At 45.3% G+C, this 72,089-nt stretch overlaps 1 protein-coding gene and 1 long non-coding RNA gene across 2 annotated transcripts; both read right to left on the bottom strand.

The window, feature by feature from the left end:
* Positions 1 to 2,470: 2,470 nt before the first annotated feature.
* Otulinl (OTU deubiquitinase with linear linkage specificity like) lies at positions 2,471 to 25,508 on the bottom strand. Its single transcript, XM_040757678.1, has 8 exons — positions 25,317 to 25,508; positions 10,551 to 10,710; positions 10,433 to 10,464; positions 10,237 to 10,328; positions 8,420 to 8,569; positions 6,153 to 6,281; positions 4,611 to 4,880; positions 2,471 to 3,724 (listed from the first exon to the last, which is right to left on the bottom strand). The coding sequence occupies exons 1-8, from the start codon at positions 25,369 to 25,371 to the stop codon at positions 3,551 to 3,553; spliced, it is 1,062 nt and encodes a 353-aa protein (XP_040613612.1). The 5' UTR covers positions 25,372 to 25,508; the 3' UTR covers positions 2,471 to 3,550.
* Positions 25,509 to 38,182: 12,674 nt separating this feature from the next.
* LOC110342960 lies at positions 38,183 to 44,608 on the bottom strand. The gene is made up of 3 exons (XR_002385150.2): positions 44,421 to 44,608; positions 39,957 to 40,019; positions 38,183 to 39,415 (listed from the first exon to the last, which is right to left on the bottom strand). It is a non-coding gene; the product is annotated as an uncharacterized LOC110342960 (long non-coding RNA).
* Positions 44,609 to 72,089: the final 27,481 nt, after the last annotated feature.

The raw sequence follows: 72,089 nt of genomic DNA on the forward strand, positions 1-72,089 counted from the left end.
ATTATGATTACAAACCTATGGCTGCCTATAGTTGTTTTTTACTCTTTTGACTCTTTGGCTCTTTGGGGTGTGGTCTTTCCACCCATGTCTCAAATAATTCACATGAAGGCCAGGCGATAGTGGTACATGCCTTTAATCTCAGCACTCAGGAGGCAGAGGCAGGCAGATCTCTGTGAGTTTGATGATAACCTGGTCTAAAAAGTTAGTTCCATGACAGATAGGGCTATTACACAGAGAAACACTGTCTTGCAAACAAAACAAACAGGCAAAAAGATAATTCATACAGAGGTGGCCTTAGCTTGGCTTGTTGCTAGCCAGCTTTTCTTAATTTAGTCATCTCATCTACCTTTTGCCTCTGGGTTTTTTTCCTTTTCTTACTTTTGTATATCTTACTTTCACTCTTACTCTGTGGCTGGCAGTGTAGCTAGGTGGCTGGCCCCTAGAGTCCTTCTCTCCCTTTCTTGCTCCTTCTGTTTATTCTCTCTGCAGCCAGCCCCACCTATCCTTGCTCCTGCCTTGCTGTTGGCCATTCAGCTCTTTATTAGGCTATCAGGTGTTTTAGACAGGCAAAGTAACACAGTTTCACAGAGTTAAACAAATGCGACATAAAAGGTCAAGTGGAGGGTAGGATAGGGGGAAGAGGGAATCATAGGTTAGAAGACAGATCTGGCACCAGTGAGACCTCTGGTGATCTAAAGGGATGACACCAACCGGCAAGCTAAGCAATAGTGGAGAGACCACCTCGAATGCCCATTCCTGATAATGAACTTGATTTCTATAACCATCCTGGAGTCTTCATCCAGTGACTGATGGAAGCAGAGGCAAACACCCACAGTTAAACACTGAACTGAACCCATGGAACCCAGTGACAGAGAGGAGCGATGAGCAAATTGGCAAAGAATGGGCTGGCAAAACCAGCAGAGACAGCTGATCTGAACAGGGGAGAGCTCTTGGACCCCAGACCGACAGCTGGGAGGCCAGCATGGGACTGATCCAGACCCCCTGAGTGTGAGAGTCAGTGAGGAGGCCTGGGCAACCTATGGGGCCCTGGGAAGTAGATCAGTGTTTATCTCTGGCATACAAATGGACTTCGTGAGTCCATAACACAAAGAGGGATGCTCTCTCAGCCTGGACTCTTAGGGGAGTGCCTGGATCCTGCGCTGAGTGAAATGACAGACTCTAGATATCCTCTATGTGTAAGGAAGTGGGGATAGGGTGGGAGGCTGGAGGGGATGGTGGGGGGTGCTGGAGGAGGGGAGGGAGAGGGAACTGGGATTGACATGTGAATCAAGCTATTTAAAATTAAAATAATAAAATAAAAAAGAATGCAACACATCTTTGCATCATTAAACAAATGTTCCACAGCACAAACAAATGTAATACATTCTAATATTCCACAACAGTGGCCAGAATGTGAAATGTGGTGGTTTGACTAGGTATGGGCCTCATAGACTCATGCATTTGAATGCTTGGCCCACAGGGAGTTGCACTATTAGGAGATGCGGCCTTGTTGGAATCAGTGTTTCACTGTGGGGAGAAGCTTTGAGGTCTCAAATGTTCAAGCTACACCTCAATGTGGCACACAGTCAGTCTCCTGCTGATGCCTATACATCAAGATGAAGAACTCTTAGCTCCAGCACCATGTCTACCCACACGGGACCATGTCTCACCATGATAACGGACTAAACCTCTGAACTGTAAGCCACCCCAATTAAATGTTTTCCTTTATAAGAGGTGCTGTGGTCATGGTGTCTCTTCACAGCAGTAGAAACCTTAACTAAGACAGGTGTGGTGTGGTGGCACCCGAGTTTAATCCCAGCACTGAGGAGGCAGGAGCAGGCAGACCTCTACGAATTTGAGGCTAACTTGGTCTACATAGTGAGTTCCAAGGCAACTGGAGATACATTAAGAGACCCTGTCTCACTCCCCAGCCCCACACTAAACAAAACAGAAGCAGGCTTACATTCAAACCCATTATTCTACCGGGTTAGAGGTGCGACTGAGACATCAGCAAGCCAAAAGCAACATGTTGGCACAGTCATGTTCCTTCTGCGGCTCAGAGGAAGGTCTGTTTTTGCTTTTCTCTCATTTGTAGAGTTCCCAGCATTCGTTACTTGTGGCCTCTTTCTCTGGCTTCAAAGCTAGTGTCCTCTGATGCAGGAACTCATTTCCTCTTCCACCTTTATGGGCCTTTGTGCCACACCAGGGCCACCTGGAGAGTAGATGCATGGACCTCTTCAAGGTCAGAGTGCTGGTGCATTAGTCCCACCTGCACTTGAAGTCTCCTTTGCTGTTTAACCAAAGTCTTCAGGGGTTCTGGGATGACACAGACCGCTCTGTACCTGGAATATTACTTAACTAATCACAAAAGTCTACTCATTAAATGGCATTGTAAATAAAGATCAAATAAAGCATAGCTTAATGTTTTTATGACAGTTCAAAAAAATTACCACACAGTTGTCCAAATCCATAGGATTTATCTTCTTTTATTTAAATAAACTGATATAAACTGACCAGACTCAACAGTTGCCCCCTAAAATGTAGAGATCTAAAGAAACTGTACAATATTACAAACCAGTGGTTGTGTTTGTGTATATGTGAATACATTTATTTATATGTACATATAAACACATATGTACATACACACTCGATATTTACTTTAGTTTTGTTTTTTTGTTTTTATATCCCAACCAAAGCTTCCCCTCCATCCTCTTCTCTTAGCTCCCCCCACACTTCCTTCTCCTCTTCTCTTCCATGCACTCCTCCTCTGTTCCTCTTCAGAAAAGGGCAGGCCTCCCATGGATATCAACGGTCATGGGATATCAAGTTACAGTGAGACTAGGCATCTCCTCTTCTGGTAAGACTGGATGAGGCAACCCCATAGGAGGAAAGGGTCCCAAAAGCAGGCAACAGAGTCAGAGACATCCCCTGCTCCCACAAGAGGACCAAGCTACACAACTGTAACACATATGCAGAGAGCCTTGGTCAGCTCCATGTAGGCTCCCTGGTTGTTGGTTCAGTCTCTGTGAGCCCGTGAGCCCAGGTTAGCTTGTTCTGTGGGTTTTCTTGCACACACAGTATTTTAACATTAGTCAGGTGGTTCTAGAAAATTAGTAAACAACAAAGAATCCCAGGAAGGTAATGCTTATAAAATGTCGCCCTGTTTATTTATGATCATCCCAAGTCCCCAGAGAGATTCTTACCAAAGAACACAAAGGTCAGAGATTAAAAAAAAAAAAAGTCCCTGCTGCTGAGTCAGCCATTTCCCTCCCCATTTGTGTCCACACTAAGTTTCTCCGTATTAAGGCACATCATGCTGCAACTCCAATGCGTCTCACAGGACAAAACCGACCAACCAAACCCCAAAAGTGTGCCGCTGTGGAGGGGTCACCGAAGGAGGAAGGCGAAGCACCTGGCTCTCTCCACCCAGGGTTCCCGTAGTCTTGGTGCTGTCCTTGGCTGAAATGCTCCCGTGAGTTTTTCAGAAACACTCTTCTTGCAAGTATGACCACTGTCACTGAGAAAAGCTGACGTTCAGTCCACCGCAGACTTAAAAGACAGGAATGTGGTACTGGCGGTCATTCTCGGTCAGCAGCGAGATCTCTGGCCACTCCCTGAGAGGCTCCTCGGGATAGCAGACTGTAAAGTCTCTGGAGTTAAACTTGAACAGTCGGAACACTTTTATCTTTACTTGAAGGGAATACCCGAGTATAAACATGTCAATCTGGGGATAAGATGAAAGTGAGGTCACAGATTGTCTTTATACACTCCCACCACGATGAGGCCTGTTATGGTTTATGAGATGACCCACATTTTAATGGAGTAACCCAGAAAGCAAGTGGGCATGACTTAGGGACAAATTTCCACGGTGCGGAAGGAGGGTAGGGCCATGTCTAGTGACATAAAATCAGGAGAAACTGTTCAGAACAGAAAGGAATGCTCAAGCCAGGGCAGCGGCTCACAGCCTCAATCATAGCTTTCTGGGAGCTGAGGCAGGAGGATTGCTGTGAGCTGGAGGCCAGTCTGGGCTACAGAGTGAGTTCCAGACCAGCCTGGGCTACAGAGTGGGACCTTACCTCCAAGGCGAAAAGAAAAGGAGAGGGGAAGGGAGGGAGAGAAGGAGAAGAGGGGATGGGGAGGAAATGGGAGGGTGCTTGCTATTAAGAACTGCATTGCTTTCCAATGAATTTGATATCTTAGTAAAGATGTCATCTGACTTAGCACCTCTTTTGGATGGAAAACAAGTAACAGAAGACCTTTGTCATGGGGAGGGGCTCTCTGACCTTATAGTTGTTGCTAACCTTTATCCATGACCAGTAACCGAATGCTTCCCCACAACTATCTGGCTTTCTGAGTGGCCTTTCCCCAGTTCATATCTGTGTGGTCACAAGGCTCTACAAACCAGCCCTCTCTGGTCCAAGGGTCCTCAGCCTCACAGGATGTAGCAGCCAGCAACGAGGCCTGCTATTCCTCTTTCACACATGTGGGGCCAGCAATCCCAGCCACCCCTCTGTGCAGCTGGTCTCCTCACTGCTACACATGATCCTAAAGGCCCTTGGGCACAAGCATTACTGAGCCATCCGGGATCACAGGCTGTGAGTCCCACTCACCTGCTCCAATCCACACGTGTCCCCTATGGAGTTCAGGTGATTCATCATGAAGCTCAGAGGATCTGATGACGACTCCCTTGAAAAAAGGATTCGGAAGAGGCTGGGGATGACCTTGTTCGTCTTCATCTGCTCGTACATTTCCGTGACCTGGTAGAGCATGATGAACTTCAAAGCTTCGTACAGCTTATACTCCAGGATGGCGTCACAGAAGAGTGTGTTGCACATGCTTCCTCTCTTGTGATAATCTCTCATCCCACTAAACTCAGTCCACTGCAAACACACGGGTAAGTGTGAGCTCAGAAGGGCAAACGTGAACACACAAACCACTGTACAAATTGTAAAGTACTAATAAAATCAGCTTAAGGGGAGGCCAGCAGGGCAGCAGACGAGGGCAGCATTTTGTATTTTCATGTCTGTCCTTCGGGACTGTTTGATTCCTTTTAACTGTAAGTTTATTGCAATGGGGCTGAATGTTCACCTGCCTCCCAAACTCAAGTGCTGAATGTCTTTGTCCAGGGAGACAGCCTTAGCAGGTGGGACCTTTACATGGTGACTGGCCTTTTCGGGTTAGGGCCCTCGTGAATAGGATAGGTGTGCCTCTAAGAGGAAGCCAAACAATTTCTGGTTCTCCTTCTGCCATGTGATGGCAGAACAAAACAAACAAAAAGTAAACTAGAAAGAGGGCTGTCACCAAATGTCACTTCCCGCTAACCTCCTGATCTCAGACTTCCAACCTTCATAACTGCCAAGAGATAATCAGTGGTTAGTTAAGCCCTCAGTGGCGTAAGAGAGGCCTGAGCTACCAGACCAACACACAAACACCTTACTTTTACAATAGAAACAAAATCAGGTTTCTCAAAACACACCACTACTAGGTAAACTGTCAAACGTGTCAGGTTTCTAAAAGCCCTTGGGGCCATGGGGTTGTCCAGAGGCTACACCAGTGAAGAATGCTACAAGAGCACTGCCTGAGCTCACTCTGCACAGCACCTGTGCGGATTAACTCACACCCTCACCATAGCCGAGCAGGGTATATGCTATTCACAGTTCTTCAGAGAGAAGACAGCTATGACTCAGAGCCATTTCCCCCAGATAAGCCAGCCGGTAAGAGATAAGCTCCACACACTTTCCATGGCCCCAAGTCTGTTGTTATTGAGTTAGGCGGAGCTTTCCGTCTACTTACTGCACCTGTGCCATCGCTGTGTGGGCAGGGCGCTTGCAGAAGGGCATTTCTGAGGTCTGGACTTTGTACCATATTGGAAACAAAGTCCCTTCGCCTGTCCAGTCTCTGATGCAGCCCCTGAAGCTTCCACCCCACAACAGGCCAAGCCAGAACAGTAATTCTGGCTTACTACTTGGTAAGAGGAAGCTAGAGACCACCACCAGCAGGAGGCCTACCATGCTCATTTTCGTTTCCCTACAACTACAACGACTACGACTACTACACAGGAACTGCCCCCACATTACAGGCTGCGGTTGAGATGCTTTTATCCCTGGTCGTTTTCTTTTCTTTTTTTTTTTTTTTTTGCCCTCAACACTCACCCGTATCTTCAATAATTCCACACATTTCCGTAACTTTCCGAACACATTGGAACCTGTATATTTCTCAGGTCCGAAACTGTACTGCTGGATCCAGTTACAGCCTTGAGAAAAGAGTAGTTTTTCAGGAAGCTTGAAAAGGAAGTAGATGCCAACAACGATTAGTGTCTCAGCGCTTAGCACGCACCATCTGGAACGCAGCAAGCACACAGTCTTATCTCATGCAGCAATCCTCGGAAAGACCACCAGATCAGTTAAGAGAAAAACAACAGTCATCTTCGCTTTAGATTTGTGGGCTAAGTGAGTTTTAGATTCTATTCTAAACAAAAATCTAAAGCCAGGGTTATGTCCACAGAAACTCTGTTTGGGATAAAATGCCATTTGCCCTTAATGTAACCCTTTAGGAACTGTCCATCATTAAATGGCGTTAGATAGCGGGTGGGTTACACAATGGTGCAACACGCTTCCCAACCTGGCTGTCCTTCATCAGCTGGGGACTGGCTTTGCCTCACCATCCACTATAAATGAACAACAATGTCATTAATTCCACAGAGCTCTGGATTAAATTCTGGGACATGCAAAGATTGGACTATGGTGTCTATAAGAACCTATTCCACTGTGGGCAATGAATACCATGTCCCACAAACTTGGGAGTTGAACACAGGATTTCTGTCACGTACTTTATTCTAGTTAACTAGAAGCAGGGTTAGGATACAACATTTATTTGACAAGTATTTGCTATGAAACAGAACTACTGAAAACCAATTTCAATAAAAGACATCAAGGAGATAGAACACATGGGACCATATATTTGTATACTTTATATTTCTTATTTCTTGCTCACAACTGTCTGTAACTCTAGTTCCATGGGACCCTTGCCTTTTTCTGTCTTCTACCAGCACTGCACACACATGGTACCTCAACATGCATGCAGGCAAAACGCCCATATACACAAGATAAACAAGAAGGAATATATTGCCATCAACTATGAAGAAAATGGTATCATAAACACAAATTGGAAGAAATAATCTACAAATCACATATTCAATAAAGCATTTATATTCAAAATATGTAAAGGATTTTGAAAACAATAAGAAGACAACAATCCAATAAAAACAGACAAAAGATTTAAGTACATAATTTTCCAAGAAGATGATATGGATTGCAAATAGGTACATGAAAAGACACAACATCTGCTCATTAAAAGCAAATGAAGGCTGGCGAGATGGCTCAGTGGGGAATGGAGCTTGTTGTGCAAGTCTGATGACCTGAGTTCAATCTCTGGAGCCCACGTAGAGGTGGAAGGTGAGAACCAGCTCCACAGGATTGTCCTCTGACTTCCACATGTACTATGGCATGTCCCCTTCCCCCACATAACACACACACACACACACACACACACACACACACACACACACACACACAAATAAATGAGTAAGAAGAAACAAAACATACATAGTATAATGGCCAAAAACTATGTGGGGTGACTATAACTCTTGCACTATCCTGGTGGGAATGCAAAGAGCCCAGCAGGTTTGGAGAGCAATGTGAGAGTTCCTCTGAAAGTTAAGCACATACCTCCCATACCACCAGGAATCTAACTCCTGGGCATTGCCTAAAATAAACAGATGCTATACCTGTGAAACCCCATATAAGACAACTCCTAACAGCCAAATTCACTGTTGCTAAGCACAGTGAAACAAGCCAGATGCCCTTGAACTGTGAGTAAAGTTTGTTCTATAGGGCTGCCATAGAGGAGCAAAAAGATGACTTCTACATTCGTGGAACAGCAGGGAGGAAACGCAGATGCTCGCTGCTATGGGAAGGCAGTCAGATTTGAAAGGCTGAATAGATGATTCTGTTCTTATGATACTGGAAGCAGCAAACCGTAGGGACAGAAAACAGATTAGGAATTGTGTGGACCAGAGAGATCTGGGGACAACTGACTACAGAGGTATATAAGAGAACCTTCAGGTGGTGACTACATCCATATACATCTGTTAATAAACATTTATGTTATAGTGAAAAGGCTCATGTTACTAGACCTCCTCTAATTACGAAGGACAGATGCCTCAGAAATGCTGAGAGCATTAAAAAAATGAACAAAATTGGGAATGTCAGCAGGTGGGGATGTCTTATCTGCAAAACAATGTAGGGAACCAGCTAATCCACCTATCAAGACTCCTTCAGCATGAGAATCCTGATCACAAAGCTACCCAGCCAGGACTGGTAGCCCCCACATGGACCATGTCCCCATTGGGGAATCATACCTTCACGATGTCCTTTTCTTTCATCCATGATGGAAAAGACAGACCTTGACTGAAGATCTGAAACAACACGGACCTGAGAGCATCGTAGTTATCTCTCTTCACTGGCCGAACACATTTAATATGGTGCCTCCAGAATAGTTCCTCATAAGCCTGTCAGTACGCAAGGATGGTCTGATGAACCCCACTGCATCAGACGCTGGTGAGAGTGAGCTCAGTGAACAGAGCTGCAGAGTTCACACTGGGAGTGAAGTTTCAGTGGAAACACTGAGTGAGCATGTTTCCAGAGGGATATGGTTCCCAAGTACCTCGAGTAAGCCGAGTAGTGATAAAGGTGGCTATACATGTAATTAAAAAGATTTGCGTTTAAAATTTTTTGAAGACATATTTTTAAATGATGTGTATTTGTGTGTATGTGTGTGTGTAGAGGGAGGGTTTTCAAATGAGTACAGGTCCCCATGGAAGCCCAAAGAAGGTGTTGGATTCCCTGGAGCTGGTGTTAGAGGTAGGTAGTTATAAACCTCTTGACACAGGTGCTGGGAACTGAACTCAGGCCCTATGTATGAATTGCAAGTACTCTTAAGAGGTAAGACATATTTCTAGCTTCTTATTTAATTTTCAATTTTATTTCTATAATCATTATCATCACTAAAGTATCATAATTACTATTGTATGTGTGTGATGTATGTATGAATATGTGTATATGTGATATGTGGTGTGTGTGTGTGTGTGTGTGTGTGTGTGTGTGTGTGTGTGTGTGTGTGTGTGTGTGTGTGTACAGGTCGCACAAACCAGTGCCTATCTGGAAGCAGAGAATAGTCCTCCTGCACCCAGGTCAGCAGACTGACAGCAAGTGCTTTCTCTCTGAGCTACTTCAGTGACCCTGTGCATGGGGTTTTAAAGTGACTCTCATGTGTATGGAGTCTGCCTTGTGCTGTTTAGATGACTGATCTCAGAAGACCAGGACAGGTTATTTGCAGCTGATAATGAGCACAACTTAACCACAGCGAAAAACTGCATAGTTTTAAGATTGCAGGAAAGCGTATACTGGACCTCTCCCTCCCCTTTTTTGCCCAAGACAGGAGTGGGCAGAGCTGTTGGGAATATTTACCAAGATCAGCCCAACGGGACATTCTAAAACTCCTCAAAGTACTTACGCCAGGGTATCTGCACGGTACGTGCAGAAGTTAACAGGTCAGAGAGGAAGACATTGCAGTTCTCATGTTTCCTCCAGTTAAAGACCTAACTGATGTCTATCCTTCTGCATGACAAACTCTCAGTCCTTGTTAGCTCACCACTCAGCTTGACTGAACAGTCTAGAGCCGTCTGGGGAGGGGGAACCTCACTTGAGGGGACTGACTGTATTAGACTGGCTTACGGCCATGCCTGTGAGACAGTCTTGATTGACAACTGATAAGGAAGGGCCTAGCCCACTGTGGGCAGCCCCATCCCTAAGCAGGTAGGCTTGGGCCAGATGCTGAAAGCAAGCCAGTTAAGTAGTATTCTTCCATGGTTTCTGCTTCAGGTCCTGCCCCGATTCCCCTCAATGATGGACTGTGACCTGGAACTGTAAGCCAAATAAATCCTTTCCTCCCCAAGTTGCTTTTGGTCAGAATGTTCTATCGCAGCAACAGAAGAGCAAAGCAGGCAAGCCTATAGCCAACATCTAGCTGCTCCTTAGCTCCTGACTTGGGCTGCAACTTTTACCTTACATCCCATTTGGTGCTGGCTAACCTTTGGGTTCAGCATAGCAGAACAGAACGCACCCTGATTCTCACAGACCCCGCCAGCCTGCCTTAACCCCCCACAAGCAGACATACCCTCCGCATCAGTTTGGCACGTGGTGTTTCTCCTTTCCACTCTCTTGCACAATAACCGAGTAAATCTACTTCTGCCTCCACACTGAGGTTTCCTGGGCAAAACAGAAATACAAGGCAGCTGAATGTCCTATTCTTCTCCTTTCTTTAGCCCTCTCTACCCTTCAAAATGAGGAAACACATGCACTCCAGTACTTACTTTTGAATTTTCTCTGCAGATATCCAATCCACCTGAAATATAAAGGAAACAATTATATATAGAAATTTTTTGTGGGGCAATGGTGTTTTTGAAAAGGAAAGATGACAGGATGACCTACCATTTCAGCCGATGCCCTAAATACAGATGCAGCCTTCTGAAGTAGCAGAGGGAGGCTGACAGAAGCGACACAGCCATCACCACAAAGGCCCTTGCTATTCTCCAGGCAGTGTTAACCACTTGGCTCGTAACTAGTATCCAGGAGTGAACTTGGTCACTTCCTACAAAACAAGGAGACATGCATATCGTAGTTATAAATCTGCTTTAAGGGATATTGGATAGTTTTGCTCCCAAGGGTCTATCATCAATTTATACACATTTTTGTGTATGTACATATATGTTTGTGTATGCACAGATGCACTGTATATAAGGTACAAAGTTATATGTGTGTGTGTGTGTGTGTGTGTGAGAGAGAGAGAGAGAGAGAGAGAGAGAGAGAGAGAGAGAGAGAGAGAGAGAGAGAGAGAGAGATGGGGAGGGCAGGGGGGACAACTGCCAGCACCATTCCTCAGGTACCACAAACCTTCTTTGAGATGCAGTCTCTAACTGGCCTTAGATTCACCTACAAAGCTAGACTAGACTGGCCGACCGGCAAGGCCTAGGGATCCACTGGTGTCTGCCTCTTCAGTGCTGGGATTACAAGCACACACCGTCACACCCACGCTTAGAAGATATCCACCCCCAGGCCTACATACATGTTTTTAGAGCATTCAAACACTAAATCCAAAATTAAAGAATCATGTCATTACTCCCATGATCATTTCTGCAAAATTAATAGTCTGCAATGTACATAGGAAGCATGGGCTTCAGAACCCTGAGTTCAAATCCTGTTTCCATGATGGAGCCCATGTGACTATGACACCAGACTACCTCGATCTGAGTTTCCCTGTAGGGTGGGGGCGACATGAAGTTCAGAAGCACCAGCACAGTGCAGCCCATACTCATTTCTAGCTGAGTACCTCTTGGTACTTGTTACTTGCCAGGTAGGCTCTGGAGACCCATTACCCATTGCTGTTTTGAGGAATTCTAGGTCACAGCATCACTTGAGTCACACGGGAGTGAGCCAATCACAGAAGCATGGGTACCACTTTCCACATAGACTGCTTTGGATGCCCACTGTGATTCCTGGTCCAACAAAGCAAAAAACTAGGGGGTGAGGGACCAGAGGATGGAATACTGTATTTTGCCGTGTCCAGGAGATTCCCCAGCATGCTCTGCTTGGGCATGTGACAAGCTGAAGTACAAATGAGGAAGAGGACTTCTGAACGGTGGCCAAACCTCCTGGGGTTTGTTTTGAAATAATTTCCTCCACAGAAGATCACTGAGTAAAATTCCAGTGACCAACTGCAACCCTCATCAGCATGGAATCTATGATTTCATCATTTTTGATCATCTGGATATTTCATGTGTATTTATATTCCTAATAATGATAGAATTTACCAGAAAATCAGGAAAAAATAGATACCAGCAAATTTTAAAATATATTTCCCTTTACTTAAAAGACCATTTTAAAAATGGTTACCTATCTAGAGAAGTTATTTGGCAGCTCAAATAATTATATTAACTATTTCTCAGAAATTCAGCAAACTATTTGTTTAAAAACACAGAGTTGGGGCTAGGGAGATGGATGGCTCAGTGGTTAGGAGTGCATAGGACCCTAGTTCTGAGCATCCCTGAAACTCTAGGTCCAGGGGAGCCAACAGTCTCTTCTGGCCTCTACTGACACATGGCACACACTCACACATACACACAGGATATGATTATCTATGAATATGTAACTTGTGGAAGCTGTAAAAATATTTTTAGAAAAATGGTACACTACACACAGTTTGTATGTACAGCCTGACTCCTTCCTTCCCGTCAGGGGTTGAAGCTAGCTTCCTAGCCTTGAGGGCACTCTTTGTAGGGAATGCCCAGTCTGTCAGCATGGCTGGTCCTGTGTGTACTGCCTCCTGATGAACATCTGGACAGTTTTGCACTCTTTACAAACAATGCATGGGCAAGCATTGAGCATCCATTGCCAACATCCCCTAAGGAGTCCTGGCAGCTTGTCTATACAGATAACTTGAAGATGAGGAATACTGCATCAGGATTTGCACACTGTCAGTTCTGACGGTTGCTGGCTTCCAAAACGGGTCAGGGAGCACCCCTCCGGCCACTCTGAGAGGACTCAACGCTGGGAGGACTGCTCGATGTAGAGTGTGTTTCTGAACTAATCAAAGAACGAATGTCTTTCAGATCTTTTTTTTTTTTTAACTTTTTACATAAGAGAGAAAACACACAATACTTTTTTTGCTTCTGGCTAATTTCATTTAGCACGATGATCTTGTGTTTCATCTATTTCCCTGAAAATAATATGGATCCATTTTTAATATCCATATATATACATATATGTTATTCATATATATTATATATTTATTTATAGTCTGAGCGACAATTAGCTAACCCCATATCTTATGTGTTCACATTTTTTGGTTAAGTAACCCAGGTCAAGAAGGGTGAAGAGGCATGGTCTTGGGGTTCTGGTGTGGGTACAAGGGAGTCATCCAGAGGCAGGCTGGATTGAACTCTGCAGGATGCCATGTATGAGGCAGACATGGCTGCACAGCCACGTAAGGATCCGTACAAGCTGTTCTCTGGCAATGCTACTAGGAGCATGTCTTCTAAGTCAGAAGAGTGGGAAGAACTCTGTCTCATCACAATGAAGTAGCTGTGAGTGCTTCACAGATCACCTCCTTCTTACCGGTGCCACAGAGGAGCACCAAGTCCTCATGGGAACCTCCCTCTACCTCCATCTCCCAATCTAGAACCTCCCCCTACCTCCATCTCCCAGTCTAGGAAAGAAGGCAGTACAGAATGGTTCCCTGTGCACAGCAAGTGCTTCGTACGTGCCTGTGCATTTTACCGTCACAAGGCCGAAGGCACAGAACTGCTGTGGAGCTTTAAGGAAATGTCAGGGAAGGCCTGGCCACAGTATCTTTCTCACTAAGCACACAACAAATACTAGGTGCTATTTTCATTGTGGTTACTATAATCACCTTTGCTTTGTAGATTAGAGGACTGTTAGGGACAAGAAGATTAAGCAGCCACCTAATGGGAGTTGCCCAATAAATGTCAGAGCCAGTATTCAAAGGCCATGTAGTTCTGGAAGCTGCCTGCCTGAGCACTTGGCTGTCTTCTTATCTGAGATTATGAAGCTGAACATATTTTCAAATCAGCACTGGTAGTGAGTAGAATGACAAGTAAAAGGAATAAATTTAAAGCTGGAAAGAAGGCTCAGTGGGTAAGAGCATTTGCTGTGCAGACATGAGTTTGATTCCTGAAACCCACATAAAAGCCGGGCACCGACTGTCACGTGTGCCTGTGACCACAGCATTGGCAAAGCCAGGCAGATACTAATAGGTAGCTTACTTGCTAGCCAGTCTAGCCCAAACAGTGAGCTTCAGATTCAGTGAGAGACCTTATCTCAAGAGAAAAAGATCAACAGAAGACGTCTGACATCCTGCTTTGACTTCACCCTCTCTCTCTCTCTCTCTCTCTCTCTCTCTCTCTCTCTCTCTCTCTCTCTCTCACACACACACCTTTTCCTCCTTCTAGGGGCAATAAAAAGAAGAATAAAATACCCCCAACAAGACTGCAAATCAGTGTGAGGACAGGTTTGATGCACTATTACCAGGCAAAGTGTCATTTCTCCAAACACAGCTGAGAAATGCTAACATTTTAGACAAAAGAAGCTTCAGAGGGTCCCCCACCTCACCAAAAATAATTCTACAATCACCACCAACTTCCATTCCCTGCCCCAGAAAGGGGTCCTGCCGGGTCATGTGTGGGACTCAGGAAAGCAAAGGAGGGAGAGAATTCTCTACCTCCACAGACACAGTCATCCCACGTACTGAGAACAAAGGAAGGGTAGGCAGGTCAAGTTCAGCAAAGGCAGCTCTGGGAAGAGTGGGATGTGAGAGGGGGCTGGGGAGACAGACGGTGCAGGAACCAGGGATCCGAGTTCCTTTCAAGCCTGTCAAGAGACACAGGAAGCAAAGTTCCCTTTTCATACTTTTGTGCTGAACCACTGGGCTACACAGTGAATTTCTTCTTTCTTTCTTTCTTTCTTTCTTTCTTTCTTTCTTTCTTTCTTTCTTTCTTTCTTTCTTTTTTTTAAATGAATGTCTCATGTATTCTCCAACCACCAGGATCAAAGTGTGTCCCCAGCAATGAGGAAAAACAGGCATTAGGGGACAAACCTCTAACCCTACATCCTGATTGTGATCACGTTCCACGACAAGTGAAGCAACTGGCGGCAACTACAAGAAGGCACTGGGTTTGGGGGTTTTCTTTCTCTCTCTCTTTTTCCGTGTGTGTGTGTGTGTGTGTGTGTGTGTGTGTGTGTGTGTGTGTGTGTGTGTGTGTGTGTATGTGTGTGTGTGGTAAAATTCTTAGATTTTTTTCCCATTCTCTACGACATATCAAAGCTGAAGCAACTCAAACATTAAAACAGGAAACCCCAAACGGGGCGGAAAACACCACGTCCTGAAAACAAAAGTAAAAGACACTAAAAAGTCAGAAACTAAGTGAAGATTCAGCCAGCAGCCTTGGGCAGGTCTCCTGGGCAAGTTCAGCTGCAACACTGGCATATCTCGAGACTTCCAGAGCTGCTCTAGACAATTCTTTCCATCCACCTCCCCATAGGCTACCACAGTCTTCAGTGTCAACTACTTTCCAGTATTAGGGATTGAAGCAGGCTAACTACTGAACTATGCATACTAACCAAACATACTCTACCAATGAGCTACACCTTCAGCCCTCTTCCAGTCTTACACAGGACAGTATCAGAGCCATGGCTCTGTCTCTCTGCACATCTGCATCCAGCCCCATGGTCTCCCCAGCAGCGATGATGTATCGATGGCTACTGTCTAGGCCAGGAAGAAGTTAGACTACTGGAGTTAGAAGGATGGAAAAGGCAATAGTATTTTAATGTTTGAGGTAGCAGAGGGCGAACTGCAATAGATGAGGGTAGAATCTTCCTGTTAGAAAACTGCAGCATGTTATAACACTACACTTACACTCACAAACAACGGATAGTCTCAGCGGTGCTGTGGTGTTACGGCTGGGAGAAAGCTGTCTTAGTCACTCACTGGACATGGCGGGGTTGAGAGGCTTTCTGCTTTGTATTGCAGGTGTTAGTTCTGCTCAATTGAGAAAGGCCAGCCCTTCCCCTTAGAGAAGCAGTAAAGCTAAAAACTACAGGACCATGTCATATCTCCAAGGAAGAGAACCACTAAGCGGAAGGTTTTTATCTGGAAAGTCGTGAGCAGTGAAACATACAACCTACTCAAGCTGGCAGCACAGTCTCCTCAGATGCAGCCTTCTTTACCCTAGATTCCTGGTAAACCGAAAGTACCCATAATACCCCTAGAAGTCACTTCCTGCCTGACACAGGGAGGACTGTGTGTGTGCTTAAGAACACTGTAAGTTGCAGAGGTCTCGTTTTACCTGCGTATCTTACAGGACTGTCAAAAGTGACCTGTCATCTTAAAGTTAAGTTTAATTTCCTCACTGTGGTAGGGTTTTGACAGGCCACCAGCAATGAAAACACAGAATCTGTAGGTACGGGCAGGCTAACATAAAAAAGCAAAGCAATCGTTCATTTCCTGTGGGATTGTGGAAGTGTAGCACAGCCTGGGAGACACAACTAACTGGGAAATGAGATGTGTGTGGTGGTAGGAACCTTGTCTTCACTCTGCCATTTCTTAGATTCAAGACTTTGAACAAATCACATAGCTGAGCTGGCTCTAAACCATGACCCAACGGTTAATACACGGTGATGAATCAAGGCTGGATCAAAACAAAATGAAACAGCACTATCCCACCAGGATCTGCTCAGTAAAGTCTTGCTACAATCCCAAACCCCCCCACCCCACACATATACCATGGCCAGGGCTTGCCTACCTCTCAGCAGGGAACCCACTCCCTTTTGTGGGCACCTACTTCCCTTTTCCGATCATTTCCCTGTTGATAAGTCTATCTTCATTCTATCAGCACAGATTAGGCTGTTCCTACAGATCAGCCACTGTACCAACAACAGGACTGCACTGGCAGAGACTCCCAGATGGACTCAGACAAATGGAGCCCACTGAGGCACCCTCCAGGGGGCAGGAACAGGGCTGAAAATCAGCAAAGTATAGGACTGAGGTGAGGCTGGGAAGCCTTTCCTGGGCTGTGTGTGATCTAAGGTCAAAGAACGGAGGAGCTAGCAAGGCAGGGAAAACAAGGAAGGCCAGCACATCTGGCCAAGATCTGGCTGTTACTGTAGTTCACAGTCAATATGCTATGTTCTAAGGAAAAGCCCCAGTAGGTCTAAATCAGGTGACTGACACAGGATCAGATCTGGGACTACAGCCTGCAGTATGATTACTCGGAATCAGAAAGAGTAAATCTGATTCCTTTGATGGAATAGCTTTCCCCATTTTCCACAGAAGAACAGAGCAAGTGTTAGAATGCTGCTGCATCTCCAAGGCCTGAATCCAGCCAGCACATTAGGCACAGAGGTCTCCAAGGCCTTAGAGCACTCTCAGGCCTGTTCTGTGCGCCTATCATGGCTTTATCTACTAGCCTGCAAACTCCTCTAAGGCTAATGATGAATCTTTTAATATTCCTTTTTTATTTTATAGAGAAAATAAGTTTGTCATGATTTCTAAGTTTCAAAGGTGACTGAAGATAGTTTTTTTGCCTAGCATGCATGGGGGCATAGGTTCAAACCCCAGTACTGGAAAAAAAAGAGACAAAGAATACCCCCACTGAGCCCATATCTCTGCCCAGACAGTCATGGTGTCAATCAATGTTCCTGAAACTAATAACTGATGATTCAAGGGCAAGGCTTGGACTGGCTGTCTGAGGAAGGTCCCCTGCTCCAGAAGAGAAGAGTGTACATAAGGGAAAGATCACACTGTGAACAAAAAGCAGAGAGAAAGTTCTGGGTCTCCATTCACAGTAGATCTGGCCAGGCAGGGCCCACTGTTTATCCCTGTTCGGTCCCATGTACTGGCCTGGGCAAGTCTACTCTCAGGCCTGAGTACGAGGCTGCTATAGTCTACCGTGATTGTTTGTGAGCATGGCGCTGGAGTCACACTCTGATGGTGGCACTCCTCCCAGTGACCAGAATCATTGGGTGTTGTTGGCAATAGTTACTAATCCTTCTAATTGACTTTCCTTCCCCAAATCTGCTTCGTATTCTGGAGCTAGTGTGGGCTGATGCTAAAAACAGTTGATGGATGTTATCATCTGTCCATGGCTTGACTTCCTGTTAAAAAGACCCTACATCCTGACAGCCAGTGAGTGAGAAAGAGTGGCAGACAAGGAGTGAGGAAGGAAAAGAAGGGTGTGTCCACTATGGAACATTCTTAACCAGCGGCCTCAGGAACGGGTTCAGTATCCAAGAATATGTGTGCCAGTCAGTGTGACAGCTCCTTAGAACACCAAACCACATCCTCGGTCTACCTGAGAAGTCAAGATCTCCCCAAGCGGGGTTCAATGAAAACCCACTGGCAGAACACCCACTGGTTGTCTCTTCCATCTTTTCTGCGTCTGTGGACTTGTCTACCTTACATTCATCCATGTTTCTGCTCTCCATAAAGAAGCCTAAAGCTTCAAAGGCAAATTCACCAAACCCCAGTAGAGCATTACCATTCTGTCTGTAGAGCAGTGACATCATGGGCTTCTTGGAAATGGACTTGAGTTCCCCTGAAGCCGGATCTGTGTCCTATGAGAACTGGGACCTGCATGAACACTTGATGCCACAGGGCACTGTTGTGGGACAGTCAGGCTGGCTTCCCCTGGGGCTTATTTACTGGGCTGGGCCCATCCCACCCTGGACATTTCCAGGCGATTTCAATGTACTGCCAGGGTTGGAAAACAGAGTACAAGGGCTCCCTCCATCCCTGGCTATCTCTGTTCCTTCAAACAAACCAGACTCCAGTTAAATGCCAAAGGCGAAACAAACCCAAAGAATATTAGCACTGCCCGGTGCTCTAACTGTGGCTGAGTGTTTGTCTGTCCTGTGCTCCTTCCCTTCTGCTAAGAGAAAGGCTCACTCAGCTTACAAGTCAGTCTTTATTGCACAACTATTCCTAACTGAAAAGGAACTTTTCTGAATAGTCACGAGGGAACACACACTACTGTTTGTGAGGTCCCATGGCAGGGGCTAACTTACCCCAGTGTTCCTGGGACTCTGCTAGTTTTAGTCCCAAAAATCATATATCTTAGACATGCCTGAGTTCCATACTGGTTCCCTCTCCCCTGCCCAGCCTTTGGTGTCTCCTAGCTCGCCCCAAACCGTATTTTGATTGCATTCTTCCCTCAGTCTGGAACATTCTTCCATGGCCTAGGTCACACTTTCTTCTAGTCTCAACTCAAATGTCACTTGTGTGGCCCATTGCCAACTCCGGGCTTAGCAAACCCACTCTCTTCAGCAAGGCACATGATGTCCTTTGCCAGCATTTGTGGGTTTACAGATGTGTTTATGTTTGATGGCCTATCTCCCTCCACTGTGAGCAGCTTAAGGACTGGGACTATCTGTGTTCTTCATGCTCCAGGCCCAGAGGAGATGGTTAGTAAATGCTGGTCGAATGAGCCAGTGCACCTGTGAACTCAGGATCCAGTACTTAGGTCTCCATGGCATGGTCTAACCAAATTGCCCTGAGTCTGTTCTCTCCCTTCACAGAGAGAAAACACTGAACCTCAATGGGGCCCGTGGCTTCTCAGCAGAAAGGCCTGTTCCATCCTCTCTGGATGCTGATACAGCTGTGCTGAGTGGACTCTACATGGAACAGAACCAACATAGTGGAGAACACCTGTAATCTCAGCACTGGAGAGGCTGAGGCAGGAGGATCAGGAGATCAAGGCCATTTTCAGCCACATAAAGAGATCAACATTAGCCCGAACTACATGAAGCCTCGTCCCCAAACACACCTACGAGAGAGAGAGAGAGAGAGAGAGAGAGAGAGAGAGAGAGAGAGAGAGAGAGAGAGAGACAGACACCAGAAAGGACTCATCAACAGTGGCTGGTTCCTCATTCTCTTCCCCTCTTATAACTGGAATGTGAGTGTGATAACTGATACTCCATGTTTCAATACAAAAAGAGACCATGGGCAGGGAAGCCATGTTGAGTGTAGAAACACACTAGAAAGAACAGATGAGAAATAGAAACAAATTGAAAAGCCCCTGGACTCCAGCTACCATGAACTCCATGCTAGCCCTGGGGAGCTAGCTACCACTGAGCTCCAACATAGAAAAGGATATGTATTCACTCGTTTGGTGGTGGTGTTACCCACTATACCTAAACCTAGCTTGGTGATCCCTTCCAGCTTTGAATGCGCAAGTCAGAAGCGTGAGCCGCCAGTGTGTTTCTCTTCCTTTAATAACACACCCTGTGTAAATCCCAAGCGGGAAGTGAGAATGTGAAGTGGTCACCTGGCAGGGAAGTTTTAACGTAGTGGAATGAAGAGGGGACTCAGAGTCTGGCCCAAGGAAGCCAAGTGCCCTGGGAACAGGTCTCAGGAGGCCAGCCTCTTACCCACCGCCTGCCCTCTTCCAGACACGTTTTCCCTTCAGCATGCTTGTGTATTGTGTTTGAGGGATAACCACACTGGAGCACAAGGCACGGGATTTTAAATAGCTGTGAACTAACTCACCTCCAACTGAGCTCAAAACATTATACAAAGCTAGGGGCACAAGGATGCCCTGGGTGTGGACAGAAGACCCGTCCAATGACCAGCAGTCCTGAATGCATTAGTCCCGATAAAGAGCCTTGTGCACACGGAGAAAAGAACTGAGGTGGGCGGGGGGGGAGGAAGAGGAGAAGGGGAACTGCCGTCAGTGAGGTTTTTCTGGGAGAAGGCCCTGGGGTGTGAGAGAACGCACTGAGAGCAGAACAAGGCAGGTGACAGTCTTCTACAGTAGAGACTGGCTAAGTGCCCACACTTGAGTGGGACAAATGTTTAAAACGCAGAACAGACGAATGCACCACGGATAAATTCTGATGTGAACCCTTCCAGCTGAAGGGATTTTTACCTTCATCCTCAGAGGAAGGGATTCCTATGTGTGAGCCCTGCACAGTCTCGGGTATAAGAGTACGGGGCTTGGTGTTTGTGTTATTTAGTTCACTCGTCATACTTCCATGTCAAGGCGAGCAGCCCACCTACTCCTCAGCTACATTTGCAAACGCCAGGCTGCCTCTGCTGCCGTTTGCACTCCACTCCGTGCATGGCGCTGGTGGCTGACAGCATGTGTCCCAGCCATCTCTTCCACTTCCCCTTGTCCTATCGGCCATCCTGGCCACTGCAGATTTTAACCCATCCAAGTGGCCAATTCAGGGGCACTGCTTTCCTGTAACTTCACATAGCCCGGAGGTCAGCCAAGGTTTTCATGTCACAGATCATAAAACGATTCTCTCAGTGTAGCAGGTGCTAGCCTAAGACCAAGGGGTGGCTCAGCACCAGGCGGGAAAGGATTTAGTTCACTTCTGCTAACCCGGGAGACTACACGCTATGGGAAGCACTCTAGCACTAGGCTAGATAGCAAGTCTAGTGAGTTTCCACCACCAGCTCTAGGGCCACCCGGAGTCCCACGCCATTCAGAAACTGGCATGTATCCAAGAAGGTTGTCCTAGCTCCACAGAGGGCAGGGAGCTTATCTCCACAATGATGGGATGTCACCACACAACCCTTCTCCTCTCTGCCTCCCTCAGCTTGTGTGTGTGCATGTGTACACGTGTGTGTGTGTGTGTGTGTGTGTGTATGTGTGTGTGTGTGTGTGTGTTTAGATCATAGGTTGACAGTTGACATCAGGTGTCTTTCTTAATCAAGTTCAGGGACTCAGCTAGCCTTCGTGCCACGCAAGCCTCAGGGACCCCATCTCTGCCTCCTCAGCAGTAGGGTTACAGGTGCACACCACTGCTCCTGGCTTTTTAGTGTGGATGCTGGGAACCCAAGGTCAGGTCTTCCTGTTTGCATGGCAACACTTGTCAACTGAGTTTCTTCCCAGCCCCCCCCAGCCCTCGACTTTCAATGATACTCCTCTTCTGTGTCAGCTGGGGAGGACTTTCTAGAGAAAACGCTGTAGTCATGTGGTTAAGATAGCAACAAGAGATTTGCTATGAAATTCATAATTTAGAACTATACCAGCCATAATATTTTATGTTCTGCACTTCCTGGAATTTTTATTTCCTAGGAATCCTGGCAACAGTAACAACAGATGGTTTTCCTTCATCTCTGGGAGATAAACTTATCTTTTTACCATCTTTTTAATATAAACACGATGCAACCTGTCTGCTCCACCTCCAATTAAACGGGAAAGTTTTTTGTTGTTGCATTTCTTAAATAGACTATGTCTAGAACAAGAACGAACACAAATGAAAACATTCCTGTTAACTTGTCATGAAGAAGCATCAGTGTCCCATGAAATTAACTGCAACCAAATAATTGGGTACACAAGCTCAATTCTTTTTGAGACAGGGTCTCACTGTGGAACCCTGGCTAGCCTGGAACTTGCTACATAAACCAGGCTGGCCTTGATCTCATGAAGACCCACTTGTCTCTGACTGCAAATGCTGGAATTAAAGACATGTAGCACCATTCTGGGCACAACCTCAATTTCTGAAGACAGATTATCTACATAACTGTACATTCACTAGATGAGCCATGTGGACAGGAGAGAATGAACCTCCGGCTGAATACACTAGGCTAATAACCCCAAGAATTGGTGGCTTTTAGTAGCCATAAACAGAGAACCATATAGCCATAGGAAGTTGAGAAAAAAAAGTTTGACAGTCTCTCTTCCCCTGTAACCCTGTCTGTAAGTCACCCCAACCAACACAGTGGTATAAAATGGTAGCCTGATCTTAACAGGTTCCGTGTGACAAAGGGGCCCTGGGAACTGTTTCAGGACAGTACTAGGCAGATGATGGCTAACAATCTGTCAAAAGTAGAGACCTGGGCTAGTGTTTGCCTCATGGAGCTTCTTGGAACTGGACTTTCTCTACATATTCTACAGTGGCTCCAAGTGTCACAGAACAATGGCTGGAAGAATTACACATGTGTCTGTCACCCCTATGGCTGCTCTCTGCTTAGCATCTAGAGAACACAAGTGCCCGCCACCACTGTGAAGAGACAGGCACTATGGGGGACAAGCCTGCCAGGTGTTCACCCCACCTGGGAGCCAAAGAATGTCTCCCTGGTGAATAGAAGTCTGTCTTGCCATCCAAGACAGGTAAAAGGACGTTTTCCCATTAATAACCTAGATAAAACATAGGCTTAAAAAAAAGATAAATGCCATTGGCTCATCATCCCAATATGTAAGAGAAGTGTGGAAACGGGGCAAACAAAAAACAAAAAGTAACAACTACAGATCCTCAGTTTTTAAAACATTCCAATGTGTGTGTGTGTGTGCGCGCGCGCGCGCGCGCGCACACACACACACAGCGTGATGCAGTGGGGTTTCTTTTTCCCTTAAGTCCTTAAACTATTTTTTCAAAGAAGGAAAGTATTTCCCTCTCTGCTATAACCAGGCCTTGGGACACCCCCAGATATTCATCTCAGGGCAGTTACCAATGGCCAGAGCATCCTGCTCACAAGTGGCTCCTTGAGGCCAGTGGCTTCGAAGGTACTGGCTACAGACTAAGCATTTGTCCTCAGTAGTCCCCATGGATGTGAGGGGGCGTGTACATCACGGGCATCACTCCTCACTTGGTTGGTAACTCTCCCAGTTTGCCTCTCTTTGTGAACACAGACAAGCTCACCATCTGAACTCACCTACCTGCCAGTACACTTAGGGGCAGCAGCAGGCCCTCAACCCCTCCAACAGTTAAGGACCATGAAGCAAGAGATGGAGGTAAAAGTAAGGAAAAACCCATGTTATCGCCAAACACAGAGGTTTGGCAATGATGCTGAAAGGTGAGCTTAGTTTACAGGGCCATCATATCCTTCTGATAGGTGATGGGGCCTTGTGGGCTTTGGAGTACTGCACAAAGTGACCTTCAAGATGCTTCATCCTTGTTGAATATCCTAATGGTATTTTTCTAGTAATGCTGTGTCCTGTGATTTCCAACACTAAAACACTTTAACAATGGCTTTAAAAGACTATCCTAAACTCCTTTTCAGTCCCTATCTGTTGGTTTTCTTCTGGTGTCTCTTTGGTTTCTATCAAGCATTATTTATTTATTTATTTATTTATTTATTTATTTATTTATTTATTTTTGGTTTCCTTGTGTAGCCTTGACTGTCCTGGAACTCACTCTGTAAACCAGGCTGGCCTCAAACTCACAGAGATCCTAGTGCTGGAATTAAAGGTGTGCTCCTCCACCACCCAGCTGTTACTTATTATCTTAAAGGTGAATCTGTGTTTCTCTTTTAGCAAATAGCTAAAAGGTAAGCTAACAGGCTGTCTCTATCTCAGCTTGGGCAAGTGACTTTTAAACCACTGGGTCTCCCCCTCCCCCCACCAACAGAACTAGCAAAGATGAGCAGCTATGCTCCCAAGTCTTTGGCAGTTATATTTTGAAGGGAAACATTTTCCATAATTGGATTCTTAAGTGCCTCCTTCTCCTGCAAACAAACTGCAGACCCCACAGACGGGAAGAAATGAAAGGACTCTCTCTGGGCTCACAGTACTGACACACCTTAAACTCGGTGCAGAGAAGAGAAAATTTCTTGGTTATGTTACACCAAAGCAGGCATTTTGCAGCCTCACCAGCTCCTTCCAGCTGTGGCCTTACCTCTGTTTCCAACTTTCCTTTCTCTGACAAACTAAGGCAGGGAGAAGGGAAGAAAGGAATAAAATAAAAATGTTTAACTGGATACACCCACAAGAAATATTTGGCTAATTTTATAATAACCCGAGGTGCATAAAGGTTAAAAACATGAGTTCATTCTCTAAACTTTTGAGGGAAGAGGTACGTCAATCACAGACTGCTAGGCAGGGAGAGGTCATAGGCATTAACTTGTAGAGCACAGTTATTTCACGAATGACTGAGTATCCTGATAGTTGTTAACTTCCACCCAGATGCTCTAGGGTGGACCGACGTCCCTTGTGCCTTGACTCCTAAAGCAGTGTTGTCTACACTACACTCAACACATTGTTGTGTCAGTTAGAAACTCCTGCTGGGACCTAGAACTGCAATTAAGATGCACCGCCGGTGTCCAACAACCTCACAAACACACCCAAAGTGAGAGCACATGCTTCTCAGCTTCACTGGGCTCACCCTCCAGGTGTGGCAGAGAGAGAAATACAAGATCCAGCATGCATGCGACTCATCAAGACCTAGAGGCTCTCATTTCCCCTGACAATGAGAACTCAATCAACAACACAGCTGATGGACGGGAAGGACAAACACCCTTTACCTCTAAGGTCTTTGGAGCCCAGACACCACTGTCACTCAGTGGCATAGGGGGCCAGAACAGCCAGATGGACCTGCTGCCATCCTGTCCCCTTGGTGCGTTCTTTGAGCCAAGAGTGTTTACACATTTTTTTGCGGTTTACAAGTCTGGTTGCTATAAAGGTGTGGACCACATCCTCTGCAAGGCGCGAACCCGGGCAGCTTAGTTTGCAACAACGTCAGTTCTCCCCGAGGGCACCAGTCCGTGGCGGGTCCACGCGTCCGGGTGCTCGCCGACAGACCCTGCCTCTCTAAGGTTCCCGGAGGCTCAGATACCACCCACGCCGCCACGCGCGAGGTGCAGCCACCCCCGCTCCTCCAGCACCCCGGGTATCCCTCGTCCTCCCCGCCTCCCGCCGCGACACCCTCCCGAGACCGTGCCCACCCCACCCGGGCGCCCACCTGCGGGGGTCCGAGCTCGCTCCCGCTCCCGCGGCGCGCTCCTCGGCGCCTCCATGCGGGCCGCGCGGCTCCACCCGCGCGCACCCTTCGCCCGGCTACCGCCCGGCGCCCCACTTCGCTTCCCCGCGGCCGCGATCGCGAGCTCAACCGCCGTGACAGCCGTCCTGGAGCGCAGACTGACGCGCACCGCGGCCAGTCAGAAGCTGGGGCCGGCTCTGGGGGCGGGGCCTCCGTGCGAGGTCGGAGTGGAGGTCGCGGGGGCGTGGGGGCGTGGAGAGCTCCGAAGCCCAGCCGAGCTCTGCCGAGGAGGCGTCGGCTCTGCCCCCGGGGCTCCGCCCGGCACACCCGGGGCGTTCTACCTGCTCGCATCCCGCGCCCTCTGCGGGCTCCGCACCGAAGCCAGCCAACTTGGAGGCTGGTGGGCACAGGGAGCTGTGGCCGTCGCCCGCCCAGGACACCGTGGTGCCGCGATTCCCTGTCCTCCAAGGAAAAAAACCCTGCTCTGTCTGCGCCAGAAGAGACAGGAATCCAGAAGCATCTACCCGCCCCTGGGCCTATTCCACTACGTGGGGGTAGGATTCCTCGCCTTTCTCGGTGTCGACAGAACCGGCTACTGCGTGCTTGGAGCTGCTAAGGGAGGGAACAAGTGCGTTCTTGACGGAAAGAGGTTTTATAAAATAATTTCTTAAAAGTTTTTTAAAAACGCGAACAGCTAACAAGAGAAGCAAATGATCCAACGAGAAAAAGACATGTATTTATTTTGCTCCTAATTTACTAATTTGATGGACCCCTCGTTTTGCTTCCCCCGCCCCCCAGAAGAAAAAGGAAGAAAATTAAAATCCCGCTAAGCACTTCCTTTTTCTCGAGAGTATGTGGATTCCAGATACAAACATTTGTTGTGGAATATTCTGGCAGACTCTGGGAAAATAAGCACTATAACTAAAGAAAGATGTGGAAATGGCCTGGAATTTTATTGGAGTTCACTAGCCTTGGGGCAATGTCAGCAAGTTGTTGAAATATCGCAAGCCTTTCTGAGCCTGAGAACAGAGGATCAGAGGACCGGACTGTGTGTCCTCCGATTTAGTCATGCCTGGGAAATCCCTGTCCGAACAACAGCCGATGACACAATGCCAGGCAATTAGGAGACCTATCACAGGACATGTGCCCCGGGTGTGCATTTTGCCTCTTAATGTATGTATTTCACTAATCCCCACATTTGCTCCTGAGATTGCCAGTGTTATCCCGGTTTACTGGGACCCAACAAGTGCTGGTACAGAATTCAAGTTAAAGTCTGACTTCAGTCACTCAAACATTTTTCAGCACAAGAGTCACAAAGGGCAATAAAAATGTTCCCAAGTTTTTTGTGTGTTTAGAAAAGAAAAAAAAAGCAAAACAAAACCTCTGTCCAACTTAGATATTTAACATTGAGGAGGGTGGTTTGCTACAGCCATAAACCATCCCTTGCGTGTATAGGGGCACACTACTCACACAAAATTGATGACTAGAGATGTTGGGTCTGTTTACCCTAAACAAGGTTATTATGAGCAATGACCAGAACAAATTGCCTGTTCTAGAAACTGAAAGAACCGAGTCTAATTTCTTGTGGTATAATAAAATTTACTGGAGTCCCTCAACTACAAAACAAATTAACCACCCAGTCTCCCTGCCCCCTCCCACAAAATAATATTTATGAACACTGTTGTTTAGACTGGCCTAAAATCCCTTCAGTTAATCCACATTTAAGATTTCATGGTTGTCTCTGAAGTTCCTTTGTGTTCCCCCAGCAAAGTGGGCGGTCTCGTAGGGCAGTGCTTGAAGAACTAAACCCTAAGCCAGACCACCAGGCTTGCCTGAACACCAGCTGTATGGTCTTCGTAAATTAACCAGTTTGGTGCATCAGTTTCCTTGCCTATAAAGTGGGGCCTGTAAGACTGTTTTACAGGGTTTCTTTGTCATGGGAACCAACTGTGTGTAAACTCTTGGAATGATGCTTCACATATACACATCGTATTAACATTAGTTAAAACTAACCCACTTAGAGACGTCTGAAGAGCTTTCTGGTAGACCATCCTGTGGTTTGCCATGCCTTAACAATGAAGATGGCTACTTTTTGTATTTGGGTGTTTGTTTGTTTGTTTGTAAAGAGACTGAGCACTCTTGTAGGACAGAATTCCTAGCACTGAGCTCAGAACTTGAGTATTTAGGAATGTGCATCCCAGGCTGAAGATTTAGCTCAGCAAAATATGTCACATCAGCAGCCTCCACTCAGACCCTCTTACACATCCAGTCATCAACATGTCCACCTGAGAATGTCCACAGCAGAGATGGTACCAAGAACTATACTCTAAGACTCTAATCATTACCCTGGAGGGACCAGAATGAGTGGCCAGAGCAAAGGCTGTGCAGGTTAGCTGCATGATAACTTGGGCCCAAATAGGGAGTGAGAGGAGAGGAGGGAGAGCAAGACAGGGAACCTGGACAGACATTCCCCAAATCTCACTGAAATTGTTTTCCTGACCATTTGAACTCTGAAAATGGAATGTGAATGTCCAGGGCCATCAGAGACATTGCCAAATGTACTTTCCATTGCTATGTCAAACCATGAATTTTACTGAGGGTTACTTATTCATGTATGGGCCAGCCTCAGGCTAGAACAAGGTGACATTGATCATGAGAGCAGTGAAACCTGTTGCACTTCGTTCCAGTAATCTTTACAAATCATTTCTACTGAAAGTTTCCTTGGTAGAATTATTAGCCAGTAAGTGAGACCGATATGTTTAAGAGCCAACTCCTATGTAAGCTCACCTTCCAAGCATCCTTTCTTTTATTTTTGCCTAAACTTTACATGGTAAACTATCTATACACAGAGGCGTTCTTGTCCATTTTAGCCTTTCAGTCATGTGGTGTTTCTTGGCCTTGAATCAGGCATGCCTCTGAGAGTGTCTATTACCCTTTCTTAAGCAGAACATGTGCACATTGGTATTCCTAACGGAGCATTCTCAGGAGTATGCCCACTGCTAAATGCTTTCATACTTCCTACATAAAAGCCCTACACTTCATTTGTTGGGGGGGCATTACTTTGGGAATAACTCCCATGCCCCCCTTACTGCCTCCAGTAAGTCATTATCCACTCTTTTTGGCTAGATTTTCATTTTTGAACTCACCAACATGTGAACTCATTGTATTTGGTTATAGACTGGCTTCCATTTAAATATACTCCTGTAATAGGAAATTTTCAAAGGGAGATGCTGGGTCCATGGTTACAAGTTGCATACTGATAATGAAACATACAATGGCCTTCGTCAGTATTCAGGGAATAAATTCCTTGAGTGGTTTTATGAGTGAAGACGGTATCAGGTTTCCAACCAAGAAAGAGTGAAAAGTCCTAGCTTATCCTTATTTCCAACTGTCTCAGCTCTAATCATTGTCTTTGTGGGCATGGCTAAATATGCAAATATAAAATGTATTATTTTAATAGACTGGCAAGATGGCTCAGCAGGTAAACACATTTGCTGCCACACCTATGGTCTGAGTTCCATTCTGGGACCCAAGTAGTAGGAGAGAACCTACTCCTGCCAAGTTGTCCTCTGACTTTCATACAATGCTCTCAGGCACACCTGTTCACAAATATGCATGTGCACAAATACACCCAAAATAAGCAAATACCTGTAATAAGAAACTTAAAAATTATTCGTTTGACTGCCAATAGGTATATAGTTCACCGGCATTCAGAACATTTATATTAGCCAAGTGCTATGCAAGCCTTCATCCAAGCATTCAGGAGGCAGAGGCAGCCAGATTTCTGAGTTCAAAGCCAGTCTAGTCTACATAGCAAGTTCCAGGCCAGCCAAAGCTATAGAGTGAAACATTGTCTCTGAAAAAAACCATCACCCACCATATGCTTCCAGAATTTTTTCATCTTCTCACATGGAAAGTTGATACCCACAGAACACTGACTTTCCATTGTTCCCTCTTTCCAGCTCCTGGCCATCACCATTTCATTTTCTGTTTTGATGTGTTTGGCTACTGTAGATCCCTCATGTAAGTGGAATCATACAAAATCTGTTCTTTTGTGGCTGGATTCTCCTTTTTAGCACATCTCTTAACTCCATCCACGCGGTAGTATAACTGAGAGCTTCCTTTTTAGGGATGGATTGATATTTCAGCCCATGCAAATGCCACATCTTCTTTAATCATCCATCGCACAGAATATTCCTCTGAACATGGGTGGACACGCACTTCTAGGAGCCTGTGTTTTCACAGCCCCAAATTCTTGAGAAATCAACATATAGCGTTCCAGAATGGAAAATACTCCCACCAGCATTGGATAAAGGTTCTCATTGCTGTTTGTCCTACACTTACCATCATTGTCATCATTTCAGTACAGAGCCACCCCAGGGGCCTTGAGCTTAGCAGGCAAACGCTGTGCTTCTGAGCTGTACTCTCCTCCCTTTGCATGTATTATTATTTTCTCAATGATAGTCAGCCTATCAAATGTGAAGTGTTACTTCCTTGTATTTGTAACTGTGGTTTCTCTAATGATGTATTGACCGTGTGCTTATTGAATATATATGTATACATTACATATATATGTGTGTGTGTATGTATGTGCATATATGTATATGCCTGTGTGTGTAATTTCTTTGAAGAATGACAATGCCGGTCTTTGGATCATTCTTTGACTTGACAAAAATGCCATCACTGTTGATATTCTTGCGTGTGAGAATGTGAAAAAATCTTTTTCTCCTTGCATTCTCTGTTGTGTCTCATCATGTTATTTCTTATTTACATGAAGGTCCCAAATAATTGCAAAACCTACACCAAAATCAAGGAGGGCCGATGTGTTTATCCGAGACACCAGTATGTAAGTCAAGAGGTAATGATGACAATGATGCTACCAAAATGAACCTGGCTCTTTTAAGACCCAGTCTCTAAAAGTGTTACCTCTTTAACCCTGCAACCTCCACTTAGATAGGCACTATAACTACTTCCACTAATAGATAGAGAACAGAAGCACAGAGGGTTTACTGTGTCATTCCCTAGGGCATCCAACTTGCAAGAACAGTCTAGGACTTGAACCCTGCTTCCAAGGCTACATGGAAAGCATCCCTGAGAAATATAAATCATTTTCAGGAACTAACAATCTTTAAAAGCCACAGGTGGCCTTTCTTTCTGTTTTTTTTTCAAGATGAGCATTAACATCCAGCAATGTGCCAGTTCAGGTTAAGCTGACATCCTGAATCCAGTGTCACACTTTGGAGATCAACAAATCTTGTGAAGCCAAGACCCCGCAGGAAGGCAGGCAGAAACAGGAAAATCAAGGCATGAAGCCTGTGGAGGCTGAAAAAGCAGGAGAGCCCTGGAGGTGGGGGATGAGAGGTCAGGAACAGCAGCAAGGCAGAGCTGCCCCACAGGTGATGGGCAGTTGCTGGGATATCAATCTTTCACCTGTCCCAGTAGGGCTCTTGTGCTACAATTCAAAATGTGGTTTTGAGTTTAAAATGATAATGATTGTTAACAGCACAATAATTGTAAAATGTGTTTTGAGTCAGGTGAGTTTCAACACTGCCTTATTAGTCATTTACACCTTGGCACCCATAACCCTTGGCTCTTAGTGTAGATGTGCAGGGAGAGCTGAAGAGCAGGCTGGTGGTAGGGGGAGTCTGCTTGGATATCCAAGAGGAACTGGAAGATGTGTGGGTGGTGGGTGACCTTGTGACTTTAAAACAGTGCAGAACAAAACATAGGATTTCCTTTTTCTTTTAATTGCTATTTTTATGAAATTAGATTTCTTCTCTCTTCCTCAAATTCCTGATCCCTGCTGACTTGCTGTGTTTGGTTTTGACAGCCTCTGGCTCCGTACCTTCCCTGTTGACTTCTCTGGCCTCTCCAATCTCAAACGTCCTTTCCAGACCAATGAAGAATAACAGTCCCCCTAGCTTCTCCACCTGCACCTCCCCTCAAGCCATCCTACCGTCTAGTCACACTTAGTATCTTCCCAGGTACTTGTCCAAGTCCTGCTCCAGAGACAGCTGTTAACCTGGGTCCCCTGCATGACATCTGTCAGGTGGCCCCTCCATGAACACTTCTCTCCATGAAGCTCCGTGCTCACTGTCTTTCTTACCAAACACCCAAGGCTGCAGATGTGTCCCTTCCCACAGGCTCAGTGCTCAGACATTCTTGTCAGCAGTGTCACCTCCCGGTGGATAACACTTCCTCTTTCATGCCTGGGAAATATGCTATGATGGCATAGACAGTAGACATCTGACCACGTGAAACATACAAATGAAAAGAGAGTATTGCTAAATGCTCTGACAAATAAAACAATCTGGAGAGCCACAAGCTCCAGCGTCTTGAAAAAACTTTATTGGACTCAAGCACTGATTAAACAAAAACCATATTTTTAGTATTTAGTCAAAGGGGAACAGGCAAGCACAGCTGTTGTGGTTGTCTGCTCCACCCCACCCATTTCTAAAGTAGATCTGAGAGTTGGAAACAGGCTAGATTAGACTTCTTCTCTGGCCTGCTTATTTGGGGAGACCCCGTGGGCTGACAAACTCTATCCATGGGCTGCTTTGCTGGCAGGACAAAGAGGTTCTGGGGTTGACTTTAAAAGAGAGAAGGTGGAAAGTGGTAGTAGGAGACCTCAGCTTAAATTCTTGTCTCACCACCACCACCTTGAATGAGAGTGGAAAAATCACCATCCTTCATGGATGTTAGTTTCTGGATGGATGATAGATAGATAGATAGATAGATAGATAGATAGATAGATAGATAATAGATAGATAGATGACAGAGATAGATAGGACATAAATTCTCAGCCCTGTTTGTTCTAACAACTATAATTCTGAGATACTTGGTTTAAATACTTATAGATTTGAAAGGTTAAAGTGCCCGGCAGGAATGGAAATTCAGTCTCAAAATGAATGACACAGTGCAGTGGGCCCCTGTCCTAATGTTTAATCTGCAGTGCAATCGTGTTAATAGGTGGGAACTTCAGGAGGTGATTACATCATGAGGGATCTGCATGCATAAGTGGGATTTGACTGTATAAAATAGACAGAAAGGAGCATTCTTACCTCTCAGCACATTCTGTCACGTGAGCATATAGCAGAAGGCACCAGCTGTGAAGCAAAGAGTGAGATTTTACCAGACACCAAATTTGCTGGCACGCTGACATTGAACTTGCCTCCAGATGTGAGTGCAACACCTTTGATTGTTTATAAATGTCCTTGTCTGCTTTGTCCTGTCATAACAGCCTCAACAGACTAAGATACACCCCCATTGAGGACGACTCACCTCTTTGTCTCTAGGGCTCTTCTGTTTGTCAAAGGTGCAATGGAGACTCTGCTATGCGGACTCCTGCAGCCTTTGGGCGCTTAGAGGAAAACATCTTCCTGATGATGCCATGAGTGTGGAGAGTCACATCTAAGAGACAGAGAAAGACCTCAGGCACACTGAGTTCCTGGATTCAGCCACACCTGGAGCAGTAGTTCTCCTGTATCTGCAGATGTATGAAGTCCCCAAATCCTTCTGCTCCCTGGTTTTCTCAGTGTAAACACGTTTTCAGTCAGTTGCAATTAAAACAGCACTAGCATCTGTAGAGAACACTGGTCTGCTTTCCATCTCAGTAGCAAATACATGGGGTGTGTTCCCCTTCATATTATAAAGAACTAGATGAATTTGGTCTGTGGGGTTTGGAGGCAGAAAGTTTGTAGTGTACATAAACTGCAGCAGGAGCTTTGTAGGAGACGGCACATGGCAGGGATGTGTGTAAGAGAAGATGAGACAGCATGGAAAGTTGAAGAAAAGAAGTCAACATGCCTCATGGTATGTGGGGGTGTGGTGTGTGGTGTGTGTGTGTGTGTGTGTGTGTGTGTGTGTGTGTGTGTGTGCGCGCGCGCGCGCATGGTGCGGTTGTTGGTGGTGGTGGAGACCCAGGGTGTCACACGTGCTGAGAGACCTCTCTCCCACTGTACTCCACAGGCCAACATCACTCTTTTATAATGACTAACTTCAGGGAACCTAATGGATGCATTCAATGCATTCAAGCCCTACCCCAACTGTACCTCATTTCGCAGAAAAAAAAACTAAATTCAGAAAAACCTTGAAAGAACAAATCTCCAAATTACTTAGTGTATGTGAGTAATATGGTTGAAGATTATTTTTATTTTCCTTTGCACATTTTTGAGTATTTTTTCCAAACTTTATAAAATTTCTATGACTGGTCTAATTTTTTAATTTCATTTTTGAGGCAGTGTTTCTCTGAGCAATTTTTAGAGCCTGTCCTGGAACTCGCTCTGTAGACGACACTGGCCTTGAACTCACAGAGATCCGGCTACCTCCCTGCCCAGCTGACGGGTCTAATTTTTAATTATTGTTTTAGCACAGTGCCTACTTTTTATTTTATTTTTTAAAATTTTTGTTTAAATTAGAAACAAGCTTGCTTCACATGTCAATCCCAGCTCCCTCTCCCTCTCCTCCTCCCCCACCTTCAATCAACCCCTCCAACCCTCCAACCAATTATCCCTCTGCTCCCCAGGGAGGGTGAGGCCCTCCATGGGGGTTTTCCAAAGTCTGTCAATTCATCCAGGGCAGGGCCTAGCCCCTCCCCCATGTGTACAGGCTGAGAGAGCATCATGCGCCAGGGATAAATACTGATCTACTACCTGAGGCCCCATAGATTGCCAAGGCCTCCTCACTGACACCCACGTTCAAGGGGTCTGGATCAGTCCCATGCTGGCCTCTCAGCCATCAGTCTGGGGTCTATGAGTTAGTTCCCACTTGTTCAGGTCAGGTGTCTCTGTGGGTTTCAACAGCCCGGTTTTGACTCCTTTGCTCATCACTCCTCACTCTCTGCAACCGGGTTCTAGGAGTTCAATTCAGGATTTAGCTGTGGGTGTCTGCCTCTGCTTCCATCAGTCACTGGATGAAGGCTCTAGGATGGCATACAAGGTAGTCGTCAATCTCATTATTGGGGAAGGGCATTTAAGGTAGCCTCTCCACTATTGCTTAGATCCCAGTTGCTGTTATCCTTGTAGATCTCTGGAAATCTCACTAGTGCCAGATCTCTCCTCAAACCTATAACGACTCCCTCTGTTATGGTATCTCTTAGCCTGCTCTCCTCTATTCTTCCCCCGATTAAACCTTCCTGCTCACCCATGTCCTCCTATCCCTTCCTCTTCTCCCCCTTACTTTCTCCCAGCTCCCTCACCCCTCTCCCCATGCTCCCAATCTGCTCCCAATCCTGTCCTATTCCCCTTCTCCAGAGTACCATGCATGTCTCTCTTAGGGTCCTCCTTGTTTCCCAGACTCTCTGGCTGTAGGATTGTAGGCTGGCAATCCCCTACTCGGTGTCTAAAATCCATATATGAGTCAGTAATACCATATTTGTCTTTTTGTGACTGGGTTACCTCACTCTTGATGGTTTCTTCTAGTGCCATCCATTTGCCTGCGAATTTCAAGATTCCATTGTTTTTTTCCTCTGAGTAGTACTCCATTGTATAACTGTACCACATTTTCTCTATCCACTCTCCAGTTGAGGGGCATCTAGGTTGCTTCCAGGTTCTGGCTATTACAAATAATGCTGCTATGAATATAGTCGAACAGATGTCCTTATTGTATGAATGTGCATCTTTTGGGTACATGCCTAAGAGTGGAATTGCTGGATCTTGTGGTAGACTGATTCCCATTTTTCTGAGGAATCTTCATACTGATTTCCAAAGTGGCTGACCAAGTTGGCACTCCCACCAGCAATGGAGGAGTGTTCCCCTTTCTCCACATCCTCTACAGCATAAACTGTCATTGGTGTTTTTGATTTTAGCCATTCTGACAGGAGTAAGATGGTATCTCAGGGTTGTTTTGATTTGCATTTTCCTGATGGCTAAGAATGTTGAGCACTTTATTAAGTGTCTATCAGCCATTTTAAACTCCTCTGTTGAGAATTCTCTATTTAGTTCTGTACCCCACTTTTTAATTGGTTAATGTGGTGCTGTGGAGTACTTTGTAAGTTCCGAAGATCAGCCCTCTGTCAGATGTGGGGTTGGTGAAGATCTTTTCCCATTCTGTAGGCTGCTGTTTTGTCTTGTTGAATGTGTCTTTTGCCTTACAGAAGCTTCTCAGTTTCAGGAGGTCCCATTTATTAATTGTCTATTTCAGTATCTGTGCTACTGGTGTTATGTTCAGGAAGAGGTCTCCAGCACTTCCCGCTTTCTCTTCTAAGAGGTTCAGTATGACTGGATTTATGTTGAGGTCTTTGATCCATTTGGACTTAAGTTTTGTGCATGGTGACAGATATGGCTCTATCTGCAGTCTTTTACATGCCAGCATTCAATTATACCAGCACCATTTGTTGAAGATGCTTCCTTTTTTCCATTATATAATTTCAGCTTCTTTGTCAAAGATTAGGTGTTCATAGGTGTGTGGGTTAACATCAGGGTCTTCAATTCTATTCCATTGGTCTACCTGTCTATTTTTGTGCCACTACCAAGCTGTTTTCATTACTATAGCTCTATAATAGAGCTTAAAGTCAGGGATGGTAATGCCTCCAGAAGTTCCTTTATTGTACAAGGTTGTTTTGGCTATCCAGGGTCTTTTGTTTTTCCATATAAAGTTGAGAATTGTCCTTTCAAGGTCTGTGAAGAATTGTGCCGGGATTTTGATAGGAATTGCTTTTGGTAATCTACAGATTCGATGTGTCCTCTGCCTTACAGAAGCTTCTCGGTTTCAGGAGATCACGTTTATTAATTGTCGATCTCAATGTCATGTTTTCTCCATATATAGTGATTGAGAATTTTGCTGGGTATAGTAGTCTGGGCTGGAATCTGTAGTGTTTGTAGAACATCTATCCAGGACCTTCTGCCTTTCAGAGTTTCCGTGGAGAAGTCAGGTGTGATTCTGATAGGTTTGCCTTTATATGTTACTTGGCCTTTTTCCTTCACTGTTCTTACTATTCTTTCTTTATTCTGTATGTTTGGTGTTTTGATTATTATGTGGTGAGGGGACTTTTTTTGGTGCAGTCTATTTGGTGTTCGTTAAGCTTCTTGTACTTTCATAGGCATGTCCTTCCTCAGGTTGGGAAAGTTTTCTTCAATGATTTTGTTGAATATGTTTTCTGTACCTTTGAGCTGGGCTTCTTCGCCTTCTTCTACACCTATCATTCTTAGGTTTGGCCTTTTCATGATGTCCCATATTTCCTGGATATTTTGTGTTAAGGATTTGTTGGACTTAAGATTTTCTTTGGTTTTGAGGCCTGGCTGGCCCTACAGCCTCCAAAACAATACAGAGAAACCCTGTCTCGTAAAACAAAAAAAAATATTTTCTTTGGTCAGTGAATCTATTTCCTTTAGTTTATCTTCAGTGCCTAAGATTCTCTCTTCCATCTCTTGTATTCTGTTGGTTATGGTTGGTAGTTCCTGATCATTTACTCAGCTTTTCTATTTCCAGCAATCCCTCAGTTTGTGTTTTCTTTATTGTCTCTATTTCAGTTTTCAGGTCTTGAGCTGTTTGAATTGTTTCCTTCATCTGTTTGATTGTTTTTTCTTGGCTTTCCTTGCTTTCTTTAAGAGATTTGTTGATTTCTTGTATTTTTTGTTTGTTTTTCCTTCCATTTCTTTAAAGGGATTTTCTCATTTTCTCTTTGAGGGTCTCTATCATTTTCATGAGTTTTTTAAAGGTCATTCTCTTCTGTTTCCTCTGCGTTGGGATGTTCAGGTCTTGCTGGTGTAGATTCCCTAGACTCTGGTGGTGTCAAATTGGTTTTTCTGTTGTTGAATGTGTTCTTATATTGTCATCTTCCCATCCCTTCTTCCAGTGGGTGCAGGTGGGGTCTCTTCCTCTCCTGGTGGGTAGGGGTCTATGGTTCTCTTCCAATGGGTTCAAGCAGGTCCAATACTCTGATGGGTCTCACAATGGGCACAGATGGGTCTGAGACACTATAGGCGAGCAGCTGGACCAGGAATATCCAAGGAGGGGGATGTGGGCTCTAAGCAGAGCTCACACTCACCTCAAACAGAGGTCAGAGGGCAGAGGGCAGAGGGTAGAGGGCAGATGGGGGCCAAGACTGAGGTGTGGCTAGACTCAGGGTGGTCCTTTCTGCTGGGGCGGGTCTGCTCTAGGTACAGAGCAGACCCAGGAAGATCCAAGGAGGAGGATGTAGGGAGTCGGGGCCCCAAGCAGAGCCCACATTCACCTCAAGCAGAGGGTGGAGGGAGGAGGGGGGCAAGACTGAGGTGTGGTATAGTGTCTTCTGAGGATCTTGCTGCATCATAGAGATTCCTCCTTGGATAGTTTGACCTTTGAACCCAGTAGTAGATGGGATATAATCCACTATTTATATAGCTTGTGAAATAGGCTATCATTCATACTTTCAGTTCTAGAAAGCGTGTACACTTTCTTTAAAGGGCCAGATACTCAGCATCTGAGGCTGTGCAAGCCACACACACACACTCTCTCTCTCTCTCTCTCTCTCTCTCTCTCTCTCTCTCTCTCTCTCTCTCTCTCTCTCTCTTTCTCTGTCAACCACTGATCCTTGCTTCTGCAACCAACTAAGTGAACGGATTTATAAATAAGTGAACATGACTTTGTTCCAATGATACTTCATTTGGGGGTGCTGAAATTCAAATTATAAAACTATCTTACCCCACACTAATGGAATGGGGCATTTGTAGAAAGAGCCTTAGTCACAGAGTAGAAAGAGTTCACTGTCTTAGTCACAAGGTGTTTCATCTCGTCAAATGTTGCAGTCATCAAATAAGTACTTTCAGGATTAGTGAGTAGATGATGAATGAATGAGCTAATGGTAGATGCTCCTAGGAGCTGGCTTTTGGAAGTTAGTAGATTGTTATATGATCTAGTTGCAACACATCAAAAGAATCCTTTGGTTTATTCACTGATGTTCTGCCTTCAATCACTGCTTAGTGTTGTCCCATGTAATCAGAAGCCTTCTACAAAGCCAGCTGCCTGCCTTTGCCCAAAAGCCTAGGTGGTGGATTTCTACTTGCTACCCCATGTGAGGATAGGTACACTGTTTCTCACAACTTAACCAGTTCAAATGAAGCTTCACGGGTTACCTAGAGCCAGAAACCATGAGACACACTAAGTAAGATAAAGAAGATGGAAGGGATACCACAAATGGCCATTCTGTCTTTCCTGTTTCTAGCTGCCATGTTGAATATTTTACATATGATTATTAAGTCTTTACTGGCAAGAAGGAGAAAGACCACACAGTTCATCATAAGCTGTCTAGAAATGACAGGAATTACATAAAATAAGGTAAAGAGAAAAAAAATCATTAATCAAAGCTAAAACCTGGTAGGTTGTGGTTGACAGTGGCAGAGTGTCTGAATACATTTGTTATCTTTTTCTAACCTAAAGAGCAATTTAAAAAGAAGGACTCCAAGTGGACAAAATGTGGCAATGCATTTTTTTGATAGAGAGGTATGTCTTAAACCTGAAGTGATCTCTCTAGGCTCATATGTTTGAATACTGTCACCAGATGATGACACCAGTCAGGAAGGCTGGAAAAATCCAGTCCCAAAGGGACTGTAGCCTAACAAGTGAGGTTCCGTCACTGGGATGGGCCTTTAAAAGTCAAAGCTCATTCCTGCTTCTGGTCTAGTCTTGATTTTCTGGTTGGCTACCTGGGTCTAACCAACTATGTCACACTCTTGGTGATACAAACTAAGCTTCTTGCTTCTATCCCCTCCCGTCATGATGGATTGAAATTCCCCCAAATCACAAGTCAAACCATAGCCTTCCTCAGCTGACATCCACCTGTCGGCGTGTTTCTTGACTTCCTTTTGTTTCGTTTGTTGTTGGTTTGTTGTTTGAGTAAACAACTCACTCAGGAGGGATGGCAAATGCAGCGGGGACACTGAGAAGAGAGAACACTCTTCCTCTTAAAGCTCGAATGATGACCTTGATAAAATGTGCCGAATGTCACTTGTCACTTCTTGCACATCTCAGTACTCGCCAAGCACCACCTCATTCTATCGTCACTAAGCGGGGAGGGTTACAGGCCCACTGTACAGATGAAACTGCGGTATGTGGGTGACATGGAATGCTTTGAAATGGCTCATCCAGAGAACGTGAGGGAGCTCCTGCGAATTGAAAATGTGATAACTCAGACAAGCATTCAGCAACACCTGATGCATCCACAGTAAAAGCTTAACCAATGGAACTATTGTTTTGGACCACTGACTGTTGAGTTACACATTTGTTTTCTCTTATCATGTGGTAAATTATGTCCAAGTCAGATTGTTCTTATAATCAGAGTTGTAAAAGAAAGGTTCATTTTTTATCATTTTTAATTATGTGGAGGTATGTGCTCTATGTGTGGGTATGTATATACACGTGAATACAGGTGTTCTTGGAGGTCAGAGGCACTGGCTCCTCTGGAGCTGAAGGAAGCCATCCCACATATGTTCTGGGAACCAAAGTCAGGTCCTCTGGAAGAGCAATCAACAAGTACTCTTAACCACTGAGCCATTCCTAGCCTCTAACACAAGATTTTGTTGAAATTGGGGAAACTTAGAATCTTGGTTAGACTGTGAAATCCAGTCTAGTTCTTAGCATTGAGAGCCATGGACACTGAAATGAAGTAGTACCAATCAATTTTCCTAAGGCCAGGCAACTACTTACTAGAAAGAACACTGGTCCTCGGGCTCCTAATGTTCTGCCACTCTGTCTGTTCTTGCTTCAGCCCTGCAGTAGAAACATACAGTTAGCCTTTCTGGCCTTTCTTAGAGAATAGTGATGCCTCCCTGAATATATGTCCTCCCAAAGAAGATGCCAAGCACAGGGGCCGTCTCTTTGGGAATAAAAGATCAGTGAGCCACACCTACCATGGGGATGGAACATGGGCATTTACAGTGAGAACATCCCTTTTGCTAGAGTTGATCATTAGCAAGGCTCTTTGGCTATCTTACTATACAAAGGCTGACACCAAGCAGACCCAAGTGATGGAAAGAAAGATATAGGAACTTATCACACACACAGCCAGATCCCTGCTGTGCACATACTGTGAAAGCCATCAGCCCAGACTGAGACAGGAAGCCTGATGTTTCTAGAAAGGAGGGATCCAGAGAGAAACACAGAGTTGGTTACTTGTTATCACTTATTTGTGTGTGAGCACTTGGAAAACAATATTCTGGGCACTTGCTAGAGCAACTGTTGTATTTGAAAAAAACAAACAACTAAATGTTGGTACAGAGAAAACCCAGCCAGGGAACAAAATGAGACAATTCTCCCCCCCCCAGGAAGAACAAACAGTATCTAAGGAGGGAAGCATTACATTACATTACACTCCTTGGCTCAGCGGTGAGTGATATTGACATTAGTCAGAAGAAGGCTAACAATGTTGTGTCATGTTATCTCGGCAGGATGGGTGAAGATAAAAGCACAGGAGGAGAAGGTATCAGGGACAAAGGCTCATCTTTTGTAACAGGAAGCTGAGAGATAATGTCTAAAATGATAAAGAGTAGAAAGGGCACATTGCTTAGATATAGGAAAGGAAACTGGGTGTGGTGGTGCGTGCCTGTAGTCCCTGATACTTGGGGAGCTGAGGCAGGAGGATCAGTTAAGTTCAGGAGTTCTGGGCCATATGCCGATCAGGTGGTATAATAAGGTGATCTCCTGGAAGCAGGGAGTCACCAGGTCACCTAAAAGGATGAGTGAACCTGCCAGGTCAGAAACTGATTAGAAATATGAGTAGAAATACCATAAGAATTTAGTTAAAAGGTTTGAAATTATAGAGACAAAATTTCAAGAGTTACTGTCTTATAAATTTTTAAAACAAAATGTTTCAAGAGTCATGAATATTATTGTTTTATATCAAATGATTACATGTCATGTATAAATACACAGCACTCTATACCTTTAAAATTTTAAAGTACATTTAAGTATGCATATGGGATAATCGTCTCAGAAAAGCCATTAATGTGACTTATATCCATAGCCTCAACAGTAAAATCAAATAATTTTCTGGGGTTTTGTTTTGTTTTCTTTGAGAAAGGGTTTCTCTGTGTAGCTTTGGAGTGTGTCCTAGGACTCACTCTGTAGAACAGGCTGACTTCAAACTCATAGAGATCCACCTGCCTCTGCCTCCCGAGTGCTGGGATTAAAGGTTCATCCAGCACTGCCCAGATAATTATCTTAATTTTTAAAACAAGCCAGTTGATAAATACAAGAGCCAAAATGCACATGTGTTCCTCAGGGATAAATGTCTTCAAATACAATGAAACGTCATGACTCAGAGGGAAGACAGGGAGGGAGGGAGGGAGGAGTTCTTAAAAGCAATTTTCAAAGCAAAGTGGCCCAGTCATTCTGACACATGTTTTCATCCCAGTAGTAGGCATGGAATTTACAGCTGATGGATAGGCATTCTGCAAGCTGCGATGAGCCAGGTTCCAGCTCACATCCTGGACATCATGTTCCAGTGCAAGTGAGGGACCTCAGAACATCAAAGCTTAAGCATATTAAAACCAGCAGCTATGAGCATGAGACCATGAGTCCACCGGGGTAAAATCCAAGTTCCCATTCTTAGGGAACCTTGTATTCTCGGGTCTTCTTTCTTGCTGTCTCTAACCTTTGCTCTGTGGGTCCAGCACCCCAAACTCCTGCTGATAATGGGGAGACATTTGCCAATGTCATTTCATCCCTGAAGGCCAAGTATAGACTCCTCAGTTACATAAATCCTAGAGCAGCTTACTGCTGTCCTTTCTTCCCAGGCTACACTCCAGAACAGGGATGGGTTAAGATTCAGGGCTCCCCAAGCCTAGACCACTATCTCTATGAACACTTCTGTCCAGGAGATGTGACAAAAGCAGCATTGTGGAGTGTTGCTTACACTATAGCATGCAGTCAGGACCCCAGAGTCACAAGTGACAAAATTCCACTTGGAACCATAGTTTAAAAGGTGAATTCATTGATTCAATTAACTGGGAAGTCCAAGGGGTAGCCTGGTTCCAAACAAACATGTTGCTGTATCTTCTCTCTCAAGTCTCGGTTTCTTTTTGTCAGTATCTGTTTGACTACCTGCTCCCCCTCAGTCATGTGATTCTTATCACACACAATCTCAGAATAGAAGGTACTTTCTTTCAGCATATTAAACTGCACACATACGTATGTGTGCATTTGTATGTGGTCTCACACACACACACACACACACACACACACACCATTCAGGGCCAATCACTGCATATATTATTGTATGAAGTCAGTCTAACCCTAGGGCCAGAATGCCATCAGCCTTGTGTTTAACTGTCCCAGATAAGAGATCAAGAGTTCTAAAAGTAGACAGGACAGTCTGTCACCAAAAGAAAGGGAGAGGAGGTATGGGCAGATGAGACTACAGAAATCCATGATACAGCGTAAGCAGAGCACATGGTTAGAATGTGATTCTTGTGATAACCACCACTTGCAGGAAGTCAATGCAGTTCACTGCCAGCCTCCTACCTGAACCTGTTCAGATCATCTCTGCCCTGTCCTTCCCACCCTATCACACCTGCTAATTCTCTCTTCCTTCTCATTCTCATAAAGTCCTATGCCTGCCCTCTACAGAGCTCTGTGTGTTGCTCTTTTGCTTCAGTGGAAGGATAAAGCTTAAGGGGGTTCTGTGTGGGGGACCATGGCAGATTCCATGGTTGGTGAGGGTGACTGAGATGGGGACAAACACACCAGGTGGACAGAGCTTGAGTGAGAAGTTTTACTGGAAAGAGGAGGAGGGGGAAGGAAAGAGAAAAGGAGTAAAGAGACACAGAGGGAGGAGAGAAGAGAAGAGGGAGACAGAGGGGAGAGAGTGGGAAGAGCAGAAAGAGAGAACAGTAAGGGAGCATAAGTGGGCAGGGTCTGTCTTTTAAAGGGGTCCTTTGCACCTGAGTGCTGACTAGCACTCACCGAACCCTGAACTGACCAGAATACTGCTTGAGTGCATTCTGTCAGGTGACAGGGGCAGGCCAGCATAATACCTTACATACTCAACTTATTATTAAAAAGGTGAAGAATTAGGCATGGCAGGTTAGGGAATAAGGACATCAAGTTCTCAAGACTGCTTCCTGCTGACCTGAGGGGGTGTTGACCATTTTGGGGGACCTGAGAACGCTGGGGTGCTGCCACTTCCTGGGGTAGTTGGTTGTTTCATCACAGTCCAGGCTTTATGAAACTCTCTGGAGCCTCTTAGACCTGGCAAGATGTTGGCCTAAAGTTAAGTTTAGGGGAACAATTGTCTTAGGTCCTGGTACTTGAGGGGAAGAGGATCATAAGATGAGGGAGGGGTCCACAAGGGATCCCAAGATGAGGGAGGAGTTTCCAGAACCAGGGAAAGGCTGAACAATATCTAGAGTGAATCTGACCTGTTTGGGTGGGTCCAATTCGACTCCCTGGAACTTGCAAGAATTCTTTAAGTTTGTGAAAACATAAATTTTAGACATATTAGCAGCATATTCATGTCAGAAACAATTTGGTTGAAAGCATTAACACTTTTAAAACTGACAGATATCTTTAGCACAATGAAAGGCACCTTAATTTTGAGCTTGCAGTTATGATCATATAGTGGTATAGCATGGTGTTTAGTATTCTGCATTGGTTAATGTTAAGACTTTGAACAGTAGCATAATGAGAGAGAGTGAAATCTGGAGCCTGTTTCATTCTTTTGAATATCTCAACTCGCTTTGTTATCACGTAAACCTTTTATCCTCAGACCTTCCTAACTTTAATTCATACACCTTACATTACCATCTTAGACCGTCCAGGACCCTTATAGCTTACATTCTCAGACCTTCCGAACCTGCATTTATCCACCTTGTCAGACCTTTCCATCCTCAGACAGACCTTTGTAGCTTACATATTTAAACCTACATACACCTTATACTTTCCTACCTTCACATAGATAAACCCTAAAATACCTGTTCCTGAAATCGGTTTTGTGACAGTTAGAGCCTTGGCCGTTGCTTTAAGCTGGCAAAGCTACCAGTCATCAAAAGCATCAGAGTTCTTGAGAAGGATACAGCTTTACCTGAGTTAATGAAGTCAGAGACTTTAAGGACACCTGCCCTCTGCTGATAACGTGGGACCTGTGGATTAGGTTCTTTAGGAAGACTTGCCTACCATTGGCCCAAGCAACGTGGAGAAAGTTGATTCCACAGTCCTCTTGTCCACAGTCCAAAGAGTCCTTTGTAGCAGCTGAGGTGATAGGCAGGGTTGTTCAGTGGCTAGTGTTGCCACTTTTATGGGGGGAAGTTTCTTCAGTGTCCATCAGTCTTCTTGGAGAAAATGTGGTGAGGCCAGCAGCTGGCCTGTCTCTGTTATGGAAAAGTTTTTAATCAAACATTTGAAATGCCATATTCTCTAGATCTCTGAGCATTTGAGGTCTGTCGGTCTGTTTAGTATATCTCAGAAGACAAAATTTGTCTTTAGTTACTTGCCTTCAGCACATAGGTGGCTAGGTAAGGCTTTATCACTGTAATTAATTTGTATGGCTACAGATTAGTATGGCTACAATGACATTAGGGTAGGATCTGTCTAGAGAACTGAATTGAAGCTGAGCAGCTGTGGAGGGATATTTTACTCAGAGCTCTCTTTTAACTTAGTAGGTTAGAATTACACCTCTAAAGGACAAAGAAGTAGAGAAAAATCCCCTTTTGTAATAGAAGCTTACCATTGGTAAACAGCTTACAGGAAGGACTGGGTGGCATAAATATTTTGTTAATTTGAAATAGACCTTTATAACCTTAAATGTTTGCCATCATTTAAAGATATATAACAATTTAGAAATATTTGAGACTTAGCACAGTTGAATTTAAGTTGCATATAGAGTTAGCTTACATTTTTAAACAGTAGCTACACGTATGCATACACATAGATATATTAAACAGGACTGGATAAAAGTAAGAACCAGAGTGTGATCTCTGATTGTTGCTCTGTTGTAGCAAACAGACAGGACATTTAAAGATACAGAGTAGACTTAAAATTGCCAGTGACAAGAAGGCAGATCCACTGTAGATGAAACATGCAAGGCCTCTGTATGAAATGTGTTCCCTCCAGGGCCCTGGAAAGGCACACCATTCCACATGTGCAGCAGAGCCGGTGAAAGAAGAAAATAGAGACAAAAGAATAAAAGGCAAAAGGTAAATGAATTATGTCTGTCAGCAGGGTTTGTCAGCAGAAGCTGGCTAGACTGTCCCTCTGCCTAGGCTGAGAGAAAGGAGTAACCCACAGATTGGGCACATGGTCAAGATGGCGGCTTCCATAAACACATACCCATCCGACAGAAGTTAAAAAAAACTCTCGGAGCGCCTTGAGCAGATGCTGCCTCAGGCCGTGCCACTGGGAGCCGCTGGCATCTGTACTGAGAAGAAACGGTAGGCAGGCAGCAGAGATAGGAGAAACAGGAGAGAGAGAGAGAGAGAGAGAGAGAGAGAGAGAGAGAGAGAGAGAGAGAGAGAGAGAGAGAGAGAGAGAGAGAGAGAGAGAGAGAGAGAGAGAGATTTCAAACAGGAGCATAAGAGTTCTAGCGAAACAGGACATCCCCAAGTGGAAGGAAGTTCCCACCCTGAGACAAGCTTAGCCATGATGGGAAGTGGCAGGACGCCACTGTGGCAGGCAGGAGAGTTTTAGCATGCCGGGAAAAGGAGGGAAACAGACAAGAGAAAATGAGTAGAGGTCACACTTCCAACTATGGCTCACTGGTAGAATGTAGGGTGCTAATAAGTGGGTACATGGTTTGATGTGGGGACCCAGCTTCCATGAGAGCAGTGGAGAAGATCCAGAGCCTATAATCTCCAGTGTCCCAGAGACTAAGGGAGGATCAGATGCAAAAGGCACCGACTGATTTTGTGATTCGTTGAGCACAAATCAGGGGCCAGGGCTCCTGGAGCCCAAGAAACACATGGTCACTCAGTACTGGGATTTTTGACCAGTCCAAAACACGAGAGACCAAAGTGAGTCCTAACTCATGGAAGCATGGACAGAGGTAGAGAGGAAGGGAGGGCTTATCAGACATGGCGGTGGTGGATGGAAGAATCCAGACATCCTTAGTTGGAAAAATAACCAAGTGCTGCTTTCTGTGTTTCTATGGCTTCCATGTGGTTTCGTATGCTGGGCTCGTGGTCCTCAGGGTGGCAGTACTGAGGTAGTGGAATCCCAGTGAAAGGCACCAGCACGTGGTGATTAGGCCACTTGGCCATTGCCCTCAGAAAGATGGATGTACATTGTGCTAGTCCACGGTTACCATGAAGATATATGTCACAGAGCTTCCTGTCGCACCAGGTGATTGCTCTCACATATGCTCCTGACCCTGCAATGTCATCCGTCATGAGGCTTTTACCTGACGCTTGATAGATGAGGCCACCTTGCCTTGGACATTTGGAGTCCAAAACTATGAGATAAATAAATCTCTTTTCTTTATAAATTGCTCAGCCACAATGGAAAATGAACTAATATACTCTCTCATTATAAGCGCAGCTAATTTTTCCTTCTTAAATCTGGGCAGACTGAGGTTATGGTAAAAATACACCTGTTATTGAGGAAGTGATACAGTGGGACTTCCGGGATTGTTACCAACGACGATGCAGCTTTCACCATGTGCTCTGAGGCACTGGAAGAAGACCTATCGGTTAGCAGCTCTGCATGCAGGAGACAGTCCCTCCCAAGTTCATATGCTGATGCTGAATTCCCACAGCCATAGTCTGAAGACACGAGACCTTTGGGAGCTGACTAGTCGTGGAGTACAGAGTCTTCACTAATGGGGTTAGTTTCCTTATCAAAGGCTTCTGTTTTCCTTACTCTGCTGAAGGCACAAGAACAAATTACCATCTTTGGAACACAGTGAGCCTTTACCAGAGACAGATATTCTGGTGCCTTGGTCTTGGATTTCCTGAGTATTCAAGACTATGAGCAATAAGTTTCTTTTGCTTGTGATTCCCAGCCTAGGGACCAGAGAGATCAGATGACTGAGTGGCTGTGCGTGCTTATCTGAGTTCCATTCTTAACACTCATGCAGGTGGCTCAAAACCACCTGTAATTCCAGTCCCAAGGAATCTGACACCTTCTGGCCTCTTCAGGCATGCACAGATATCACCTACACACACACACACACACACACACACACACACACACTTACCTAGCCTAAGGTGTTAGGATAGGACAGACAGGTAAGACATACTTTGAGGTAACATCAAACTCCAACTACCTCCAAATGTAGCCTTCCCACCAGAAACTTCAGACTTCTCATGTGGGACACTAAATTACTCTGGCTCTGCCTGCTCCAAATTCCTAGCCCCCAACATCCGTGTTGTTCATATTGAATTGATAACAAAGAAATAACTGTAAACACTGTGTGAACACACCCTCTAAGAGGCACCATACAACAGTCCAAGGCTCTATTACATCTAGAAGCATTGATGTAGAACTGGGCATGCACAGTCCATGGGGGCACAAGGGACCGGAGTGTGGGGGCTTTGGAATTAGTCCCATTTACACATGGACTGGAGACCACACCAGCTGAAAGTAAGTCAAACAAAGGCAGACCTTCACTTTAGGGAGCAAGGTATGGACTAGTGGAGTAAATAAGACACTAATGCAGTCTGGCTGGGATAGTGTAGCTGCCTTCAACAGAGACAGCTAGGATATTTATGAACATAGACATCACCCAAGGCCTTGAGTTTAAGACCCTTCAGGTCATGAGTTCTGCATGAGACCTACCAGGGCCAAAGTGATGAGCTTGGCCCTCACATCAACCACTGGAATTTTTGGAGCCCAAGACAAGAAATTTAATTTATGTTCTCCAAATTGACTTGCAATGCACACCAATCCAAGCAAGGACTGAACAGGAAGGTCTTAGTGAATCAGTGTCCGATGACAAATGTGCTCTCTCCCCCTCCACCTCTCTTCCTTTCTCTCTCTCTGACCCCTCTCTCTTCCTCACCCCCTCACATACACACTTATATACCACTTTAACAGGAAGACGCTATGTCCCCCACCTATGTCATAACAGTGGTACTATTTTCTTTATATTTGGCTCCTTTGTCATTAGTGGAGTTGATTAAAGTTACAGTCTCCTTTGTACAGTAATCTCAAAAATATTGTACATAAAATGATCTTGATATTTTAACTACTATCACATGATGTTGAATCAAGGCTCAAGGAAATCCAGGCTTTTGACTCTCCAGGGAGAAAGGGTTGCACAGCCCATGCTCACACATTCCCATCTCCCATCCAAGTCCATGCCACTGATTGACACCCTTACCTTTCCACATCTTTACTCATCTCTGCAGAAGAATGGAAGATACGATAAGTTAAGACCCTCCTTTCCAGGTCTTTTAAAGGGACAGCATCTCTAACCTGTCACACACCTGTGATCGTGTCTCCATGGAGACCGAGGGGGTAAGGACCAGTCTCCCTCCACCACATAGGCATTCTCAAACCTGGATGAAGAGAGTTTTGCTGCAAAGTGTCCCATGATTTTCGCTCTCACAGGGGCAGCATGAACAGGCACTTGCTGCAGGTTTGTCCCCCACCAGCCTAGGTTCCACTCTGTAGATCAAACTTTGTGCACTCTCTGCATGTGGGACACCATTGCCCTGGTCTGGATTGTCTGTGCTTGCAAGGAGAGGAGCTTGGGCCGACAACCCTAGTCCCAGAGGGTGGGGAGAGCCCTGATTACCCCAAATAGAAAACATAAAGCAAGGATGAAGGAACACAGGCTAGCTCATCATGGGGTAGATGTTGGTGGGCCAGTACAGAGGGGAATGTCACCCTGTAAAGACAACAGGAAACCAGAGAGGAACTGCCTAACCACACGGCACACTTGGCTCCAACTGGTTTGCTTTGAGACAGAGACTTACAGAATATTTCAACAGTGGCTAGAAGAGAAGAATGAATCAAAGTGTGGAATAAACACTAGGTTGTCCTTTTGCCTAACTTCCTTATAACTGAGCGTGCCATTTTGTTTTGCTTTTTCTTTTCTTTTTTTCTCCAGCAGCTATTGGCGACCATGGAACTTCAGCTCAGGGCTTGGGGCTACTCTGAAGCTTTTGTGGAACGGCAATGCTTGCCATTCTCTCCTCAACGCACCTCCTGCAGTGCCTTCTACAGCCCACCAAGCCTTCACAGAGAGGAAGCCCAGGCCTCAGCAGCAGAGGAAGCACGTTCAGACGCTCAGAGTACCCTTCCTGTTTGAGATTCTTCCTCGCACAGCCTGTAGGACTCTTGCTACCAGGCTCAGCTTGAAAACAGCAGCAGCGCTTTGGGGATTTGGGAGGGGGAATCCACTTGCATGTGGTTTATGGGGGGCAAATGGGTAACTTCAGTCATTTGCTGTCTGCAGTGTGAGAGGGGCTGGAGAAGCACAAAACATCTCTGTGTTTAGAACTTCTGTGAGTGTCACAGGGACCTTTCACACCCAGGCAGACAGAGCGGGAAACCGAAGAAGAATCTCGAGGTTCCTCCATCCCCACCTGGATTTCTCGTCTTCTTTCTCCTCCTTGTCTTCCTCCTCCTCTTTCTTGCCCTTCCCCCTCCTCCTGTCCCTCCCCCTCCTCCTCCCTCCCCCTCCTCCTCCCCCTCCCCCTCCACGTGCATTTGCCCCCTATGAGCTTAGTGCTCTCAGAGCCAAGAGGACATGGTGGCAGGGGAAGGGAAAGGGGGAGAAAGGAGGAGGAAGGATGAGGGGAAAGGAAGAGGAGGAGGGACAGGAGGAAGGAGGGGAGGAAGATGGGGAAGAAGGAGAGGAAGTGAAGAGGGAGGGAGAGGAAGCAGAGGAGGTTATGGAGAAAGACGGGACATCCATTTCTGGTGAACAGAAGGAAAATTCCCGAGCTAGCATTTCAAAACCAGCTTCCTCATTTGTCGTGTCACAAGAATAGAAGCTGTCCTAGTAGGAAGGAGAATCGGCAAATATGACAGGGGCCCTGAACCAGTATGGCTCTGCATCCCTCTCCCTGTGGTAACAGGACAGCTTTGTGTGAAGCTCAGACTGGCGGAAGAGATGCGAGCTCCCGTTGTGACCCTCCCCTTGATCAGAGTCCAGATGCTGCAGAGTACTTATTTTCTGTAAGGACCAGACACAAACGCCACATGAGCTTCTGCCACCAGACTTCTCCCAACAAAGGGTGGAATTCCACCATGCATCGTGCATGCGCATGTGAGGAAAGGCCGGCAGAGGATCCAGATCTTTCCCTTTCTGCAAGCTGTCACCATTCTGACTCAGCCCACTCTGGACTTCTGCCCCATCAGAGGTTCAGCCAGGGCAATATGCTCTCCAGACTTTCCAGAATATTCCCCACCCTCGGCGTTCTGGAAAGCGGCAGGAAACTGAGCAATGATCACTTAAGGTTGTCTGCTGGGCTTCCTCTCTGAGAGGCTGAGTGAGGAGCTCCTAGGTGCTTTCCACACCTCCCTAAGTGTCCTGGCTTAACTTCTATCACAGAGAACAACTGCTACGAATTGTGTAGCCTTGTCCCACCAGATGGACGTGGGTATCACGAACTGAAGATGTCTGCAAATAGGGGCACCAAGTTCCTAGCTGTGAAAGGGCAGCCAGACTCGTGCTGTTTAGCAGTTCGCAAATTACGGGAGAGATGCACATGTGGTTTCGCATGCCATTGTAGTCCCTGTAGAATACAGTCACGAAGCAAAGACAATTGACATGCGTGGTCATGCCCTTTGTCCTGTTGTTGAGTAAGTGTTTAAGGTTGCTACTCAGAATATGATTTTGAACAGACCAATGGAGTTTCATTTTCTGTGCAAACATTAGGGTGGCAGTCGTCCAGCAAACCCACATGATTGGGCTACACAAAAGAGGACCCTGACAGGATGAGAATGTAGTTGGCCTTTTCCACATTGTTTGTCATCAGAACCCTACTCTAGTCTAACCCAATAAATAACCCCAGTAAGGTCATTTGTGGGTGGATGGATGGATGAGCAAATAGATGGATGGGCTCTTCGTATTCATGTGATGGTGAGTGACAGAGAGAAACAGATGTAACTCAGATTGCCATAAATGGAAAACAGATTCATGGGCTCATGTGAATAATGCCTCTGGCTGGTTCCTGGCTTTAGACATGGCTTGATCTAGTGTTGAAAATACCACAGCCAGCCTCCCCCCCCCCTCTCTCTCTCTCTCTCTCTCTCCCTCCCACCCTCCTCTCTGTATGTCTGTCTCCAGTCTCCTCCCACCCCACCCACTCCCTGCTGTGGTGAAAGGAGGAGTCCCAGAAACACAGCTGAAGATGCTCCGCCATTTTCTTTACCTTTTTAAATTCATTTTTTCTTGTTTTTATTGATCTATACATTTTTCCCTGCTCTCCTTCCCTCCTCTCTCCTCCCATTCCACCCCCACACTCCCAATTTACTCAGGAGATCTTGTCTTTTCCCCTCTCTTTGTTATCTAGCTTCTCTGGGGTTGTGGCCTGTAGGCTGGTTATCCTTTGCCTTATGTCTAATATCCACTTACGAGGGACAACATATTGTATTGGTCTTTCTGGGTCTGGGTTACCTCACTTATGATGGTTTTTTTTTTCTAGTTCTGTCCATTTGCCTGCAAATTTTAAGACGTCATTGTTTTGTTTTGCTTTGTTTGTTTGTTTTTTTCCAGCTGAGTAGTTCTCCATTGAAAAAAAAAACCGTTCTTAATGAAGAAGGGACTGCTTACCCAGCACTGCCCTTTTCTTCTCCAAGCATGTCCTTCAGACAGTGCTGGCTAAGCACGGCTGACTTGCAGAGCCAGGAACCCGGCCGGGGTCCAGCTCAGTGCTCACGTGCATGCCTGGCCCTCATTTCTGTGGCACAGTTAAGAGAACACTGGGTTGTCTAGGCTTACCCTGCAGGGAAGGCTTTCCCAGAACATATGTTTTCACTCATAAGTGGATATTAGACATAAAGCAAAGGAAGGTTGGGATTGGGGAGATGACTCAGCCAGGAAAGTGTTTGCTGTGCAAGCATCAGAACCTGAGTCAGATCCCAGACACCCATGTAAAAGCTGGGACTGCAGAAAAAGGCAGATCCCTGGATCATGAGTCTAGCTGAATTGGTGAGCTCCAGGTTCATAGAGGCACCCTGTCACAAAAAATAAGGAGGAAAACAGAGGAAGAGACTCAGTATTGACCTCTGGCATCCACACTCACACATACATGCACACACACTCTCTCTCTCTACGGGGTAACCAAACCAAACAAAACCTAGAAAGGTCTCAGACAAACAGGAATGAAATGGTTCCTTTGATATGAAGCCCAAACATATGTCATTTGCCCTTTTGTTCTTATCCACCCCCTCCCTTGGCACCACCTGTGAACACTAACAAGAACAATGATGCCACCCACCCAACCCCAGTCCCTTTTTAGTGTTGTGAACCAACCCAAGCTTCGTAGAAGCTGGGCATGTCCTTTACCACAGAGCTACAGCTGCAATCCTGATTCCCCTTTGACATCCTGATCCCTCCATTCCCTGTGTCTTTAACTTTTAACTTCCTCGAAAATCCCTCACCAAATTACACCCTCTACTGTTAGAAGTTCTTGCTAAGTAAGAGGACAAAGCTCAAATTCTAGTTCTAGCCTACTTAAAATTAGGTATTGACTCAGAAAACACAAATTATGAGAAGCTTAATATTAAGTATTAGCTAAATGCTAAATGTCTTGATCTGGTTATGTACTGGGGCTTTGATGGCAGTTTTTTTAATCATCAATTCTATCAAGAATGGATGCAGCTATGTTTGGGGCATGGGGGCATCTTTTTAAAAAATTTAGATTAGAAACAATCTTGTTTTACATATCAGTTCAACTTCCCTCTGCCTCCCATCATCCAATGCTCCCCACTGACCCCCCCATCCCATCCCCATTCTGCTCCCCAGGGGAGAGTGAGGCCTTCCATGGGGATCATCAAAGTCTATCACATCATTTGGGGTAGGGCCTAGGCCTTTCTCCATGTGTCTAGTCTGAGAGAGTATCCCTCTATGTGAAATAGGCTCCCAATGTCCACTCGTACACTAGGGATAAATACTGTTCCACTCCTAGAGGCCCCATAGACTTCCCAGATCTCCTAACTGACACCCATGTTCAGGGATCCTGGTTTAGTCTTATGCTGATTTCACAGCTGTCAGTCTGGGGACCATGAGTCCCCCCCTTGTTCAGGTCGGCTGTTTCTGTGGATTTTCCCAGCCTGGTCTTGACCGGCACGGGGCATCTTATTCCCACCAAGGCCTTGACTGACTGTACCTTCAAGAGATGGATTTCCCAAGAGTCTTATCCCTGGCCAAAGGCCTCAGTTTGCTTCCAAGTTGCTGTTGTAATCTGTGGATTAAAACTGCTTTCCTCTTGCAGAACACTGTTTGATGTACTGTGCACAAGAGTTCTGCTGTGTTTATTACTGAAAACTAACAAAGCATGGCATGTTTACCTCCTTTGAAGAGATAGGACTTCTAGGGACAGTTCAAAGAGAAAGTGGCTACAGGCCCTTGTGGCTCTGACTCACTGCTGCTCCCACGAAATTCCTAACTCATTTCCAAAATCCCTGGTGGCAATCTCAGGATGTGTATTCTGGGGCTGTTTGGTATCCACAGTTAACTATCCACCCTTGTCTTGGTCACTGCGAAACGTGGCATTGTGAAATTAAAAGATTTCATATTTGCATCTATGTTTTTGATGGCTTGACCCTTGGAGCTTATGAACTAGATTAAGGAATGATACAGCAATATAAACATGAGTGAGTTTGCCTTCCACCCACTCTGACATTCTTAGACTTTAATGAGAGTACACAGTCTGGGGATCTTGTTCAAGTGCAGATTCCGAGTCAGTGGGTCTGGGATGTGGCCTGGCACTCTGAATTCTTTGTCTTTTTGTTTCAGGTTGAAATGTGTTTTATTGAGGCCTGGGAGATAGCTTAGGCAGCAGAGTGTTTGTCTCATAGGCATGAGGACCTGAGTTCCGTACCCAAAACCCATGTAAAAATGTTGGATGTGGTAGCAAGTGCTTCTAATCCCAGTACTGACCCCCATGGAGGCAGAGACAGGAAGACCACTGTGGTTCCTCGGCTACTCAGTCTGGCCTGACCAGCGAGCTCCAGACCAATAAGAGGCCCTGTGTCAAAGGAGATGGACCGAGTTCCTGAGGACGACACCTAAGATTGTCATCTCCCAGCATCCAGTGAATGTGAACCTTCATACCTGTAACAAAGAAATGTCTTTTATTCCTTTATCCATTGGAGCTATGCATGAACAGAAATACTAGATGAGGACCTAATTATGATGGCCTCCACTTGGGTAAGGCTCCCAGACTTCTATTTACATAGGGGTACGTGCCTTCGTGTAACCCACTTTATGTTTTACACAGTTCTCTAAACTCTTTCTCACTGTTTTGGTTTTCCCATTGGCTACTGAGTTTCTGCTAGCACCCTTGGGGCTAAAGAGAACACACTGGCCTCTGCTTGTCCTGAAAGGAGAAGATGCCAAGAATGAATAAGCCATCTAGGAAACAATCAGGCCCCGGGAGGCAGACTGTGCGGGCTGGGGGTTGGATTTTAAGCAGTGAAAGAGTAGACAAAGATGGTGGCTAGGATAATGGAATGGGCATGAAGGTAACAGTCAGCTTTGCCACGAGACTCCATGAGATGAAATGTGTGTTATCAGTCCTTAGGGAACGGATTCCACAACTCCATGAGCTTATTTGTTCCCAGCCAGTCAGATGGATTACTTTCCAATTTTAAAACTAACATTTCAGTTTCTTTCCTGTATCCCAGGTCCATATACACTGTCTTGATATATGCATAGATTTACATATAGATCCTAAAGCTTTGTTTAAGTCTATGCAGAGGGCTTTACAGTCTGACCCATGGTATAGTATTCTGATCCTACAGCCATGTTCCTTCAGTTTTACAGTTACCTTTGCTACCTTACTAGATGTCAGAGAGTATTGGACATCAGTACTGTTACCGATCTATCAGTGATAAATGGGGTTCACTGGGTGCCTTATGTGAGGAGCCACAGAGCAGCAGAGAAGTGGCCTAGTGCTGGGAGTCACAAAAACCATCAGCAGTGTGGCAGCAGGAGCAGCCCACACAGTCCCAGGAAGGAAAACTTAGCAGTGATACCACTTTCTGAACAAGTGTATGACTCCAGCCTTCCACCTCCCTCTGTTTCTCTTATTCTTTTTCTTTTTTTTTAACCAGGGAACTTAACCGGTCCCTGCTTGTAGTAGTTTGAATGTAAATGCTCCCTCAAAACTCACAGGGAGTGGCACTGTTGGGAGGTATGGCTTTGTTGGAGTGGATATGGCCTTGTTGGAGGAAGTGTGTCACTGTGGAGGTGGGCTTTGAGGTCTCTCATATATGCTCAAGCCACATTCAGAGTATCAGAGCACTTCCTGTTGCTTGCAGATGAAAATGTATTAATTCTCAGCTCCTTCTCCAGCACCATTTCTGCCTATACACCACCATATCCCACCATGATGATAGTGGACTGAACCTCTGAAAATGTAAACCACCCAAGTTAAATGTTTTTCCTTTATAAGAGTTGCCATAGTCACAGTGTCTCTTTATAGCAATAGAAACCCTAACTAAGATACTGCTTCAATCTTTTAATTTCTCTCTCTCTTCCTCTCTCTCTCTTTCTCTCTCTCTCTTTCTCTCTCTCTCTCTTTCTCTCTGTCTCTCTCTGTCTCTCTCTCTCTCTCTCTCTCTCTCGTGTGTGTGTGTGTGTGTGTGTGTGTGTGTGTGTGTGTGTGCACGTGCGTGCGCAGGCTTACAGGCCAGAGGAGGATACTGAGTGTCTTAATCTAGCACTTTCTGCCTTATTCCCGTCCCTTCACACATCATTTCTCATTTGGACCTATGCTGGCAGTCAGTAAGCCGAGAAATCCAGCTATTTCTACCCTGCACAGCACTGGAGTTACAGGAATTTATGTAGCCTTGATTGGCATTTTATAGGTGCTGGGATCTGAACCAAGGCTGCATGCAAGCTCTTAATTACCTATTTATCCTGCTTGCTTGTCCTGATGTTTCTCTGATCTTTGTACAGCTCAGGTTTTTTTTTCTAGGTGGTATTAGTTCCAGACCCTTCTGTCAAGCAATTACAAACTCTGGATTCTTGTACAACCTAGGAAAACCAAGGAACAATTAGTCTGTCCTAATAGGTTGTTGTTCCCATGACATTGTGTTCTGGTCACCGGAACTTCATGATGGGTTCTGAGTAGTTAGGTCATTTCTTCCAGGTGGTTTTGATTCCTCAAGACCGTTGTATTTCCATATAAATTTTAGAAGCAGCTTGGCAATCACACAGACACACACACACACACACACACACACACACACCCTTTGAGGGTTTGATTGCAGTCTATTGAATCTACAGTAGTCTTGCCGTTTTTATAATATTGAGCTGTCAAAGTCTATAATCATGGTATTTTCTTCCTTAAGATTTCTCCATAACATAGTTTTCAGTGAAATATTCTTTCAAAGTTTTTGTTTTATCTTTTCTGAGTGTTTCTTCTTCTTTCTCTTCTTCTTCCTCTTCCTCTTCTTCTTCTTCTTTTTCTTCTTCTTCTTCCTTCTCCTCCTCCTCTTCCTTCTCCTCCTCCTCTTCCTCCTTCTCCTCCTCTTCTTGCTCCTCCTCCTCTTCCTCCTCCTTCTCCCTCCTCCCTTCTCCTCCTCCTTTTTTTGAAGTGTTACAGATTAGCTCATTTTCTTTTATCAAGTACATTGGCAGCAATACACCCAAGTGTTACCTCCATAACTGTTATTTCTACTGGCTTAAAGAATTCTAGTTAATGTGAGCCATATTTTCCTGAGCTTCTTATCCTCTTTGAAATGCGAGTGTATTAGGAACATGGAACTATGGGTAGTGATGACAGTATTCTATGATAACTCTCCATACAGATGACTGAGTATCCTCAGAAGGCAAAAGATCCCAGGAGGCAAAAGACACAGAACTTTGAAAGAGAATCTATTTTTTTAAAGGAAAGCAAAATCTTGGGAGCTCTCATTAAGGTGCACAAGCAGTGGCCCTCTCCTGTTCTGAAATCCTTCTTAGAAATTGCTCTACCATTCTTAGGTTGGTCTGGTAGCCAAACCCAGGAGTACTTTAGGAAGAACAGGAGAGACCACTGACTCAAGCTGTACTACCTTACTAGGCTGTGGAGAAAACCAAAATGGAGGCCTCCAGAACAAAGGTTTTATCACCAATGTGAAGGACATTGACACCATCTGAGAAGGAGAGAGCAAAAACAAAATTTTTTGGCTCAAAAAGTCCCCTTTCTTTTAAATGTTACAAGAAAGTAACCCAAAGCAACCTGGTGCATGGTTAAGAACTGAGCACAGGTGAGAAAGGCAGTCCAGGAGGGTCTTTCTATCATGAATGTGCCTGTGAATCCCAGAGTTCTTGTTGGCGTTCCAGGCTCTTGGGTCCCAATTCAAATAGTTAGACCAGGGGCACACGGTTAGAAGCAGAAAGAGAGACAGGAAGTATGAGGCCCTGAGATACTGGGTCACTGACTTCATAACCTTGACAACTATGAGTGTGGACTTGTCTCACATATGCTATGTTCATCATACATGACCCAGGTTTCCAGTTTCTCCCTACTAACACACTGCTTTCACACAGTAATCTTCTAAAAATATCTTGGTACTTTATTTTCAATTTAAAACATTTCATGCACTATGTTTTGGGCATATCTTTCCCCTCTCCCAGCTCCTCCCACCTCTGTACTTACTGCAGCCTTGATTCTGCTTCCAAGTCATAGAATACCCTGAGCTTGGGTCACACGGAGAACTTCGGATTACAGTCAGTATCCGCCTTTGCCTGCCATTTCTGGGAGCTGTTGCTTCATACAGCCATTCCATACTATAGACTTACAAAATTTGTTTCAGGCTAATAGTAAAATTGAGCTGGGAGTTCTGTGTGTTATCAAACGCTGTCTCCTACATACACAGCCTCCCCGCCACTGCCAACATCCTGTCTCAGAACCTGCCATTTGTTAAAGTCAGGGAGCCTACAATGACATGCTACCATCACTCATAGCCATAAGTACTTCAGCATTTACTGCAGGTGGTGTAATCCAATGATTGGATGTATATATACAATATAAAATGAGTCTGTTATTATAGCATCATATATCATACAGAATAACTTCCTAGCCTTCAAAATCCTGTGCTCTGCCTATGTGCCCCTCCCTCCCCTCATCCTTGAAGCACTGATCTTTTTTTTTAAACTGGCTCTATAACTTTGACTTTTCCAGTATCACACAGTACGTAACCATTTTAGATTGACACCTTTCTGTTAGTAATATGCATTTAAATTTCTTCCATGTCATTTATGGATTGATAGCTTGCTTATTTAATATTTACTTTTCATGCTGAGTAGTACTATATTTTCAGATATTTCACAATTTGTTCATTTGTCACCAATTAGTTGGCCTTATTGTTCTACCCAGATAGAAATCATGGGCAGGGAAGATCTTCAAGAGCTTGTCTTTGGCTCCGGGCTCCAGAAGATGGGGCCTCCTTCTGTCTCACATTGACCTATTGGAGGACATTTCGGCTTGTTGGGCAATCATGTAAAAGGCTGTTACACGTGGATTAAAGCTGTGTCCACATCATGCGGATGCTTTCCACGGCTCTGGGCAAGTATTGAAGAGCAAGCTTGCTGAATTCTGGCTTACTTCGATTTGTAGGAAGCTGCCAGACTGTGTTCCACAGAAGTTGAATCACTTTGCATTCCCGTCTGAAATGAGACTTCCTGCTGCTCCACACCCATACCACAGCTTGCTGCTGTCAGTGTTCTGAATTCTGGCCATTCAAATAAGTGCTAGGTTTGCAATGTTTGTCTGTTCTTACCTCTTTCTCAGGTGCCCCTTAGGTGGTCTCTCTGCGCTCCCTATGTCTTAGAGGTTCAAATCCAGGGACTTTAAGCAAGGAGCTCTCTTGCCTCCTGGCTAAGTTTGTCAATGGCACACAACAAGAGGGCTAAGGGAGGAAAGACTTTGGAATTGATTTCCTTAGCTCCCTCCCTCCAGTGGATTTTCTTCAGTGTTCCTATCTCCCTTCAATAGAAGTCTTGTACAATGGACCGGAGTGCATGAGGAATGCAGTTCTGACATCCCTGCCATCCCTGCCATCCCTTCATCAGCCCATTGTTAAACACTCAGCATCTGTAACTTGGATGGGTCCTATTTGTCCCCAGCCAGGTCCTGGCTGATGCACTGCACACAGCCGACTTCTCTGAAAGGATCTCATCAGTCCTTTTAGTGTTTGACCACTTATGCACAGATTCATATCAAAACTCCCTATCAATTGTGGGGCTCAACCACTCACCCCCTAAAAGGAATAAAATGCAGTTTCCCTAGGCAAAGCTGGGTCTATTCAGGTGTCTGTTAGGGACACCTGAACCATCGTGGGCAGAGAAGCAAGTATTGTTCGGGGGTGGCAGAGTATGTCCTCTGTCCCTGATGGTTTCAAAATGTCCCTTTGCTGTCATGTTCCCCAAATGCTATACGAGCTGAGCAACCCATATTACCAGCACTTTCTTCATGCCTACAACTTTTGCCTCTCAAAACCAGATCTCTCCTCCCTGGGGAGGTTTCCTGGCAGCTCCCTTCCTCCTGGACTCCTGCAGTCCTGTTCTTGGGTCCCGCCCAGGGCAGAACGTGGTATCTGTTGTCTCACTGCACCTCAGCAGGCTTCTCTTTGCCTAGGGAAAGCTCCATTTGCATGGATCACACCCTAGGTGAAGACAGTCAGACCACAGACCTCTCCCTTAGGCTCCAAGCTACACAGCCCACACTTCCTGAAGAAAGTGAGGCAGACGAAGGAAGAGTGATATTCCTCCAGAGGCAACATTATCCTGTAAGGCAACGGTTGGAGCTGAAGACTGCATAGATGTCACTTGGAGAGGATCTTGGTTCCAAGTGCCTCATATTCTTTTATTTCCTGAAGTTGTCAGGGCATATCTGTCAGTAAGCTCAGTTGCTTGATTTCCCAGTATCATACCCAGTTATCATAGAAACAGCCTTGAAGTTCAAATGGGTGACCAACCTCGATCTGGTCTATTGTCACAGTGACAGGTACAGCCTCGGTTCCTGAAGTTCCATCACAAAGGTGGCTTTGACTTTAGCTTTGCTGTCAATCAAGCAGCCATTTTTTCCCCATAGTCCTCTCACTGTCAGTCAACCAACCACCTCTCCCATTGTCCGGCAGGCTGTCATCATGACAGTGTGGCACTATCATGTATCTGGTAGACCTGCTTCAGTTGTGGCTGCCCTGGGAGACTTGGGCTCTGAGCATCCCTGGAGACTTGGCTGTGGTCCCAGAAACTGCAGTAGCTGTCACATCTCTTGCAGAGCCCACTTCGTCAGTTCCAGATGTCACTAAGGTGGCAGCTTCAGATGACTCTGTTCACAGCTGTTCTGGATGTCTCACTTTGGAAGTGTTGCCCACTTTGGTCAGGGAGGAGTGCCTCTCCCCGCCCCCCAGGACAGCCTGGATAGGTAGGCCAGGGCCCCTCCTCAGCCTGCGTGACTGAGTGAGTAGACAGAAGACTATGTACAGATGTGGTCTGTTGGGGAAGTCCTGTGTATATGTCAATAAAGCACTGTCTGGCCAACAGGAATCTAGATAGGTGGGGCTAGGAATCCAGGAGGATTCTGGGAAGGAGAAACAAAGGAGAGTCAACATGTAGCCGCCATGGGGTAGGAGCCTGGAACTATTCTCCGATAAGAGACATACTTAGATTAACAATTATGGGGTAATTACTTAAAGTAGAGCTAGCCAGTTAGAGACAAGCAAGGCCAACAGCTTCATAATTAATACAGCGTCCTGTGTGTTTATTTGGGACTGATACGGTTCTAGAACCAGGCTGGCGGGAAAGCGGCTCTGGAACCAGGCTGGCGGGAAGGCTTCTCTCAAGGAAAAAGCTTCTCTTAACAGTGGTCCCCTTTCTCTGGCTATATAAGCAGCTCTCCTTTCACTCTTACAGGGAGATTCTGAGAAACCCCCCGCATCTGCCACCATGCAACACAGACCTCAATGAAATCTGCTTTGGGCTTGTTTTTGTTGCCTGGTGAGGCCCAACACGGTGGTCTGCTGATGAGTCTCCACAAAGAGCAAATAGCAACAAGGGCTGCTGGCCTGAAGCACACCTAAGAGCTACCAAGCGGTTGAAGGTTTCTGAGAGGGGCCAAGAGGAGAAGGGCTGTGGAAGAGTAAAGCTCCAGAAGTCTGAGGAAGGTGAAGGGCTGTGGGAAGCTGAAGGAGTACAGGAAAGGGACGGGAACACTGACCTGGGCCACTGGGAGAGTTCCAGAGGGCCACTGTGAGTCACCAACTCCAGCTGCTGCTACAGAGCCACCAAGAAGGGCTGGCAGAGCTGTTGACATCAGCTGCTCAAAGGTGAAGCCACTTGTTCTCAGGGCGTAAGATGGCAGCAGGAATGTGACACTAAGAGCCAAGGGCTGAGGATGCTCCAAGACCAGAGAGGGAACACTAAGGAAGCTGTGCCCAGCCATCTGCAAGCTTTACCCAAATAGAGGGAAAGAGCCTTCACTTGCTTAGCAACGTGGGGAGGCACGATCTCACCCAAGAGACCTCTGGAAGTTTACCCATGATCGGTATGGAGGGTCCAGCTACATTGTCTAATATAGAAGTAATTAAGTTTAAAATAATCCATGTGAAATAAAAGTCACTTCCTTAGTTACTGTCTTAGTTACTTTTCTATTGCTGTGCTAAAACACCATGACCAAAATAACTTATAAAAGGAGTGTTTAATTGGGCTTATGATTTCAGAGACTTAGAACCCATGATGACACAGTGAAGAAACTATTGTGAGCTCACATCTTGATCTACAACAGTGAGAGACAGACAGACAGAGAGAGAGAGAGAGAGAGAGAGAGAGAGAGAGAGAGAGAGAGAGAGAGAGAGAGAGAGAGAATGAGAATGGGAATACCACATTGGTACTCTCACAAGTCTTTTGAAACCTCAAACCCTACCCCCAATAACATATCTCAGCCAACAAGGCCACACCTCCTAATCCTTCCCAGCCTCAGCAACTGGGGACCCAGTGTTCAAATATTGGGCCTGTGGAGGCCATTCCCATTCAAATCCCCCCACAACAGTTGCAGTCTAAGCTATCAATAGCCATTTTCAGCTGATGGCTGCTGTAGTTGACAGCCCATGTACAAGCCACGCCCATCATTATAGAAACTCTTTTGTATGGCCCCGATTGAGATCAAATATGTTTAAAAATGCATAGAACCTACCAGATTTGGGGAGTGGGAGAGTGGGGGTGGGAGGCTATACGTGCCTATCCCTGGGCTCAGGCTTCCTGGGTTTATTCACAAGACACCTCTGAATGTATAGGGCTGAAATCCACAGGGTGGACTGTGGCTATCAGTGCCCGTGTGTCGTAATATCACAGGCATGGAATTCTTGGCTTATGTTTAACTGAAGGGAATTAAGGAGAAAAAACTTTGTTGTTGTCGTTAGATTTATGTATATTATTTTATGTGTATGAATATTTTGCCTGCTTGTATGTGGGCACTCCACACTTGTGCCTGGTACTCAAGGAGGTGGTCAGCCTCCATGAGGGTACTGGCAACCAAATCCCAGCCCTTGGCAACAATAACAAGTGCTCTTGGCCACTGAATGAACTCTCCAGCCCCCAAGAAAAGAAAGAATCTTAAGAAAATCCCCTAAACAATTAAGACTTCTGAATGATGTTCCTCTGTTTTTCATCTCACCTTAGTTCTCAAATGCAACAGCCACTGTGGAAAATGTAGGATCCAGGAGGGATTTACATACTTGAAATTGTGAGGTAATATGTACAGTATAGAAATTTCTAGGTTAGGGGGTTCCTTCCCCTCATGAATATAATAATCTTGAACAAGAGACAGTACTGAAATAAGGAAGCTGGAGCCAGGAAAGATGGCTTAGCTGTTAAGACAAGTTGTTGTTTTCGCAGAGGACCCAGGTTTGGTTCAAATACTTAACTGGTGGCTCATGGCCTCTGGGACTCCAGTTTTAGGGGTTCCAATGTCCTATTCTTGCCTCCAAAGGCACATGCTGTGCCTGCACATGGTACACATACATACATGCAGGCAAAACACTCATACACATAAAATCAGGAAGTCCACAAAAGCCAAAACAAAAACAAAACCCAACCCCCCAAACCAGTAAACCACACATGCACCAGCTAAGGTTCAGAAGGGGACATCTGCAAACTTGAATGTGATGTGCGAAGAGATGGAAGGGTGAGGAGTGTTATCTGTCTGGGGCCCAGGAAAGGCCACAGACCTGAGGCTTGACGTCATTGGCTATCCCAACCACATCCACGAAGAAGATGAGACAGATTAAAGGAGACACAACCTTTCTCAGGGGAAGAAGTAAGTCACTTCTGGGAAGTCCAGAGGCCTTTGCTTCAAGGACACCTAGGTGGAGGGTTAGGAGAAAATTGAGCCCATGAGTGTCTGGATAGAGAGAGACACAGGTGCAAAGCTCCTAAGTAAGATGGCATTCTGTCTGAGGCCTAAGCAAAGCTAAGTGGTCAAAGTGGAGGGAGTAAGAATGCAGACACTGGATTGATGTATTCTACAGGATCCAGTTCCGGGGACTGGGCATTGTACACACAGCTACCGGAACACCCCCACCCCTGGGGGGAGGTTTTAGCAGGGAGTCATGTGATCTGGTTTCTAAGTTCAGTGATGACTCTGCAAAGGAGTGGGCAATGGATTCAAAATGCACAAAGGTTAAGTAGATGGTCCAGTTAAGAGGCCTGGGTGGGAGCCTAAGCACTGTGTGTGTGTGTGTGTGTGTGTGTGTGTGTCTGTCTGTCTGTCTGTCTGTGTGTCTGTCTGTGTGTCTGTCTGTCACAGTGATTTTTTATCTCTCTCTCCTTCTTGAAAAAGAGTCTCACCATGTAGCCCTGACAACCCTGGAACTTCCTATGTAGATGTAGACCAGACTGGTCTTGAACTCACAGCCTGCCTCAGCCTCTGCCTCCCAAATGCCTCGATTAATGGCACATCTGGCTCTACCTCATTTTTTGAGGCAGGGTCTCTCTTTGAATTTATAGGGTACTGATTCTGCTGTCTGGCCAGCCAGTGAACTCCAGCAGTCCTCCTGTCTCCCTCCCTCTCCTCAGGACTGGGGTTACAGGTATGTGCTGCCACACTTGGCTTATTCTGGTTTTTGTTTCATTTTGTTTGATTCAAGGTTCTCACTATATATACATATAGCCTTGGCTGGCCTGAAACTCACTATGTAGGGCAGGCCGGCTTTGAACTTATGAAGATCTACCTGTCTCTGCCTCCCAAGTGCTGCAATTTAAAAAGTGTATTCAAGCAGCATCAGGTGCGTATGTGTTTCATCTCATGGAGTGGGCTTTACATAGAGCAGTTATTGGCTGTTTACTCCCACAAGTGGTGTGCCACCATTGCCCCAATTCAGGTAATCCATCATTGTGGGAAAAGGTTTGGTGACTGGCTTAGTGTTCTATTGCTCACTTGATATCGGGCAGAGTACTTTCCTGTGCCAAAGATGCTGGAGCATAGGGGTAAAGATTCTATACAGGCACAACTCAACATCTCCGTGTTCAGTGAGGTGTGTAGGTGTGTTGTCTTCAGCAATGGGGCCTTGTCCGATTTTGGAGAGCAACCTGTGGTCTTGGCACCAGTCTGGGTGTTGCCGTGGGGCCCCTCTGACCAACAACTCAATTAGACATAACCCAATCCTGGCAATGGAAGCTTTCTTTGGTGACAGGAGATGGTTGGTTGGGATCTTTCTCTCCCATTATTACACACACACACACACACACACACTCACACACACACACATGCACGCACGTACTTATACTATATTAGGTTTCTGTACTGTCCCTCAAATGCCCCTTAATTTTATGTGATTTTTCCTGTATTTCTTACTGAAACCCTTTCTCCTCTCCCCTTCCCACTTGATCCACTTCAGACCTCCCTTCTACTGTCTCTATTTTATTTCCCTTTCCTAATGAGATTTATCTGTTCCTTCTCGTCCCTTACCTATACCTGTCCTCTGTGTTCTATGGATTGCAGCTTGGCTATCATGAACTTAACAGCTAATATTCACACGTAAGTGAATACATACCATATCTGTCTTTCTGGGTCTGGGATGCCTCACTCTGGATGATTTTTTTTCCCTAGCTCCATTCATTTGCTTGCAAATTTCACAATGTCTTTTTTCTTTTTGAAACAGCCGAGTAATACTCCATTGTGTATATGTACCACAAACATGGCACTGCTTGGGTGAACAAGAACCAGAGACTAGATAGCCCAGGGATCTAGGGGAAAAACCAAATACACTGGTTTTAAAAAAACTGTAGTGATAAAATGGCTACTAATGATATTCTGCTATCCTCATAGATCAGTGCCTTGTTAGTCTATCATCAGAGAAGCTTCTTCCTACAACAGATGGAAACAAATACAGAGACCCACAACCTGACATTAGCAGAGGGAGAGACCTTGGAACACTCAGCCTTAAATGGGATTTGTCCATCCAATCCCTTCTAACAGAGCTCAGGGAACCCACAGAAGACGAGGCAGAAAAAGTGTAAGAGCCAGAGGGGCTGGACCACAGCGATAAGACCAGGCCCTGGAAGAGGAGGGATATGGAGAGATTTTTCTGGACTATAACAGGTATCCCTAAAAAGGGAGACAAAGATAGATTTGACATAGATGCCAGCAATAAGAAGCTGGAGGAAAGGGAGACTTGAAGGTGCTGGCCCAGAGAGTGAATGTGACTACAAGTCAAAGCATGTCTCCATCAAGAATGCAGAAGAATCATGAATGGACACTCCTGTTGGATGTGGGGGGAGTGGGGGGAGAGGGGAGAGAAGAGAGGAGAGAGAAGAGAGAGGTAGAGAGAGAAGAGAGAGAGAGGGAAGGGGTGAGGTTTTCAGGCTCCTCTCCCACTCATATCTTGATCTTGAATATTGGCCTCTATAACTGTGAGGTTTGTTTGAAGTGTCCCATACAAAGGAATACATTGACTAAGGTGTCTCTGGGAAGCTTGCATTAAGAAGAGGTGGGCACTGACCTCCTGTCTCCCACAGAAGAAGCGTCAAAGAAATGCAGGGCAGGCCAGAGTTCAGGCAAGCAAAGGCGGGGTTCCTTTGCTGCTCTCAGTTATACATCCTATTCTGCCTGCTCAGCTGTGAAACCGAAACAGGAAATCAAGGCCCTGTGACTTCCTTTTACCTTTAGTGAGCTCTGATGACAATCCGTCGTTTACGAGGGGCTAGCACTACAAGGTGATTTTCATGTTTGAAAAAAAAAAGTTAGACGCTTTGCATCTTTTCACTCTTGGAGCGAGCAATTAAAAATCAGTATGGAAAGTAGAGCATCGCCGTGGCCCGCCTGTGTGTCGGAGGCAGTTCTCTAGCCGTCATCCAGGTGTCTCTCACCCTGCTTTGTAGTCCGGGCCCCCACAGCCTTTTCCATTTGAGCTCCTTCACAGGAACAGATGGAGTCATAAGGAACTGGTGGGTAAAAGTGAGGACGAACTTCTCGCCCTCAGGTTAGAGCAGGGCGAGCATTTACTCTGTTGCTGGTGCTGACAGCAGTTGGCTATAGTCTGTACTTTTCTTGAACTTTCACAAGAGGCTTTGAGTTACAAACGTTTATCCTTCACTCGGGGTGTACGACGTGGGTTGGGAGACAGTGTTGGACAGAAACCCTGAACGGGGCTGCCAGCAGAGGAACAATAGAGGACAAAAAAAAATAATCGCTGCCACATTTATGAAATGTGAGAACTCACCGATGGGAGAGAGAGATGGCTGGGGAATGCAAACACTGTTGGCTCCAATCTCCAGAAGAGTCCTGCCCTCTGCACTAGACCATTGCCAGGACAGCTTGACATCTGGCTCCAACCTGAAGTCACTCTCTGGAGACCGATTCTCTCTCATGACCCTGCCCAACTTTGCAGCTCAACTGTTGTCTCAGAGCTCTGTGAAACAATCCTTTGCAATCTGTTCTAGCAATCATTTAAAGTCCTTTCTCTTCTACCTCCAGATCCCTCTCAAGAGCAGAGACCCAGCCTCCCTATGCTCGGGTCCTCAGCGAGCACTGGGCACAGTCCAGTTGACCACGGTGCTCGGTGGTTTGGCCAGCTCTCACTTCCTGTGACTCACTGAAGTGTTTTGTAGTACATGATCTGGGGATTGTGAGTGATAGGTTCCAGGCTAAATAAGACGTCTCTAAGAAATAAGTCCCAGGAAAGGTACCATGTAGGAAGATATCTTAGATACCTGTGCCACTGACCTCACTCGCTTTGGGCATGGCTACAGGTACATATGGATGTGGGGAATAAAGGGCTGTTCAGGGGGACGCTAGCTCTCTCTTGGGGTTCCGGTCAGGTCTCAGAAAGCAGCGGAGCACTGACCTAATAAAATATCATAAGACATCCCTACCTTGTTTAGCTTAATATTCCTCAAATCTACCAGATAGCAAATGTGCAAAGAGCTTAACTGACACTCACCAGTGTGGTCCTTGCTTTGGAAAAGAAAGTCAAGCAGGGTTTCCACACCTGTCTTAGGAGGATAATGTCACAAGCTTCAAGAGAAGGGCTGATCCCAGACTTCAGCTTCCAGAAGGACACAGTCCGCTTTCTCTCTCCCTCTCCTGCTAACTCCAAGAAACAGCCATGGGCATTGTATGTAAAAGAGTACAGGATCTCCACAGGGTGGAGAGAAGAATGCAGAGTACCCAGAGACCTTAGGTCTTTGCAATTTCTTTCTGCCTCATCTGCTCATACTTGGAGCTGAAGTAGCCAGCAACCTGGAAGTGCCAGCAGGTAGAGACAAAAAGACCCACCAAAGCCTGTGCCTGCACCTAGTGCGGGGAAGGTACAAGCTAATAAGGCAGTGAGCAACCTTTCAGGCAGCAACTGAGTGCTGCCTGTCTCCAGCCAACACCACAGCAGAAAGTGGGTCGCAACACAGCCAGTGACGATAAATGCGGAGCTGCAACTCTACCTCTGCCCAGCTGTCACAGGGCTCCAATCCCATGCCAAGATTGTGTTTGAGGATACCAACTAGGGGCCAATGTAATCAGTCCACATCCTCTGCTTGATTCAGGAGGGAAATTAGGACTAAGCAAAGCATAGCTCTTGTTGACATTACCAGCTCCTTTTGGTACCCCTAGCTCTTAGTGTTGTTTTGGCATTTGAATCCATGGAAAGGAAATCAGAGACTTAGACTCAACTCAAATTTCCATTAAATGAATTTTTTCTTACTGCTAGCAGAAGGACAGCAATCTTAGAGTTGATACTGCATGTCGTGAGGAAGGGAATTAAGATGAGGTTTTTGAGGTGTACATTGGAGAGGTGTGTATGACAACTATCCACGGAATCCACAGGAAACCTGTTTTACTCCCTTCAGTGGTTTCTTCCTTTCCCGCTATATAGTAATAAAAAGACCATCTCATCTCTTTCCCATAGCAATAAGCAGGTTTTACAGAAGCAAAGGCAGCTGTTAACATCTCTGTCTTAGGGTTTTTATTGCTGTGGGAGACACTATGGCCACATTTAATTGGGGTGGCTTGTTTACAGTGTCAGAGGTCCAATCCATTATCATCATGACAGGAAGCATGGCCGTGTATGCAGATGTGGTACAAGAATAGTAGCTGAGCATCCTACAACTTGCAGGCAACAGGAAGTCCACTGAAACACTGGATAGTATCCTGAGCATAGGAAACCTCACAGCCTATCCCCACAGTAACACACTTCCTCCAAAAAGGCCACATCCACCTTAACAAAGCCACACCTCCAATAGTGTCACTCCCTATGAGATTATGGGGGCCAATAAATTCAAATGATCACATCCTCACAGCCCATTATTCTATTCTTATCTCCCCTGAGGCCAGTAGGATCTCCCAAGGCATTCCAGAGCAAAAGGTCAAGGGCCCTTAAGGGCTGCCTGGCTCCATGTTGCTTCTTAGTTGTCACAGGGGACCTGTGTAAATTATTACTCAGGTCTGAGTACTCTAATGACCAGGACAGAACAGTTCGTTTCTGGGCAGGCAAGAGCACAGTGCCATCAGGTTAGGGCTGGTTGGCACATCCCTCCTCACAATGTTACCAAGTTCAAGCACTTAGGCTAACGAGATCTCTTGCTCAATCGTGGAGAAGCAGTAACATCCAAATGAGGCTTTGGGGGTCAAGCACAAAGGAGACAGTGCAAGAGACAGTGCTCCTTGATAGGTTTCTGCAGGAAGTGAAGGGCAAATCTTATATGGACAGGAAACGCCACAGCCACACTTCTGAAGTGGTGTCTGAGAAAGGTTTATGTAAGAACCTTACAGTCCAATCCCCCAAACCTTCTCATGTAAAATTCAAACAGTTCAACCAGGAGAATCTCAACTAGAATAGAAAAAGCCAATACTAACACCGAAATTATAGGCATGCTAGGTTTTTCTGGCAAGAATTTTAAGGCAGTCAGGATAAAATCCTTCAAGGAAAAATTATGTCGGACTGAGACAAACAAAAGGAAAGCCTCAGCAAGCAAATAGATATAATGGAAAAATCAAATAAAAATTTGGAACTTAAAACATAACAAACTCAGCTGCTGCTCTTACCAGAAAATTGTAGGAGACAGAAAAAAAAAGACAAAGCAAAAACACAAAAGCTAGTGACATCAGAGTTCTCATCAGGAGTCATGGAGACTTGCAGGAAGTGGCGTGGTACTTTTCAAGTGCTAAGGGAAAACAATTGTCTCTACATCAAGCAAAATGGTGTAGGTTTGGGGATATGGTACGGATATTCTTTCAGGAAGGAAGACTTTGAGAATTGTCCTCCGAATGACCCTAAATGACAGATGACACACATTCTCTAAGTAGAAAGGATACAGGAAGATACTCGGCTGTCAAATAGGAAGCAAGGACAGGGAAAGAATAAAAGCATGTGTAATTACATTTTCCTTTTCCTCGTTAGTTTTTAAAACCATGTGTAGCTGTTGAAACGGACAAGTGAAAAAGACTCCTCAAAGCCACCACCACTGTGAGGGGTAGCACCGCAGAGAAGTAGGGCTGATGTTCATTTTCATTGTCAACTGGACTGGATTTGGAGTCACCCAGGAGACACACCTCTGACGATGCTTGTGTTTCCAGAGAGGTTTAACTGGGAGGACAAGACCCCCCACCCCCATGCAATGTGGAGGGCACCTTCCCACAGGTTGGGGGCCTGGCACTTATATTTTTGGTTGTGAGCCTAGCCTTTAATGGCTGAACCATCTCTCCGGTCCAGGCCTGCACTGAAAAAAATGAAAGGAGAAAGTGAGCTGAGGACGAGTATCCATCCCTCCGTGCTTCTTGACTGAGGTGGCCATGTGATAGACAAGCTGGCTCATGCTCCCGGCACCATGTCTATTTCCCATAAAATACTGTAATATTAAGCCACAGAACAAGCCTCTCCTCCCTTACTTTTGGTCAGGTGTTTTCTTCACAGAAATGAGAAAAGAAACTGTGGTGCTAAAGAGTTGGGTCATTGCTATAAGAAACCGAAATGTATGGTTCTTGGGCCTTCTGAACTGGTTTGCAGAAGGCCTACAAAAGAGGGTGAGGCTGTGGGCTAGAGCAATCCTCAGGAAGGTTGGCAAAAAAGAAAAATGGGGATCAGAAAGATAAGCAGGCCATAAAATAAAATGGTAAACTTAAGTGCTAGCCTGTCAATAATTACATTAAATATAAATGATCTAAATAACATCAATTTAAAAAGGTAAGTAAAAGGGCTGGAGCAATTGCTCAGTGGTTACAAGCACTGGTGCTCTTCCAGGGGACCTGGGTTCAATTCCCAGCATTCACACAGTGACTCACAACCATGTGTTACTCTGAGGATTCAACCCACTCTACTGGCTTCCAGGGACACTGCATGCACATGGTGAATAGACTATATGCAAGCAAAACATCCATACTCACAAAATAATAGAATAAAAACAATAAAAAGATGAGTGGGGGAGATTACAAAACATGACAGAATGCAATGCAGTCCATAAGAAACTTCTACATAGTAAGATGGGCATACTGACAGTGTGGATGGAACGAAAGATGGAAACATGATACAAAAGCATAAATTAGAGAAAAAATAAAGATGGATCACTTTAATATCCAATGGTACATACCAGAGTGAAGAAAGTCACATAGACAGAATGGGATATTACCAAGTGACAAAAAAAAAATCTATCAAGAAAACATAGTTAAGTCTTGAGTATATAGGTATTAAACAACAAACCTGCAAGCCATATGTGGAACAAGAAGCTGGGAGAAATTAAAGAGAAACAGACAAAACCATAATTATAGTGGGAAGTATTAGCATTCTTCTCTCAGTTGATTGAATAACTAGACACAGCATTAGTTCTTCCTTAAACAATACAAGTTGATTGCAATTCAGTGAATAAGAAACAAGTAATTTGAATATCATTCTACTGGTGAAGGAATTTGTTACTGTAATTGAAAACCACACACACAATCCTCTAGGCCCATGTGGACTTGCTGGAAAATTCTATTAAACACTTAATGAAGCATTTATATAATTTTTAATTAAAAATTTTGTAGATACAGGGTTTCTCTGTATAACCCTGGCTTTTCTGGAAAAAACTTTCAGAGAGGAATAGATAAGCCTCTCACCTTATTAATGAGAACGCTATGACCTAATAAAGTAGCTTGCAAGGAAGACAGATGTGGCCATTAGAAGCAACAGGAGGGGAACATCTGATGATGGACAGGCTGGCTCAATACCAGTATCCTGAGGTGAAATTGTGTTAGCACTCAAGACATTACCGCTGGA

This window comes from Mesocricetus auratus, unplaced genomic scaffold, assembly GCF_017639785.1.
Source record: "Mesocricetus auratus isolate SY011 unplaced genomic scaffold, BCM_Maur_2.0 Super-Scaffold_100015, whole genome shotgun sequence".
In the NCBI taxonomy this organism is placed as follows: domain Eukaryota; kingdom Metazoa; phylum Chordata; class Mammalia; order Rodentia; family Cricetidae; genus Mesocricetus; species Mesocricetus auratus.

Coding starts and splice junctions, on each gene's coding strand:
- Otulinl (XM_040757678.1), bottom strand. CDS start 25,371: ATGGAGGCGCCGAGGAGCGCGCCGCGGGAGCGGGAGCGAGCTCGGACC. Junction 10,465..10,550: donor TTAGGGCATCGGCTGAAATG/GTAGGTCATCCT, acceptor TTTATATTTCAG/GTGGATTGGATATCTGCAGA. Junction 8,570..10,236: donor GTGCCAAACTGATGCGGAGG/GTATGTCTGCTT, acceptor GCGTACTGACAG/GCTTATGAGGAACTATTCTG.